The sequence below is a fragment of the Pelophylax lessonae genome (assembly GCF_965119305.1).
Source record: "Pelophylax lessonae genome assembly, chromosome: 4".
Lineage (NCBI taxonomy): Eukaryota > Metazoa > Chordata > Amphibia > Anura > Ranidae > Pelophylax > Pelophylax lessonae.
In genome coordinates, this window is record NC_138771.1 from 636,683,935 (window position 1) to 636,745,709 (window position 61,775).

At 44.0% G+C, this 61,775-nt stretch overlaps 1 protein-coding gene across 1 annotated transcript; it reads right to left on the bottom strand.

The window, feature by feature from the left end:
* Nucleotides 1–26,661: 26,661 nt before the first annotated feature.
* LOC309552381 (zona pellucida sperm-binding protein 3-like) lies at nt 26,662–45,385 on the bottom strand (the record flags this gene model as incomplete). Its single annotated transcript, XM_082253325.1, has 8 exons — nt 26,662–26,891; nt 27,628–27,758; nt 35,343–35,434; nt 35,515–35,632; nt 35,741–35,918; nt 36,008–36,111; nt 41,847–41,965; nt 44,936–45,385. 8 exons carry the CDS (start codon nt 45,383–45,385, stop codon nt 26,662–26,664), a joined length of 1,422 nt encoding a protein of 473 aa, XP_082109451.1.
* Nucleotides 45,386–61,775: the final 16,390 nt, after the last annotated feature.

Genomic DNA, 61,775 nt, shown 5'->3' on the forward strand with positions numbered 1-61,775 from the left:
CATTTGGGATTTTCTTTGGGGTACCGCTGTGAGCCATAGACACACAGTCTGTTCTCTCTTTATGTACACATGCATTTAGATGCTTGATCTGTTAACTGTAAGTATTGTTATTTGGGGTTTGCACTCTGTATAAATAAACAGGTAATATCATGTGCTTATGTGTTGCTGCCGATATGTATCTGTAGATATTATTATTTTTTTTATATATATCTGTTTTAGATACCTCTTTCTAGTGGACATTCTCACTCCCTGAAGAAGACTTTTTGTTGAAACGCGTCGGGAGACCCAAGCATGTCCGCCAGCTGGTTGGAGTCCATAACGAAGCCAGATTCGGCTTCGATCGGGTCTCCATGAATGTTTCCAGTGTACTCGGCTGCCAATGGCGCAGATTAAAAAAAATAAAAATGTCAGCATTCAAAAATGCAGATTTCAGCATTTTGAATACTTTGAAGTGCAGTGGAGGGGTTTGGGGTCTTTTAGACCTCCGATCCCTCCATAAAGAGTACCTGTCACTGCTTATTACTGTCACAAGGGATGTTTACATTGCTTGTGACAGCAATAAAAGTGATCAGATTTTTTTTTTTTTAAAACAGTGGTAAAAATAAAAAATGAATTAAAATAAATGTTTTAAAGCGCCCTCGTCCCCGTGAGCTCGCACACGAAAGAAAATGCATACGTAAGTCACGCTCGCAAATTAAAACGGCGTTAAAATCACACATGTGAGGTATCACCGTGACTGTCAGAGTGAGAGCAATAATTCTAGAAAAAGTCCACCTATGTAACTTTAAACTGGTAACAGTTAAAATGTTTAAGTACCGTAGTTTGTCGCCATTCCACGAGTGTGCAAAATTTTTAACTGTAACATGTTAGGTATCTATTTACTCGGCGTGACATCATCTTTCACAATATACAAAAAATTGGGCTAACTTTACTGTTTAGTTTTTTATTAATGCAGTGAAATAAACGTTTTAAAAAAAAAAATTGGGATTGAAAGACCGCTGCGCAAATACCGCGTGACAAAATATATTGCAATGACCGCCATTTTATTCTCTTTAGTCTTTGCTAAATATATATATATATATATATATATATATACATATATATATATATATATATATATATATATATATATATAAAATGTTTGGGGGTTCCAAGTAATTTTCTAGCAAAAAATACTGATTTTAACTTGTAAACAACATGTGCCAGAAATAGACATGGTCCTTAAGACATGGTCCTTAAAGCGGAGTTCCACCTAAAAAAAAAAAAAAAAAAAATACATAAAAATACCCCCGGGACAGTCAGGGCTAGTACATTCCACAATGGATAGCCTCTGATCTGTCCCGGGTTGCACTTACCTTTTAGAAGAAATACTTACCTTGAAAATGTCTTCTCCAGCGCTGCCATCTCAGGTGTGAGCAGCTTGAAGCCAGCGCGATCCTCTTCTGCGTCCTCTTCCGTCCCACGATGCACTGCACCGGCCCCGCCGTCACTTCCGGGGCTGCAGCATCATCCCTGCACAGCTTCTGGGCATGCCCAGAAGCTGTTTAGCGAGGTATGATGGCGCCTGAACCAGAACTGACGTCGGGGCCGGTGCAGGCGCATTGATTCCTGGGAGCGATGACGTTCAGCTCCCAGGAATCATTGCACGCCAGGAAGTGACGACTTGCCGTGGCCGCCGAGGGGAGGAAGTAAGGTGAGTATACTTTCTTTTAAAACAAGGTAAGTAAAAAAAAAAATAAAATTGCGATTATCCATTTGTGTTTCAGGTGACCCGGAGCAAGAAGATGGACCGAACTTCAATTTTAGGGTGGAACTCCGCTTTAAGTGCGTTTTTAGTTCTCGCATGGCAAATTAGAGCTAATTCTCAAGACATTTTGCCAAATGGAAAATTGGTATTTTTGCCTCAAAGTCAAGTTCAGCTAAATCATTCACTTGTCCCTGCAATGCAAAGCAAAAACAAAGTTGTTTAGGGCTATAGGCATACACTATATGGCTAAAAGATGGAAGACACCTGAGAATCAAACCTATATAATCTTGTTAAACGTCCCATTCTAAAACCATGGGCAATAATATGGAGATAGACACCTTTGCAGCTATAATATCCTCCACTCTACTGGGAACACTTTCCACCTGATTTTGGAGCGGGTCTGGGAGAATTTGTGCCCATTCAGCAAAAAGAACATGTAAGGTCAGGTACTGATGTTGGATCAGGAGACCTGGTTTGCAATCAGAGCACCAATTCATCCCAAAGATGTTAAGCAGGGTTGAGGTCAGGGCTCTGCAGAGAACACTTGAGTATCCCTGCACCAAACTGGTCAAACTGGTCAAAGCACAGTTATGATGGAACAGAAAAGGACCTTCCCCAAACTGTTACCACAAGGGTGGAAGTGCACACTAACCTAGAATTCCATTATATGATGTAGTATTAGCAGTACCCTTCACTGGAAATACTTGAGCTCAATCAATCATTTGGATGGATGTCCACATATTGGCCACATTTTGGCCACTCAGTGTAGATAAATATAATCTGTAAATAGAGCCACATGCATCATAGTGGAAATATGATTGTATGCAGGTGGCTTGCTTTCCATTGGTCGTTGTACTCTATTATAGAATTTGATTTGATGGTTTAGAAATTGGACTTACATAGTTATCCCAGGAGAAGGAACTCAGTTCTATCACTTCCGTCCTGTAGCAGTCTGTGAGCATGATCTTCCGGAAAAGCTCACAACAGCAGAAACAATCACCAAATTCCTCCTTGTACAGAATAGAGAACAGGGTCATCCCGGTACGAGTCTGAAAAGCTGAACAATAATCAACTGTGAGAAGATTAAAGGGTTTTTTTATCAGAAAGATTTTTTTTTAGATATACATGTAAATAAGACAACCTAAAATAAAAAAAAAACAACAAATAACTGTTTATTTCTATATCTTTGTAATGACCAGTCTTCAGCATTCTGGTGGTTGCTTTTTTGCACTGCGGCTGGTGCCTGAATCGCAATAACTACCAATTTGGGTAATTCTAAACTTTCTCCCAGTGGTGGATCAACACGTTTAGATTTCGATGTTCATCTTCTTCTAATTGTCTCTTGTTGCTCTGTCTGAGGATTTCCATCAACCCTACACCAGTCCTGCCTATTGTTGGTTGTTGTCTCTCTCAAACCAGAGGGTCTACGAAATTCCATTACATTTGTGTTAAAGATTTTCAAAAACACTGTCAGCTCACCTGCTTTCGGTCAGCCCAGACCTCTTTTCCTACTGCTTCTATGTCAGTTTCCTCAATTATTGCCTACCCAGGTTCAGTGCTGTATTTTGGCCTAGGCCAACAAGGCCCAGGCCTAGGGTGGCACTTTGCAGGGGGGTGTCAAAAAAGCCGCCCCCCCTTCCACCTTAGACTCTATTGGCCACTGATTGCTAGAGCTGCCTCTCTCCCCCCCTCTCTCTCTCATCCCCCTCTCTCCCTCACATCCCCCTCTTTCCCTCTTTTTCTCTCTCTCATTCACCCCTCTCTCTCTCTCTCACCCCCCTCTCCCTCTCTCACCCCCTCTTTCCCTCTCTCACCCCCTCTTTCTCTCTCTCATAACCTTCTCCCTCTCATCTGACCTCTCTCATCCCCCTCCCTCTCTCTCTTACACCCCTCTAACTTCCTCACATCCCCCTCTCTTTCTCTCTCTCACCCCCCTCTCTCTCTTACCACCCGCTCTCTCTCTCACCCCCTCTCTTTCTCTCTATCTCACCCCCCTCTCTCTCTTACCCCGCTCTCTCTCTCACCCCCTCTCACTTCCTCACATCCCCCTCTCTTTCTCTCTCTCATCCCCCCGTCTCTCTCTCTCTCTCACCCCCTCTCTTTCTCTCATCCCCCTCTCTCTCTCATCCCCCTCTCATCCCCCTTTCATCCCCCTCTCTCTCATTCCCCTCTCTCCCATCCCCCCTCTCTCTCTTATCCCCTCGCTCTCTCTCTCACCCCCTCCTCTCTCTCTCACCCCCCTCTCACTCCCTCACATCCCCCTCTCTCTCACCCACCTCTCTCTCCCTCACACCTCCCTCTCTTTCTCTCATCCCCCCTCTTTCTCTCTCTCATCCCCCTCACCCCCCTCTCTCTCTCTGTCTCTAATCTCCTCTCTCATCCCCCCTCTCTCCCTCCCTCACCCACCCCCTCTCTCTCATCCCTCCTCTCTCTCTCCCTCCCTCCCTAACCCCCCCTCTCGTGACATCTCAAGGATTCATACTGGGACGTGTAGTCCTTCAATTTTGGAGGAAGTCACATCCGTTAAAAACGAAGGAGTGGGGAAAATTTACATAGGAGGGGGGCGCCCAATTTTATTCTTGCCTAGGGCAGCAAAAAACAAAAATACACCACTGCCCAGGTTAGCCTGTGCAGTTTGCTTTGGGGGTTTCCCATTAATTGGCCAAACCATTGAAACTTCACCATCTGAATTATATCTTCTACAGGCACAGCATGTAGGTTTTAATAGTTGAATCCTAGTTTTGTCCACTTTAGTCTTTTTTTTCCATACAGCTTTGACTGAAGCTCCTTTGACTGAATTCTACTGAATTCTGTTTCTGACCTTCCTGATCAATGTAAATGATTTACAGCTGTAAGCAAGTATAGAGACAAAGACCGAGCCACCTATGCCCAGCTTTGGCCCGGTACACATGGGCAAAAATCATCTGACAGGAACTGACTTTCGGTCCATGTGTACAGCTCTAGGTTCAACAGAAGACAATTTATCAACTGTCTTGTGTTGAATGGGCATGCTTGTTAAGCCCTGTACACACGAGTAGAAATTCGGCCGGGAAAATTCATCCGACGACCGATCTGCCGATTTTCGGCTTGTTGTAAGTATGGTGCATCCGACAACCGACTCCGACTTTTCGGCTGAAAAAATCCTGGTGTGCAGGCATTAAAAATGTTGTCCTCCATCAAAACACGTCCGATTTTCGTCTCATTAGTACAGATTTCGACGGGGAAAAATCTTATGAGCAAGACTAGGCATGCTCAGAGATGAAAGAACACATACAAAGCAATCCAACACATGACATCACTTCTGAAGTAGAATTCTGTCGTACAGGAAAATTTGTGTGCAGTCTAGAGCACATTCCAACCAACAGACACCACTCTGGACAAAAGACGGACGACCGGTCGGCGGAAATTCGTTGCGTGTGTACGAGGCTTAAACCAGCATTCAATCAGTGCTTACAACCAATAGGGAGCACTAATCAGTGTATTCTGGCATGGGGGGAGGTCCATGATTAAGGGGGAGGTGAGGAAATCCCCGTACCAACATTCAACATTGCTTGTGTTGATGTGGGGCTCTAGCAGTTTCTCTTCCTTTAACCCAACCCGCTGGTTGAACATAAAAGAAACTTCAGGTGTGAGCCCAGCTTCTCTGTAAAACTCTTCTCCAAGATAAAATATTATGTTGTAACAGAGAGCTGGGTTCACACTGCTCCTAGCAGCCTGCGAGATCCCATGTACTACTGTGTGGGTCTGGGTGCCTGCCTGGTCCGCAACCAGAGGTAATCCGTGGGAAAAGAGAAAGGTGGTGGCACATCCAAACATTTTGTTCAAATGCTTTATTAAAAATCCATAAAAAAGGAAAACGTGACACACACACGGTCCAAAGGTTCTCAGTAAACGCATTTCACACTCTCGTGCTTACTCATTACTAATTACCCCATGGGGTGCAAATTCACCACTAGCCAACAGGTGGGACCAATCAATCAAAGGTAGGAGAAAAAGGGAACCACCCACCATGGACGATCACTGACCATGTAGCTCAGGTCTGTGGCAAAAGTGCAACTTTACAGATAAAATCACAAAATGTAAACAAGTATAAACATATATGCGCAGAACATGAATCACGTGATCTAAGTCATGTTTTCCTTTTTTGTGGATTTCTAATAAAGCATTTAAAATATTATCTTGTTTCAGCTACTTTTCTGTTAATCTCTTCATCTAGGTCCCATCCTGGATAATGGAAAATCCCCGTACACACGCACAGATTGTTGGCCGTAAATTGTTGGCCAACGTCCGATCTGCCGATTGTAGGCTTGTTAGTATGATGCTTCCGACAACCAACTGCGAATTTTCGGCGGAAAAAAATCTGGTGTGCATGCTATAAAATTTTTGTTGGCCAACAAAGAACCGCCAATTGTTCCTCAGTCAGTACAGATTTCGGCAGACAAAAATCAGATGAGCAAGACTGGGTGTGCTCAGAGAAGAAAAAACACACTGAAAGTCAACCAGAACATGACATCACTTCTGAAGTTGGTTTTTGTTGGCCAACAAAAGTCCAGTGCAAGTCTAGAGCACATTTCAACCAACAAACAACACTGGACAAAAGTTGGCCGATCAGTTGGCCAACAATCTGTGCGTGTGTACGGGCTTAACTCCGGCTCCCTGATGCTCTTTATATGCTTTAGCGTTTCATCTCAAAGTGTATTGAGTGCCTTCTCTTGTTATAAAGTCTTATTCACACTTATGGACATGTTTCTCTTTTGGAGTTCTTCTTTTGGCATCTCATTGGTTTCTTGTGATATATTTGTGTTCTATATGATTGGCTAAGGCCAGCTGTATCATGTGGCTTGGTCTCATTTACCAGTTGTCCATTTAAATGGCATCCTTCTGGTCTGAAAGCACCAATTGATTGAATGATGCCATCTATAAGCATAATGAACAACAGCACTCTAGTTATAGTGGAGTACTCTATAGACTGCATGTTTGATGTCCTCAGGCAGTTCTTGCAGACTTCAAAGAAGATATATGCATTTAAAGTGGAGTTCCGGCCTCATTTTCTTCTTTTCTGATTCCTGTAGGGAAGAGCATGTCAAAAAAGAATTGGACATTAATTTTTTTTTTGGGGTCACTTACCTTATTTTAGGGGCATCTCTGTCCGACTTCCTCCTTCTGCGGCCGCGGCCCCGGACGTCACTTCTGGTTTCGCATTGCGTCCTTGGAGATGTGTGTCATCCATCCCAGGATGCAATGGGAATTGCCGGCCGCTAATCTGATTGCCGATCGCAATCTACAGCGCATGCACGAGATTGCGATCAGCATTCTGGGTAGCCAGAATCCAGGAAGAGGGACACAGCGGCTTCAGAAGCCCACACCGGAGATGGCCGCGCTCTTCAATCAATTTTAACCGCTTGCCGACCGCCGCAAGTAAATTTACTGCGGCGGTCAGCCCCTGCCAGGCAGAGTGACGTTAATTAACGTCACTAGCCTGGGAGGGTCTGGGGAGCGAGCGCGCGCCGCCGGAGGCGCGCTCCCGCGCGGTCACAGACCCCCCTGCGCGTGTGACCGGCGGACCCGATGTCCGCCGCTCACTCGGCGATCGTCGGGGGAGAGGGAGAAAGTCAGGCAGCTAGTGTAAACAAGCTGCCTGTCATTCTCCTCGGTGTTAAAACACTGATCAGACAGATCTACTATGTAGATCTGTTGATCAGTGTCCTTTCACCACAAGCCACAGCCAATCACAGTAGAAAGCACGCCCCTAGGGACACACACAGCCCCTCCCTCCCAAATAAAGTTAACCCCTTCACTACCAGTGTATTTTTACAGTAACAGTGCATATATATAGCACTGATTACTGTAGAAATGTCACTGGTAACCCCAAAAGTGTCAAAAATTTCAGTCAAGGGTCCGATCTGTCCGCCGCAATGTCGCAGTACCGCAAAAAAAATCGCAGATCGCCGCCATTACGCGTTAAAAAAAAACAACAAAAATGACAAAAATCTTTCCCTTTGTTAGTAAACGCGATAACTTTTGCGCAAACCAATAAAAATACGCTTTTTGCGATTTTTTTTTACCAAACATAGGTAGGATAAAACAAATTGCCCGAAAATGTTAAAAAATTTTGATTTTTACATTTTTTTGGGGGGAATTTCATATAAAAAAAATGTGAAAAATATTGTTATTTATGCAAAATTTACGCTCTTTTTTTGTTTATAGCGCAAAAAGTAAAAATCGCACAGGTGATCAAATACCACCAAAAGAAAGCTCTGTTTGTGGGAATAAAAGGACGTCAAATTCGTTTAGGTACAGCGTTGCACGACCGCGCAATTGTCCGTTAAAGTCACACAGTGCCGAATCGCAAAATACCCCCTGGTCGTTTAGCAGGAAAATCCTCCGGGGCTTAAGTGGTTAAAGGTAAGATTTTATCTATATTCATTTACTGTACTCTAATGTAATGTGGGAATAGTATTAGTGTAATTGGCATTAGCTTAGGATTAGGGGGGGGTATTTTTATCTCAAAAATGTTTTTGTGGCCGGAACTCCGCTTTAAGATATGACTGATTCTATTTCTCTTTTAGTTCCACACAACATATCCTACACTACAAAATACATGTTGGCCTCGATGCTGTGCTCTTTTATCTTCATTAAAATTTCCTTTAGAATGAAAGATTTTGGGTACCCTGACCATGTCTTAAGCTGGGTACAACTATAAGAAAATCGGGCGAACGATCATCTAGTTTTCCTCGATGTTTCACAGCAAGTCGAAACCGAGGAGGATACTAACTGTATGAAAATTCTCGAACATCAAAGGTTTTTTTCTTTTTTGGTTTGTTGTTTTGTTGTCTATTGTTTCTTATCATGCGCAGTCTTTCATATCCAATTTTGTACAGAACACCTCCAGGTGACCATATTGCATTTTACAGAAAATTACAGAGCTGCAGATTGAAAAGGAAAGGTCATTTTTTATATCATCCAATTACAATATGACCTGTGTTGCAGCTGTATATGCTATATTGTTTTTTTTTTCATATTTGCTATATTTCAGTTACAAAAGTGGAGTTATTCTTCAATCTTTGGCAATAAAACCTGGAAGCTGATTGGTTTTTATGCAGAGCTGCACCAGGATTTTGCATTCTCCAGTTTTAGTAAATCTCCCCCAACGTCTTTTCGCAACACGGAAAAGCTCTAAGATAAATTAAAAATTAGTCGATGTCTTTTGCATTACTTCACTTACCTTTACCTTTTAAGACAACCTCTTCCACCTAAAATAGTAAATTAATATTTTAGATGTTATTAATATATATCTAAAAGAGCATATAATACATAAATATATGTTATATATACATGCTGGTAGGTTAATTGGATCCTGTATAAAATTGGCCCTACTTTGTAAGTATGAATGGGAGTTAGGGACCTTAGATTGTAAGCTCCTTGAGGGCAGGGACTGATGTGAATGTACAATGTATATGTAAAGCGCTGCGTAAATTGACAGGGCTATATAAGAACCTGAAATATAATAATATATATATATATATTTTTTTTTTTATTGTATATGTTGTTTTGTGGACCCATTTTCAAAATTCTTCTGATAAAAAAAGTCCTTCTGGTCAAAAAAAGAAAAAAAAAATGGCTGCAAATATGGGGAATATTTGGGGGCATGTATGTAAAAGGTATTTTCTCCCCTAAAGCACTTGTCTACCAAGGCATAGTAGACAAGTGGTTAAATCAAGCTCACAGCTGCTGCAGTTGTGAGTTTGATACTGGCTTTAAAGTGATACTAAACCTAGGAGCTTGCAGTCACTATATCTGGTCTCCCACATACACAGGACATGGAAATGCAATTATTTTTTAAAATATAAACTGCTAAATACCTTTTCTCATCAGCAGTATATAGCAGTCTTGTGACATCTATCAGTTCCTATTAAAGCTTGTAGTAGGAGTTTTCATTCTCCTCTGACCCTCTGTCTGGACAGTGCCGATTGGCCCTCTGCTGATCTCCAGCAATACACACCAAACTGAGCATGTGCAGCCTGACTCCTAATGCTCTGTTCTATCTCGACATGGGTTGGAGTCAGTTAAAGAAGCGGAGGATCAGAGAGACAGGATCATACAGCCTTTATTACACAATGTAGAGGATTAACCCCTTAGGTTCCATAGTAAGTATAACAAGCCTGCTTTACAGCATATACAGACTTATTTTACTGTTGTGGGTTTAGTAACACTTCTATGGGGCTAACAAAGTGTCCCCCCCCCCCCCCTCCTGCTGTTCCGTATAGTACATTGATTTTAACTATTTGAACCATTCCCCTACTGTTTCTGCCTGTGACGAACATACTGTTATCATATGTATTACAGTACTTTGACTGCAACCATTTTAACCATTGCCCCTGCTGTGTCTGTCTAAATAATGAGACATCCTGCAATTATCTGCATTATGGTGCATTGACTTTAACCCTTAATTATTGCCATGCTGTGTCCGTCTGAAATCCTCACCCTGGAATCTTCAATCCAATCCTTGTCAACTTTTCCTACCTTTAATTATGCTCTTTCCTGGTTCCTCACCTACCTATTTGATTTCACCAAAATCTCTTTCTCTCCTCTTCCTTTTCCTGTAGGAGTCCCCCAGGCTCTTTCCTTGGATCTCTCTATTCTCTGTTTGCACCTCCTCCTTTGGTCAGTTAATAGCCTCCTATGGCTCCCCATGCTGATGGCTCCCAAATATATCTCTCTACTCCTTACATCACTCCGTCAGTCCCTCATGCATCACTAACTGACTAACTATGATATGAATATCGTATTATTTCCTAAAACTCAACCTTTCCAAAGCTGAGCTCAAATATGACTATCTACTCCAATCTGCCCAGCTACAGTATCTCACAAAAGTAAGTAAACCCCCCACATTTTTGTAAATATTTTATTATATCTTTTCATGTGACAACACTGAAGAAATGACACTTTGCTACAATGTAAAGTAGTGAGTGTACAGCTTGTATAACAGTGTAAATTTGCTGTCCCCTCAAAATAACTCAACACACAGCCATTAATGTCTAAACCGCTGGCAACAAAAGTGAGTACACCCCTAAGTGAAAATATCTAAATTGGGCCCAATTACCATTTTCCCTCCCCGGGGTCATGTGACTCATTCGTGTTACAAGGTCTCAGGTGTGAATGGGGAGCAGGTGTGTTAAATTTGGTGTTATCGCTCTCACTCTCTCATGCTGGTCACTGGAAGTTCAACATGGCACCTCATGGCAAAGAACTCTCTGAGGATCTGAAAAAAAGAATTGTTGATCTACATAAAAATGGCCTAGGCTATAAGAAGATTGCCAAGACCCTGAAACTGAGCTGCAGCACGGTGGCCAAGACCATACAGGAGAATAACAGGACAAGTTCCACTCAAAACAGGCCTCGCAGCAAAGTGTCATTTCTTCAGTGTTGTCACATGAAAAGATATAATAAAATATTTACAAAAATGTGTTACTTTTGTGAGATACTGTATTTCCTATTCTATCAACCTTTAGCTGGTCCCTGAAAGCCTCTCTCCAGGGAAGCCTATCCTGCCTCTAACTGGAAAGGTTGTTACCTCCCTTTTATATTGTAAGCTCTGGCACTCAGGACCCTCCATACCCTCTTTTATTTTGTGAAACTGATGGTGCTATAAAAATCCTGGATACAAGTAATAATGTGTTTTGACCTGTACTACCGTAGGTCTTGGTAATGTCAACCAAGACTTGGTATGGGTTACACTGCTGGAGGTCCGCTCAGGATTCTCCATAGACTGTACACAATGCAAAAGTCTCCTTCATAATTGTTTCCTTTGCTGGTCTAAAGTGCTATTTTCTCTATTGTGAATGTTAACTCTTATGGTGGAATATTCTTATGGCTATTTTTCTTTTAGGGTTGTTAAGGAATGTTACAATCATCCAGCAAAAGGCAACAAAGAAACGCATATCACAAACACTACCGCTATTATTTCATAGGCTTGCATGAATGTTGAGACATTTGCAAAGCACTTTTTTCATAAATAGGCACCTTAGGCTCCTTATACATGGACATTCCATCTGTCTGTATTTTACGGATGAAAAACGGACAGCAATTTGTTTCTATGGACAAACAGATGTAAATGGATGATCAACCATGTACATCTCTGACTGTTCAGTTCTGTCTTTTTAACCACTTGCCGACCAGCCGCCGCCTATATACGGTGGCAGGTCGGAAGGGGTTCCCGTAATTCGCCGTACCTGTATGGCTGTTCGTGGGAGAGCGATCCTGGGGGCACGCGTGCGCCCAATCGCCAGCGGGGAAGCTGGGGCGCGGGGCTGGCGGGCGCGATTGCCGCCAGGCACCTGCGGTCGCTCCCCGTGGAGAGAGAATGGTGGGGGAGGGGTGGGCTTATGGAATCATCACAGGGATCTGTGTTTCTAAATAGGAGGAACACAGGAGCTCTGTAATGATTACTGAGAGAAAAACGGTCTGCTGTGTTTACAAGAGCAGACCGTTTTTCTCTCAGTAATCATTACAGAGCTCCTGTGTTCCTCCTATTTAGAAACACAGATCCCTGTGATGATTCCATAAGCCCACCCCTCCCCCACAATTAGAAAACACCCCCTAGGCTCACATTTAATCTTTTGCTCGCCTTTGGGTTAACCCCTTCCCTGCCAGTGTCATTAGTACAATAACAGTGCATGTTTTTAGCACTGATTACCAGTGGTGGCTGGCGTTCCATGGGCGGGTGGGGGGTTTGGGGGGGTGGTAGACGGGTCACACCATAACCCCCCCCCCGGACCACACCAGGCCACCCCCCCCCCCCCAGGACCACAGCAGGACACCAGCCCCTCCCCTTGGCTCACTCACCCTGCCTGGACATCTGGACATGCAGCAGCAAACAACGGCGGCGATGGCTTCGGCTTCTTCCCCCTCAGTCTTCTGCATCTCCTCCATGCCCAATGGCATGACATCTCCTTTCGGCCAGTCAGGAAACTGGTCTCAGGACCCGCTTCCTGATTGGCCATGAGGAGGATCCGTGTGACAATAGCTAATATTCATTCGCTATTGTCACACAACTGGGTGGGGGTGCGGGGGTGCCCACCCCCCACCCCACCCCATCCTTTTTTTTAGCCTATTAGAGCCTCTGGCTCTAATCACATGGTTAAAAAAAAAAAGTCCCCTTGGACTCAATGCGTCCTGCACCCTGCATGTAGATTAAGGGGCCGGACGCAGAGATATGGGGGGGCGGCGCCCCTGTGCCCCTAATGCACCAGCCACCACTGCTGATTACTGTAGTAATGTCACTGGTCCCCCAAACGTGTCAAAAATGTCAGTTAGGGATCCGATCTATCCGCCGCAATGTCGCAGTCCCGCTAAAAATCGCAGATCACCGCCATTACTAGTAAAAAATAAATAAATAAATAGAAATGACATAAGTCTTTCCCCTAGTTTGTAGACGCGATAACTTTTGAGCAAACCAATCAAAATACGCTTATTGGGGTTTTTTTTTAACCAAAAACATGTGGCAGAATACAAATTCAAAATACAAAACTATGAAAAAATTTTATTTTTAATTTTTTTTTGGGAATGTTATATAGCAGAAAGTGAAAAATATTTTTCCTCTAGTGCATTTATTCCCCACCACCTTTAGAAAGCACTCTCTAGGAGCACAGTAGGGAAGGCAGTGATCTTGTGTTTCTGCTAAGCAGGAACATGGATCTCTGCCTTCCCGCAGTACAAACACTTCCCCCACACAGTTAGAAAGCACTCCCTAGGAACACATGTAACCCTTTGATCGCCCCTGATGTTAACCCCTTCCCTGCCAGTGTAATTTATACAGTGACAATGTACTTTTTTTTTTTTTTTTAGCACTGATCACTGTATTGGTGTCGCTGGTCCCCAAAAAAGTGTCACTTATTGTGAGATTTGTCTGCTGCAATGTCGCAGTCCTGCTAAAAATCGCTTTTGCCGCCGTGAATAGTAAAAACAATAAAAAAAAATAAAAAGTCCATAAATGTATCCAATAGTTTGTAAACACGATAACTTTTGCGCAAAGCAATCAATATACGCTTATTGGGATTTTTTCAGGTTGGAAATCCATCTCCTGATTCCTTTGGGATTTTTGTTTACCAAAAACATGTAGCAAAAATACATATTGGCCTAAATTTATGAAGATATTTTTAAATTTTTTTATTGGATATGTTTTATAGCAGAAAGTAAAAATATTGTTGTTTTTTTTTTTTTTTTAATTTTCGGTATTTTTTTTGTTCATAGCGCAAAGAATAAAAACCACAAAGGTGATCAAATAACACCAAAAGAAAGCTCTATTTGTGGGAAAAAAAGAACAACAATTGTATTTGGGTACAGCGCCGCACAATTGTCAGTTAAAGCAACGCAGTGCCCTGTCGCAAAAAATGGCCTGGTCATTAAGGTGGTCAGTTTTTTCTAAGCAAATAACACGTCCATTTGAAAGTGGCCTTAATGAAAAAAAAAAATTAATTAAAAAAATAAATTCATAAAATACTTAATAAAAATAAAAAATGTAAAGGACTCCTGCCTGTCCATGCACACATGAACAAACAAACATATTCCCACCTAGGCAAGTACACACGTCAATGTCTTTGGAACAACATATATTGTGTGTTTCTGCACACACTGGAGTGGAAATAATTCTATGGTGGTTAAAGTATGTACATGTTTTGTATAATATTTAGAAGACATGAATGGGAAGCTGTATGTATATCAGCCTTTCTCCACCAGGGTGCCTTGAGGTTTCTTCAGAGGTGCCTTGGCAAATTGCCTAAAAATTGCCCAAAAATTGTATACAAGCCGGCGTGTGGATGGAGGCTGCCTTTTTAGTTAAGTCACAGGTTTTCATTGTGCACCATTACAAACTTCTAGCTGTCAGCGTCCAATGGCATCACCAATTGATAAGAAGGATGTCAGTCGCCTGCATAGCATCCTTGTTTGACCCTCCCTTTCCCCTCTCCATCAGCGTTGGGGGTCACATTAGCTGAGTGATGGAGAAAAACCGAGGGAGAAGAGAAACATTGGAATACTAGGCAGTACCAGTTTGCAAAAGAATATTTGCTTTGGAAGAATAAATCATCTCTAATGTTGGGTGTCCTACTTGGACTTGTGGATGTTGCTGCATTATGTAAAACTATTAGAATAGCTTTTACATTTTAGAATGGGGTGCCTCGAGGTGCCTAAACTAAGCCAATCCATAAAAAAAAAAAAACCTGCCCATTTATTTATTTTCGCAAAGCCCTTTATTACTTTACCAAAATCCACCACTTTTGTGGCCATTTGTGGTATCCTCTCTCTCCCCCCTCTTCTGCCACCTTTATTTTCACCCTTCTTCTCTCCCTATTCCCTTCTCATTAGATTTTCTCTCTGTCTCCGTCTTCTTTCTCTCTCTTAAGCCCCGTACACACGCACAGATTGTTGGCCAACCGATCGGCCAACTTTTGTCCAGTGTTGTTTGTTGGTTGAAATGTGCTCTAGACTTGCACTGGACTTTTGTTGGCCAACAAAAACCAACTTCAGAAGTGATGTCATGTGATGGTTGACTTTCCGTGTGTTTTTTCTTCTCTGAGCATGCCCAGTCTTGCTCATCTGATTTTTGTCTGCCGAAATCTGTACTGACTGAGGAACAATCGCCCGTTCTTTGTTGGCCAACAAAAATTTTATAGCATGCACACCAGATTTTTTTCGGCCGAAAATTTGCAGTTGGTTGTCGGACTAACAAGCCTACAATCGGCAGATCGGACGTTGGCCAACAATTTACGGCCAACAATCTGTGCGTGTGTACGGGGCTTTACTCTCTTTCTTCCTCTCCTTCTAGCCTTCTGTTCTCCCAATTTTCTCACAGACCTTCACACCTTTCAGTGTCATAAGTATTATAATGACAAGGGTCATCATGATGAAGACTAGAACACTAATGGTGATGCCAAAAACACATCCAAAAAACTAAGGGCTAGACATTAGTGCTCCAAAATTCCTGTACTAAGAAAAGTCTGTCCTTTAAGTTACACAAAGTTGTAAGGTGTTGGTGGGTGACTCCATGCATATCAAGTATCACACCTGAGTGGTCTGACAGATTATGAATGATCAAAAATGCTACTAATGCAAATGTAATTAATTCAGTTCCCTAGAAGGTATTTTTTTTTACCCCGACAAGGCATTTCAGTTCCTCAGGAACAACTCCTGATGGTTTGCTACGTTGCTGGACAAGTGTGATAGCTCCCTGTCCCTGAGGCTGGACACGAACCGCATCCATGGCAGCCTATGGAACACACAAAAAGAATGGATCAGGCCACTTCGCCAGTCTAAAAGTCAAATTTAGTTTATGTAAATCCCATATCCAGACAAAATAAAAACCTAAACTATTACCAATTAAAAAAACAAAATAAAAAAAAACAACCCGGCCATTTACTTATTTTCGCAAAGCTCTTTATTGCTTTTCTAAAATCCACCACTATTGTGACCATTTGTGGCATCCTCCCTCTACCCCCCCCCCTTTCTGCCACCTTTTTTTTCATGCTTCTTCTCTCCCCATTCCCTTCTCATTCGATTTTCTCTCTTTTCCTCTCTGTCTCCGTTTTCTCTGTTTTCTTACTCTCTCGTATTCTCTTTCTTTCTCTCCTCCTAGCCTCATGTTCTCTCTCTTTTTCTCTCTCACAGGGTGCTTACTAGGTTTTTCACTCCCTTTGAATTCTTTTTCTCTTTCCTTTCTCTCTCTCTCACACAGTCTCACACTTCTCTCCAAGTCTCTTTCCTCTACTAATAAACAAGCAAAAAATTTGGGGGAGCATACCCATGTATTTCTAAAGCTGGGTATGCTCCCCCAATTTTTTTGCTTGTTTATTATGTATTCGGTCTGACCAGACTACCGAGGTTGAGCACCCCACCCCCCACACACACCTGTACTCTATCAGTGTCCACTATCAAGTGGATATAGGAGGAGTCCCTTGTAGTGCATTAGCACATCTTTCCCAGCAAGGAGTATTATCTCCAAGGGTTAGAGAGGCTGGATTCATCTCTTTTTCATGGATAGGGTAGGACCCACTGACAATGGGGTACTTTGACGCAGTGGTGGGCTTGAGCACGATATGGCCATATGGTGGGACCAAATCCCCATTTTTATTTAAGGATTGTCTCCATATTTGATAGCCATTTCTTTTGCATGTGTGCGCTACTCTTTTTTAATACTCTTTAATCTACTCCTTTCCTCTCTTTCATCATTCTCTCCACTTTTCCACACTCATTTCTATATCCCTACACTTTCTTCTACTTTCTTTTACCTCTCTCTCTTTTTTTTTCTTCTTCCATCTCATCCTCTTCCCTTACCCTTCCTCTCATTCCTTGTCTAACTGATTCTTTTTTTACACCCTTTGTCATTGTTTTTATGTCTCTTTCTCCATCTTATTATCTTATTTTATCTCTTCTTCTTCTCTCTTTCTGTTTCTCTCCGTCTCTATTTTCTGCACATCCTCTCTTTCTTCTTATTTTATCTCCTTAGGCCAGGGCTGCTGATATAAATTATAAATTGTGGGTCCCCATACAGACTACCTGACACCCCCCCCCTCAAAAAAATAAAAAATAAATAAATAAATAATTGAAAGCTACATTTAGCTAAAAATACAATAAAATCATTATTAGTAGAAACAAATATAACATAACTCACATAAGTTCTGCTAAATCTAAAAGATAAAACTGAGATAAATAAAAATGAAGATGAGATGAAAAAAAATATACAGGCTGGGCAGTTAGAGCTCTGGATCAGAGAGACAGAGGGAGAGAAGCAAAGTTAGAGCGATAACAAACTCAGGAGCAGAGCTAACAGAGCCAGGGCTAGGAGGGGGACCCGCAGAGGGAGGGGGATCAATGAGGGACAACTGTCTCTTTCTCAGCTTTCAGCTGCTGGAGGAAGAGTTCTGTAAATGTTGTTCATCACTAGTCCCCCTGCCTGTGTGCTCGGGCCCCCTACAAGAGGACTGGTGGTTCCGCCCCCCCCTATCAGCAGCCCTGCCTTAGACATCCCATACATTATTCTTTTTTTTTTCCAGAAGGTTGAGTGCGGGAAAAAAATGAATTGATTCCCCCATCCACACATTCGAGGTGGATGGGGGAATCACTCCTGCTGAAGCATTGTATTGTCACAGTAGCGAGACATCCCCGCTGTCAGAATACACTGATCAGTGCTGACGGCTCTAGCTGGTGGTGCTGATTGGGAAAAACCCGACAAGGTGGTTGTACAGAGGTTGATCAGTAGATCTATTTCTGTACAACCAATTAGCCAATACATGGACCAAAATATGGCCAGTCCCTGCTGGACTGGCTGAATGTATATCCATGTGTGGCCGGTTTTATCCTTGTTCCTTCTTCTCTGTTTCTATTTCTCTCTCTTTCCATCACATCCACACTCTTCTCTTTCATCTTGCTTGCCTGTTCCCTTCCAATCCTGGTTCTTACCCTCATCACAATTCCCACACTCTACTTTTCCTCACCCTTTTCTCCCTCTTTCTCTCTCCTATTCCATCTTTTTACCTCGTACTCTCTTCCTTTCCTTCTGTTCCATTATCCCCTGTCTGGCGCTTTCATTATTTTTCTCTCTTCCCACCATTTTTAAATATATGCAGACAATAGTTATCCTATCAGGCATGTGTTGGCCTTTATGAAACCAGCAATACCCTTGTCAGTTATCAGGACTATCAGTGCCGTAAGACAGTCAAACATCGCTTCTGCCCATTGCCCCATCCCTACATCGAAAGACTCTTACCTGTAGAAGATCAATGTACTCTTGTGTGTTCTGCTTTGAGATGTGAGAAGTTACCTTAAATACTCCAGCCACTCCTGTAGAATTTACTAGGGGAATTCCAGGTTTTATGACCACTTCAGAGATATAAAAGAGCGGTCCTAAATGTTTGAATCAATTTTTGTTTCCTGTTTTCCTAAAGGTGATCCATGACCTTGAATGGTAGGCTCTAGTTTAGAACAACAGTGATCACGGAGGATATAGAAAATTGCAGAGGTAAAATACCATGAGCTTCTACTGCTCTGATGTATTAGAGTGTGGGCACGCGTAAACGACTGTATATGACTGCAGTTTGGTGGAGCCCTGACTATCAAACCTTTATGAGCTTGTTGGACATCGCATTCCAAAACCCTGTCCATTAATATGGATTTGGCCCAGCTATGCGAGCTACCCTTTACTTCCCTGGGATTTCCACAGAATTTCGAAGTGTGTCTGGGGCAAAGTGCTCATTCAACCAAGGGAAAATTTGTGCCACTACAGTGCCCTAATTGTGCCATCAGTGCCCTAACAGTGCCACTACAGTGCCATAACTGTGCCCTAACAATTCCACTACAGTGCCCTAACTGTGCCCTAAAAATGCCACTACAGTGCCCTTACTGTGCTATCAATGCCTTAACAGTGCCACTACAGTGTTCTAACTGTGCCCTGACAGTGCCACTACATTGCCCTAACTGTGCCACTACAGTGCCCTAACTGTGCCATCAGTGCTCTAACAGTGCCTCTACAGTGCCCTAACAATGCCACTACAGTGCTATAACTGTGCCCTCAAAATACCACTGCAGTGCCCTATGAGTGCCACTACAGTGCCCTAGCTGTAATATCAGTGCCCTCAAAATGCCACTGCAGTGCCCTAACAGTGCCACTACAGTGCCCTAACTGTTATACCAGTGCCACTACCGTGCCCTAACAATGCCACTACTATCTGTGCTATTGATGCCCTAACAGTGCTGCTACCAGTGCCAGTACAGTGCTCATTAGTGCCCTAAAGTGCCGCCAGTGCCAGTATAGTGCTCATCAATGCTCTACAGGGCCACTACAGTGCACATCAGTGCGTTAAAGTGCTACTACAGTGCCATCAGTGGCCTAACAGTGTCACTACAGTGCCATTAGTGCCACTACAGTGCTCATCAGTGCCACTACCAAAGACGAGCCCAGTATTTACCAGTAATAGATCGCAAGGTGTTGTGGTGGGGCCCAATGTGGATGATAGTCTTTCCATACTTGTGTGCGGTTTACCATAGTGCTTAGTGCAGTTATGTAATGTAATTTTTTTACATTAAGAAGTATCCACAATTTTATGTTTATATTCCTCCCACTTTGATAGAATTTATGATGATGGAATTGTATAAAAGAAACCCTTTAAGTAATAATTGGCTATTTCTATCCAAATAATTTTCCTACGATTGATCGCTTTTCAGGAAGCAGTTGATAGGGGTTCAGGTTGTGATACTACCACCTCCTGAATACCTGTTTATTTTACATCCAAAGGGGCTTTTTGAATGGGAATACCATGCCACAACCCTGAGCCCAGCATTTGGCTTGCTATTGCAGTGTAGTCACATTCTACTGAATGAGTCACATTCGTTGGCAAAAATTAAATAATTTTTCCTGAATTGTAAAGCAAAGCATCATGGCTGCAGCATGTGTACAATCCCATTGGGCTGTTTAGGCGGATTATGGGGGTTGGTAAAATCATGGCTGAACCTTAAACATTGTGTGTCCTTCCTCTTTTCACGCTGTCAGCAAAAAATGTTTATATATATATATATATATATATATTTTTAGATTAGCCTCATCGGCACCCATCAGTGCAGCCACATCTGTCCCAATGTCCCTATCACAGCAGCTTGTCACCACAGCTCACAATCACCAGTATGGCGAAAACATTTTTTTCCAGTGAAGAGGCATATTAAGCTTGACCAATGAGAGCAGCAGGGAGCTCTCTGTGTCTGAGTACGATTCTGGTTCAGATTTTGAACATGTTTTAAGTAGTGGGAGGAGGTAGAAGTGTGTCCACCAAAACAAGGCGTTCACACAGTGGCTTAGTGGTTAACACTCTGATCTAGCAACAGTCAGGTCATGGATTCAAATCCCACCTCCCTAAAGTTTCAATAGCAAATCGATGTGTGTGTAGGCCAAAGCATATTTGCCATCAGCGTGATACAATTTATCTCTCACTGATGGCACCTGTGCACGCGCCAAAGCACCTATGCATTTGCCATTGCAATTTCAGGGAGGTGGTAGCATGGGTGGGATTTGAACTCATGACCTAAGTGCACTAGCTAAGGGTTAAGCCACTATGCTGAGTACAATTATACCTATAAATATAAAGACATACCATGATTACAGAATGAACATATATAAATAGAACTCAAAATTTTCATAAAATAGGAATTAAACATAAAAAAAAAAAGAGTTTGACATATATAGAATAGAGATATAACTCTTACATCCTTGATAATATAAATAACAGCAAAAGAAGCAAAGCAATAAAAAAAAGTCACATCTACACATTTTTGACAATTTAGCAATGATCTTGCATTTGTATTTTTAGGGGAATATAGATTCTCTTGATCTATACTCATTCGTTAATTATTGTACTACTGTATATTCAAAACATGATTGTGCTTATCTCAATGGTTTAGTGGGTAGCACTCCCACCTAGCAAGACTTAGACCATGGGTTCAAATCCCAAGCATGGTATCACCTGCTCAAAATTTTAAACAGCAGAGTATGTTGAAAATAGGCAAACTGCCACTGCCACATCAGCATGGTTGTTTCCATAATTTGTATGCAATGGTATGGTATTTAGCAAAAATATCATTGTGTGGAAATAAAATAATCAACCACTAGTGAACACACAGGGTGTTAGCATGGTTGGGGTTTGAACTCATGACCTAAGTACTTTTTGTTCATGAGCACAGACCACTAAGCCAATGTGCTGACTACAATTAGACTTGCATAACTCCTAAAAAATAAATGTAACCTCATGGAATAGCAGAAATTACTCTGGAATAATCATTCAGAACAACATTCAATAGCAAAAGAGGAAAACAAACTATGCACAATAATTGTAATATAAATAAATAGCCACACACAAGGTAGAGCCCACCACATATTTATTGGCATTCATGATCACAGCTAAATACTGCAGTGCAGGTTCATATAGGAAACACGTTGGCAATTGCCAGTTATAGAACCGCGACTATGCCGATTTGGAATTCACTAATGCATATTCGCCTATTTATACTCCTACTTTTCCTTTCACATGTTCACATAGTTGAGGTCTCAATTGTTTTAATTTGGGAGTAATTAAATGTAGAATGACTATTTCTTCTCCTTATTCTTAGTGAATAAGGCCCAAAGTGTCAAAAGTGATAATTTCCCATTTCGGTCTTTTAAAAATGTTTAAAATCTTATGGGGCCTGTGAGGAGCATCACTTGCAGGGGCGTACCATGGGGTTGGCCAGACCGGCGCCCGCCGGGGGTGCATGCTGAGGTGTGGGGGGGCGCAAGAAAATTGTCAGTTAGCAGGGATTTTTGTGCCCTCCCCTGTCCCTGTCATCCCCTCCTTTGTCCCTATCACCCCCCCCTCTGTTCCTGTCATCCCCCTGTCCCCGTCATCCCCCCCTCTGTCCCCGTCATCCCCACACCTCTGTCCCTGTCATCCCGCCTCTGTTTCTGTCACCCCTCCTCTATCCCCATCTACCCCCCTGTCCCTGTCACCCCCCCCGTCCCTGTCACCTCTCCTCTGTCCCGGTCATCCCCTCTCGGTCCCTGTCACCCCCCCTCTTTCCCTGTCAACCCCTCTCTCTATCAAACCCCCCCTCTCTCGGGGGGGGGGGGGGAATACAGCTTCTCGCCAAGGGCGCTGGAGACCCTAGGTATGCCTTTGATCACTTGATGCAACTTGAATGCTTGTGACACCTGGTCAAAATGTGGATTATTAACCACTTCAGCCCTGGAAGGATTTACCCCCTTAATTGAAGATAGTGTTGTTGGAAAAGGCATGGACTTTAACAGCACTAGGTAAATAAAATAACAATTTTATTGATTTACAATTAAAAAAGCCATACAACAAAAATAATTCACCTCAATAAAGGCATTGATACATTAAACCTCCATCAAAGGATATTGATATATGCATATACAGAGTAATCAATGCAGTAATATAAGCATACGTCACATCATACAGATCTCACAGACGATGACAGGGATGTGTGTTGTCATCCATAAAGTCGATTGATGTGATGTCAAATGTGCAGATATTTCATTCTTTTCCATAGCCACTGTATTTATAGCTGCCTTTAACCATTTGAAGACGGGGACTTTTCGAACAGTATTTTCACTATTTTTTGCTAGAAAATTACTTTAGAACCCCCAAACAATACTTTTTTTTGCAGAGGCCCTAGAGAATAAAAATGGTGGTGGTTGCAATGTTTTAAAAAAAAAAATTTAATCATATTTATTGCTGTCACAAGAAATGTAAATATCCCTTATGACAGCAACAACATGACAGGTCCATTTTATGGAGACATCTGGATTCTATAAGACCCCAGATCTCTCCTCTACCCTTGAAAGCATCACATTGAAAAAAAAAAAAAAAAATTTGTGATGTTTGTTGCATTTTCCCTAACCGTAAGTAACGAAATGCTCAACGCTTCCGGTCTCCTAGACCAGCGTTTCTCAACCTTTCAGTCAAGGCAACCCATGAAATTTGGACAATCTCAAGGCACCCTCTAAAGTTAGACAATCTCGAAGCACCCCATTTTAAAATGTAAAATTGTTCTAGTGGTTTTACATAATACAGCAACATCCACACGTAGGACTCCCAACATCAGAGGTGATTTAGTCTTCTAAAGCAAATACACTTTTGCAAACTGGTACTGACTACTATTCCAATGTTTTTCTCATTCATTTTTTCCCCATCACTCAGCTAATGTGATCCCAGTGCTGACAGAGTGAGGCAGGGGAGGGTCCAAAAAGGATGCCGTGCAGGTGACCGGCGTCATCCTTAACCAATAATGTAATTGGTTGTTAGGATGCCAGCAGCTAGGTCATAATGGTGTATAATGAAAACCTGTGGCTTTGTGTAACTATAGGGCAGGCTTCATCCACTTGCCGGCTTGTAAACAATTTTTGGGAAATTTTTAGGCATTTTGCCAAGTCACCCCTAAAGAGACCTCAAGGCGCCCCAGTGCCTGGGCACCATGGTTGAGAAAGGTTGTCCTAGACCATAGAGATGATCAGAAACCTTCCGTTCCCCGATGAGCTCTATGATCACGCCCACTGGTTTCAGGCTTCCCGATCACACTGGAGAACACCGTTGGGGGGGGGGGGGGGAAATCTCCTTCCACTGCCTGTAAAAGTGATCCTGTTGCCAATAAGTTAGAGATTGCCAGTTGCCAGTTGTTAGAGATTGGCCGGCTGAAAATTTCAATACCAGGGTTATGGCTGACAGCTGCATCCATGGCCCCAGTATAACCACAAATATCTATACACGTGATTGTGAGGTAAGAGGTTAAAGAAAAAAAATTGGATAAAAAGGAGGCAATAGGACTAGGGCTGAGGATCTCAGTTCACTGTGAATTCCTTGTAGTTCAAAATATGAGCTCCAAGAAATTTGTCCTAATTAACCCAAGAAAAATATTTTAACCCAATATGCCCTGCACGGGCTTTAAACTTTGACCAGCAGGCTTTTGGGTAACCCAACCCAACCCCCCAGTTTAAAAGGTTTATGTTGTGATTTTTATGCCAATGTAATATCTATATTGTCTCATTGTCTCACCATTGCAATTCCTCTACCTCATTACATTGTGTCTTTTTGCGAGAGATGACCATTCCCCCTTCCCCTCTTGTTCTTTGGTAGATGAGAGAACTAATTATATACAATACAAAAGTTGGCCATTTTTCATTCTTCCATCACCATTAAGATTTATGCATGCATACTTTTATAACCTTAGTGTTATTTTATCCACCTAAATGAGCAATGTAAATGAGCACTCCATACATTGCCCTTATAGTCTAAATCCCATTTATCCATGGGGGATATAATCACACAATCCCTTTAGGATAAGTACAGTTAGCGTGCCCTTTCTCACTGCTTCTGTTCATTCAAACTCTTCCTGTGGGCTTTTTTACTGCTGTGTGCGCTGCTTTGCGCCCCATGGGTTGTTCCGGCACACAGGCTCCCTACACTTCTGTGCGGACTAGCCTGTGTGTAGAGGGTTCCGGTCCCGCAACGTCTGACTTTACCGTGCATTGCATGCGCAGTGTCGCCGGACGCCATGGGATCCCCACAAGAGGCCCTGAATTGATGGGATGGCCTCCTGTTGACAATTAAATTCCCCCGGGATCATTATTTAGCCACACAATTGGTCTTTTATTCATCACAGGTGAGACTGCTACATACATAAAAAAAGCCACCCCTGACCCTCCTCACTAGCTGACCATTGTATGTAGAGCCGTCGAGGGATCATTCTCCTTTTCTTGATCTCTGCCACCCAGAGGTCAGTTATAGCTGGAATGCCATATTCCCATGTCCAATATATGGGAGCGTATATATTTTCTCGCATTCCATACCATTTCCTCTTCCTTCTCTGTGATCTTGACCGGTTTGGATTACCTACAACTAAGCTCTGCTGCTGAAGCTGGCCACAGGGAAGCCGACCAGCATCAGTGAGCGGGAGGGGAGTCTGTACAGGGGTCAGAGCAGTAAGGGGAATCAGGGATCTGTTTAGAGTTCAATCCCTTCCAGCACTCCAAGCCGACTAAGAGGAGCCAGCTCACAGGTCATCAGTGGAAGGGGGCAGTGAGAGGAAGGTATCGGGCAACAGGTGACTAAGGGGGGGGGGGGCAACTGTTGTAAAGGTAGCTCGTGCGGGAGAGGACAGTACAGTTTTTGGCCATGGCAGCCTCTAGGCATGATTAGGACACCAGCTTCATGAGCAGTACAGACCAGGGGTCTGCAGGTCCCATCCGCCTACTACAGAAAGCAGGGACAGAAGTACATTCCTGCTTGCTGTAGATAGAATGTGCCAGGACATGACACTGGTCTTACAAACAGGAAACCCCTGGGAAGTAATGGTCAGGCTGTTAAAGAGCAACTAGTGAAGTAGCAAGAAGAGGAATGGCATATTTGGTGAAGGTAGGAGACCAGCAACAAGAACATGTATAGGAGCTCTCCTTTAAGGACACCCAAAAGACCTTGTTTGCATGGATAAATTTTATTTATTGGTTTAGTGTGAGGTTATTTATTGGTTAATAAATTGACTGCTGTGGCCATATAAAAACCCATGTCACACAATCTGTCTTTTATGTGCGGGGGGGGGGTTTGAAGGACATACGGTAGGTTGACAAATTCTTTAGTCAAGCCAGAGCAATGTAAAACTGATGGCAGTGCATGTGCTTGTGCAGAGACCATAAAAGCCATCATTGAACAAGATTTGTCAGATCAAAAGGGCTTTAGTAGAAACCAAATGCTGTCACAACTATTTGCAGACCAAAAGGAAGCATAAAGAAAAGGTTCTTGGGGGCGTCATACCTTTTCACAAATACTGGGTGAAAAGCACTACAGGCTCCAGAAATGGTGTGCAAACAGTTCCAACCTGTTTGGATTGCTGGGGATCCATTGTTGCTAGTGGAATGGGGAGCAGTTGCCAGCACCTATTCTGAAAATTTTAGGGAGAAAAAAAAAATCCTACCAACTACCCCACCACATTCAGGAAAGAGGGGGGGGGGGGGCTAGATGCATTTAGCGCTTGAGCCTCCTGGCCAATGAAATCCATAAGCATACAAAATGCTTGGATCTGTCTAAACATATGTGCAATGTGGGACTTTAGGTGAGTTTAAGCCACTGTTTTCCTGCCAGGAGTTAGAAGGCATTCAAAGTAGAAATTCAAATGCCCAGTGTGCATGACCCCTTTTAAAGAGACTGGCCACCAGCTGACATTTGTGAATCAAAAACTAAAGCAAAACTTAAAATTTTTCTCCTAGGCAAACCCTAGTGGTTCGTACTGCCAAAATGCACTGAACATGACCTCCATGTGCAAAATTCTTAAACACAAAATGACAGAAGATAGGGATTTTAGATCAGAAAGTTTTATTGCGCTAGCGATCAGGAAGACAATTTATTCAGGACACATTTTCCAATCCAAGTGACAGCAACAGCAGTCAGCACCAGACTGACGGAAGCTACAGTCACCAACATCCACAGCTGTATGGGTCTGGATTCCTGCAATATCCTGGAAGGTTGGCTATGAGCTGTTCTGGGAGTGGATTGATCCCACGCTTCAATCACCAGGAGAGGCCCAAGAGTCACCAGGTCACGTTCTTCTGAATAAAGACCTGCAAGAATGTTGGGTTTTAGGGAGCAGAAAAAAAGAAAGTTGCCAGGGAGTCAACACTTAAAGGGCTGTTAAGAATATATATTTTATATAATATACATTATACCTTTAAACATTACTATAAAGCTGATGTGTCACAAGATAAGTACCCTATATCACTGCTAGCTGTAAAGGCAAAAAATCACCCCCATTATGTTTTACAACTGTTGAAAAGGATTTGCACTCCAAACAAGTTTCCAATGAGGATACCCAAGTAGAAAACAATCAGAAATAAGCACACTAGTCATATCTGCAGATTACATTGGGCCCTTCACCTAACACATGGATGCTCTTCAGCTGTAAACATTAAGGCATTTCCATCTGTCCTCAAAGGGCCAGGAGATTAAAAGCTGTGGAGGCCGCTGTGCTCACATCAAGATACATTTGCATAGGCAATGGGAATGTTTGCTGCAAGTTACAGAATAAAGATCATACATCTAGGATCTTTGGGTGAGTAAGCAGCTAAATTTATGTCAAAACAAAGATCTGATCCCATCAGGAGTTGCCATTGTAGATTCATATGTTTGTGCAGAACTCAAGTCTCTTGAATATTCCTTTGTTTGGTCATACATCCGACTTCACTGGATGATTGCTTAGGTAATGACTTGTCAAGTCGTGACTGCAGCTAGCACCCTAACATGCAATTTCACAAGGTTAGCAAGAGCAGCTTCCTACACCAATTGAGGCTTCAAACTCACCAATGTCTCTTTTCCAGTGTCCTCTTGGTCTTCCAAATGATTCCGAAAACAAGCGCTCCCCTGGAGGGGCACTGCAGATTCCTGTGTCACAACATTGGCAGATGTCATTGGAACCTTCCACAGCAGACCAGCTAGGAGCAAGAGGGACAGTTGTTGCAAGAAAAAAAACAGAGTTACTTACTGGTAATGGTTTCCATGAGTCTTGCAGAACAAGCCATGAGATATAGCACCTCCATCAGGAACAGGAAACGCATCACCAAGTACACTAAAAAGGAGGAGGTCCCTCTGCTGAACTGGTCAGTTTTAAAAAAGAACCAAAAGGACGAAACCCAAACAATCCCAAACAAGGTTAAGACTTGGGCTGTCCTGGAAGACTCATGGAAACCATTACCTGTAAGTCCAACTCCAATTTTGCCCAAATAGTCTTCCAGGACAGCCCATGAGATAAGCAAGAATATACAAGATTAAGAAGTGTCATAAAAAGCTCAAATACCTCTACCACCCTCGAATTAACAAATATTTCTGATATATGGTGGACCCAGTTTTCAGGCAAAAACCCTAGGTAGGGGACCTGTTTGCAAATAAAACTCAAGCCATCTTCACAAAAAGAGCTCAAAGTTACAGGACCGATTAAAAAACCAATACATAAAAAAAGCCAGCTTTAATGAGTCCCTGGTCAATTAAGGACAGATGAAAGCCCTAAAGCCTGTGTGGCCAAACAGGATAATTGAAGAACACTGTAGTAAAAAAAAAATTTGATAGCAAAGTGGAAAGAGACTAGCCCCGACAGACCCCAAATGGAAGAATTGGTCTGAACTTAATGGTAAATATGCACAAGGATTTGCTACCAAAGCATACGACTATTTTCCATCACCTACATCCTTGTATAGGAATGTGACAAAGCTCGGTGCCTTGAGACATACATTATCCTTCAGGAACCCATGTTAATCTCCACTGTGTAAATAACCACCAGCTATATAGAACACAATTGTTATAGGAGAATGCCGATATCCAAGCTACTGTTCACCTACTGCCACCTGTAAAGTCCAAGCAGTAGGGTGTTGGCCTAAAATACCAACATAACTACAGTATTTCAGGATTAGGGGAGGGGGGGGAGGGGGTGCCAAAAATTCACTAGAGCAAGCCTCCAAATGCCCCTTCTGCCAATTGGGGCCCATGCATACGTAATTGCACTTGCAAGTATTTATTCACACCTGCAACCAGTTCCACCTCACTTATTGCAATCATGACTGAAGATGGAGGCGCTGCTGCTTGCTGTGTAAGTCGAGAGCCTTCTGTGAAGCAGCACACAACCAAGTTGCTGCACCTATGAACTGCCTTTGCCAGCCACGGCTTTTAGCATCACTTGCAAAACATGCAGGGCTGATGTCATGGTTGGATTTGAACTGATGACCCTAGTGCCAAGCAATGTGCTGACCATGCAAAATATGGCTACACCCCTGTACCAACATTTCTTGTAGCACAACACTACATAAAATGCAGCAATATAAAAACTATCATACCATCTACAGCTGAAGCGGTAAAAACATTTGGCTACAGGAAAGAAACACCCAAAATGCATAGGTACAAACACCTGCCATGAAAAATGGACTTCGGGTTATGAATGTGTGGGATGCAACACTCCACATAAGTGAAGCAAAGTCAAGACATTCCATAAAATATCTGAATATCCCAAGCGCTCACTCCAATGGGAATTTCAGGCATGCTGCTCTCTTCAGATGGGGAAACTCCAAAGACTGAACACAAAAGAAAGGAGGCTCAAGCAACTAGTGCATTACCCTTGGACACTTGAGGAAAAAAAAAAAAAAAAAAAAAGTATAAAAAAGGGGGGCCCAGCGACACCCCTCACCTCATATACCAACTGGCCCTGCCCAGTATCACCTGCAAGGGGAAAAGAGTTGTGCCAGCACATGAACTCCTCTATTGGGTCAATTAAATACACAAAATAGAAATGATTGCATTAGAAAAATAAAAGGTCAAAATAGAAAATTATAAATAAACCTATAAAAAATCTAATAGTACAACAAACTTGAGCCTGCTAAAAAGGTGATTGCAAATGCATCAAACATTGTATGTCTATATACAATGATTAAACCATATGCATGTCTATAAAAAGTAATCTATATTGTCGAGCACCCCAATGTCTTACTGTCACTTCTAGAATGAGACTTGTACACACGATCAGATTATCAAACGATCTTTCGTCCGTTTTTGTTGCATGCTGTCTCACATTGAAAGTGAAGAGGTTACTTTCATACGAAAATTCAACTTCAGAAGTGAGGTCATGTGTTGAATTGTTTTGTATGTGCTTTCATTTGAGCATGCCTAGTCTTGCGCTTACGATTTTTTTCGAACAAAACTGTACTAAATTAAACCGAAATCGGAAGTTGTGTTGATGTATGATAATTTATAGCCTGCACATCCAGTTTGTCATCCAAAAATTTGTAATCGGCTGTTGAAAGCACTATACGAACAATCCGAAAATCGGCAGATGAAATTTTACTTCCAATTTTCATATCGTGTGTACGGGCCTTAAGACTGACACCAAACTTATGTCTATATACGAATTAGAGTGGTCACTCTTGTGAACCCCTCCTCCCTGACATAGCCTTCACTAGGCACAGAAGGAGAAAGGGAACCAAGCTACCTCCTTACAATACTGAGGAGTGGTCTTGGAGGGCAATTTTGAAAAAAAAAAAGAAAAACAAATCGCTCAAAAAAAAAAAAAAAAAAAAAAAAGTTCTGGCGCTACTCCAAAAGGTAATCTCCTGAAGAATGCATACATGTATGTGGAACATAAATGTCCATAAAAACACTGTTCGCCCAATCCTATGTATTGGATAGCTTGTAAACGTGATGAAGAAAAAATTGAAGGATGGCGCTCAAGTGTATTAATAACTGACATTTACCCCAAAAGAGACATAGATGAATGGTCCAATAAAAAAAGTTTATTCAATGAATCCAAAATGAAGAAGCAATATGTATTAAAATAAAGTAAATCCTCCTACCAGTCCATGAAGCCTGTGTCACCGCTGCCTCAGCAAGAATCCCTGATGTCAATCCCAGGGGAGGGAGAAAGCTGGCAGATGGAAAGAGAAAGCAGCATAAGTCAGTGGAGAAGAGGAGTGGGTCCCAGCAGAGGTGGGGGCTCACACGGTCCGGTGTGCGGCCGCTTCCTGGACCGGAGCCCACGCTGTACTTCACTAATGCCCGCTGTGAGCGCCGAGGGATCGCACACTGATGACGTCACCACTGTCGGCCGGATGTGTGTCCGCGGCCGGCGGGGGAATCACCTGGAGGCCGGGGAAACTGGAGGAAGATGTTTGCTCGCTTCTACAGAGCCTCCCGATTGCCACAACGACATGTTTCGCTACATTGGTAGCTTTGTCAAGTTGTGGCTGGAGGCAATCGGGGGCTCCAAGAAGCCAAATGGTGGGCGGGGTTGGCTGTCTATCCCTTATTTCCTGTCAGCACTTTAATTTTCCACATTCAGTATATATAGTGGGGCTTTTTCATTGGCTAGACAGCCAACCCCGCCCACCATTTGGCTTCTTCGAGCCCCCGATTGCCTCCAGCCACAACTTGACAAAGCTACCAATGTAGCGAAACATGTCGTTGTGGCAATCGGGAGGCTCTGTAGAAGCGAGCAAACATCTTCCTCCAGTTTCCCCGGCCTCCAGGTGATTCCCCCGCCGGCCGCGGACACACATCCGGCCGACAGTGGTGTCGTCATCAGTGTGCGATCCCTCGGCGCTCACAGCGGGCATTAGTGAAGTACAGCGTGGGCTCCGGTCCAGGAAGCGGCCGCACACCGGACCGTGTGAGCCCCCACCTCCGCTGGGACCCGCTCCTCTTCTCCACTGACTTATGCTGCTTTCTCTTTCCATCTGCCAGCTTTCTCCCTCCCCTGGGATTGACATCAGGGATTCTTGCTGAGGCAGCGGTGACACACAGTCTTCATGGACTGGTAGGAGGATTTACTTTAATATATTGCTTCTTCATTTTGGATTCATTGAATAAACTTTTATTGGACCATTTATCTATGTCTCTTTTGGGGTAAATGTCAGTTATTAATACACTTGAGCGCCATCCTTCAATTTTTTCTTAGCCAGAAAAACAGGCCTCCCCTTACCCAGGTGATTCATGTCCTCCAGCCGGAGAACACACACACACACACACGTTCAGCAAAGGGACTTCCTTTGAAAAAATTGGCGACGAAATTTCCTTTTCCTGATGGAGGTGCTTTATCTCATGGGCTAGCCTGGAAAACAATTTGGGAAAGTAATTTTTCTGCAAAGATTAAATCTAAAACAGAGTCAAATAGCACCATTTACCAAGACCTGCCAACGTTGCATCACATTTTCTAACTCCCATTGACAGATTTTAGATTTTTTTTATTGTGTATAGCTTAGCACTACCCCTGAATGGCCTGCTAAGAGTATACCCAATAGTACATAGGTTGCTAGTCATACAAACACTGTCCCATGTACACCAACAATTCAGGCTCAAGTCATTCAGACTGACAATTCAGAACTTAACAGGAAAGAGGTTAGGGCATGGCATAATCAAAAAAAATGCTTGCACATAACAGGATCCATTTCGCTAAGCTCCCATACACAGGTGTGGAGTGCACAGGGGAGAGGCCAGCACTCCAAGACCCTATAATGCCATCTCAGTTCAAAGCTCTGGCACTTGCAGCCAAAAGCAGTTACCCATCATCACTGTTCAGGGTTAGTACTCAACTCCCAGGACAGCTGCACATCTTCCACCAGACCCTTTTCAGTGAGGGAGAAAATCCTTCACCAGACCCCATAGGGTGCCAGTATTTACAGTGTCCCAGTAGTCGTCTGCCACCCAGAATCCAAAGGCAGATGAAGATTCTCAGACCAGGACTTCAAGGTAGTGCCCTCCAGCAAACAAGCCTTTGGCAATTCTTTCCCAGGCCCTCAGCCCAGCACCTGCTGAGGCCTAGACTAACCTAAACTTACTTAAGCTGTCTCTAGGGGCAATAGCTCCCAAGGCTTGGAACACTCATAGGGTGGAAAGAGCAAACTATCAGGACACCTGACCACATTCATCACCTCAGTCACCTTCTGGATACACATTGCCAGGGATTGGCTGGGGCCTGATAAACCAGCCAATAATCTCTTTCCCTATGCTCTGGAAGCTTTTTACAGTCGCAGGGGAAAAAAAAAAAAAAAAAACTCTGCTTCACTTACTGAAAGCAAAAACTAGCAGCCTAGCTGGGAGGGTGCTATAGTATTGGACAAATCTGTTTCCCCAGCATCTACCACCATCAAGTACAGGTGGCGAACAATGTTGTATAAAGAATGTAGAAATGGTATGTTAAATCCATTTTAATATAGTGCAAGGTGTTGGGTTGAATCTGTTGATTAGTCATAGTTGGTAGGAGATTTACACTTCCTGCTGCACAAGCAGACAGATGCCTGGTTTTCTTCCTAAAGTTGCTCTAGTACGGGGGTGGCCAATTCCTCTGTTGTATGGAGTTAAAGAGGAAGGGAGTTGCTGATCAGAAAGAGTACAAAAGTCAGGCAGCAATGCACTGTGGACCCTGTAATCCAGAGCTTTTGAAGTACATTGCTAGAGGAGATTGCTTTGAGGGCTGCACTTTCTAGGCTGTACAGGACTTCCTTCCTCCCGCCATGAGGGAGACTTTCTATACAGTGTGCACCACCACTGCTGTATAATGGCGGCTTGAGCATGTCTGTAGTGCTGAGTTCAGAGATGCCGACAGCCAGAGTCACCTGCGTGCAGAGTGGACTAAATCACTGACTGGTGAGCTGCCGCTGTGGGGCCTTACGAACTGCTGCTTAAGATGGAGCCCTTAAGGAATTGACCATACAGCCATCTTGTAGCCCTAATGCTACCTGTAGGTTTGACTAGAATTGTATGTGCACCAACAGTACCACTGGGCCCCAACACTAGCTTGCTGAAGAGTTAGGACTAAAGACTGCCCCTTTACAGCTGCTACAGATACCTATGCCTTTTGCTTACGTTCATATTGTTGACATGCTCTAGTGGACTAGACTAATTATTCACATTGCAATTCATGCACGGTTTATTGCTGACTTGCTGATTGAAAGTATAAAAGCAAACAAAATAGTTTGACAAGAGTGGAGATGGATTATATAGCACCCGCTAGGTAAAAGCATCCTATGCTCCTGCTGCTTATCAGGGGAGCCTGATCTATTAGGTTGTCTGTTCCCAGGTGTGATCACTGGGTCTAAGGGAGTGTCCCCGTCCCCCACTGCATCCAATAGGGGAGTCTGTTGGATAGTGGAGGAAACCTAGCCAGTGACACATTGGCTTTTGCGAGAGTCCCAGTGGGAGGGCTGTCTTGCAGTGCATCTTGGGATTGCTCAAAAGCCAAGGGACATGTGACAGGGTGTCTTTGGCAGGAAGCAGAGTCCCAGGAGGAGGCTGACTGCTTGTCTCTCCTGCTGTACAAGGAAAGCAGTCGGCCTAGTGAACCAGGTGTGGAGCTGAGCTGCAGAAGATTCAGTGGAGCTGCTGGCAGAGTCTTCTGGTAAAACAGTGTCCATGAGTACCAGGGGACTTGCCAAAGGGTCTGCCCAGGAAGGGAGACCACTTTAGTGAAGTCAGGATCAAGGGGCTAGCTCACACAGAGTCAGAGCAGAGGGGGGGTGGTGTCCTGTAGAACCCCGAATAGGGACAAAGGGGGTGCCAAGTAGGACCCTGAAGAGTGATATACAGTGCAGTGCATTTAATTCTTCACTATAGTGGCAAGGTGAAGCAGCAGCCTTGCCGCATTCAGCTAATTCATAAAGTCCCAGCAATTGTGCATAGTTATTCAGCTGGAGTATCCCACTCATCATTCCCATCCCAGTTCTCAAACAAAAACCCAAAACCCCTGGACTGTTTGACTGAGCCAAGCACTTAGAATATGCCATGTTGTCAAGTTGTTGCTATGGGTAACCCAGGGGAATCCATAACCAGCAGCTCCCAAGGGAGTAGTGCTACAATTAGAACACCTATTCGGTTTTTATTGCTATCTATTCTGCCATCACCCTCCATTTGTCATGTTCATTTTATCAAAAGTGAAAGTAAAAGAAACCCCCAAATTTTGGTTTGTCCAAAAAAAAAAAAAATTCTAGTTCTGGTGACCTCAGCTGCCCCCCCCCCCCCCTTAATTTGCAGGATTTCCTCCCACTTATTTCGGCTACGATACAGCAGGTGAATTAAATCTGCCCAACGGGACCTCGCACAGGGGTTATAGCCCTCCCTTACTCTATGCAAATGAAAAATAAAAATTTTGCCTATAGTTCCATTTTAATCCCAGTCTAGTAGTACAGAACACTACTCCATGTTACATTGGCATAGTGATATGGTCTAGTGGACCGTGTCTGAACCTACCTTGTGTGTTAATTTATGCTGAAGCCACCATTTATTCTAACCCATAACAATACATTTAAGACCAATTTATAGTGAAATTAAAAAAAAGTTATCTATACTAGTGTTATTAGTGCTTGCAGCATTTACCAGGCATGTCTGGAGGGGGCTGAGGTTGTGTTGAGGTGCAGAATAGAGAACCCAAAAATACCAAGAATTCTTGTGGGGGGTAGTGCTACATAAACAAAGGATTAGAACAATTGAGGGGTGGCTCATTTCACCCTAGAGAGCCAAAATCTTTGTATACCAAGTTTTAAGGTCACCTGCTTGTGGCTTTGCTGTAGGAACAAGCTTTGTTCATTGAGTCAGGGGCTTGGGTGGCTGCAGTAACTCTCAGCTGACACGTGATGTAGATCTAGAACAGAAAAGCAATAAATTCTGCAATTAAAGTAGCACAAGTAGAATTCATAAAAGTTGTGTTCCAGTAGCCCTTACCATAGGCTCATCCACATTCTGAAATCGGAAAGCATCAACAGTGAAATGTAGGGAGTCTGGATCAATTCTTGGAGAGATAAAGGCTGAAGAAGAATCCTCCTTCCCATCCACCAAGCACCTACAGAGCAGGACCAGATCTCAATCAGAAAACCCCCAAGCACCTACAGAACAGGACCAGAGCTCAATATCAGAAAACCCCCCACCTCCCTTCATCTGATGAACATACCCATTAGCATTAATGATCTCATATTGAGGAGATGAGCTGGGATCCGGAGATATGGTGGCCACACAGCTGTCAACAAACAGGATCAGACTGATATGGTTTTGGACGTTCACAGAGGCTTCTATGTAGATTATATCACCCAATTGGTAGACTGTGGAACTTCTGGGGCCACTCCAGTCATCTGTAGACCCCAAAAAATTAGATCAGATGTCGACTGAGAACAAGATTGTAAAGGGTTAGACCCAATCCCCCATTGCTGCTCATACATACCAGCCATCAGACGCAAGGAGAAGTTCAATTTTTCTTCATTGGTCACTGTGGTGCTAAATGGAACCCATGTTGGTCTAACAGCCTTGCTGCTCACATTGCCTTGTCTGGACACAAGGGAGAAAAGATCAGCATTCTAGCATTAGACAAGACCCCATGTGTTCCCATTTAACCACTTACCCACCAGGCCTATTTTTGACACTTGGTGATTACAAGTTAAAATCTTTTTATTTGCAAGAAAACTACTTGGAACATTTTTTATCAGAGACCCTAGAGAATAAAATTGATTGTTGCAATATATTTTATCACACCGTTTTCACGCAGCGGTCTTCCAAACGCATTTTGGAAAAAATTCAATTTTTTGAAGAAAACCGTAAAATTAGCCCAATTTTTTTTCCATAATGTGAAAGATAATGTTACGCCGAGTAAATGGATACCCAACACGTCATGCTTCAAAATTGCGCACGCTCATGGAATGCAACAAACTTGGTACTTCTCGCCATAAGCAACATTTTAAAAATTTCTACAGATTACCAGCTTAGAGTTACAGAGGAGGTCCAGGGCTATAATTATTGCTCTCGCTCCATCGATCGTGGCAATACCACACATGTGTGGTTTGAACACAGTTTACATATGAGGGCGGGATTTTCGTATGCGTTCGCTTCTGCGCATGAGCCAACGGGGACAGGGCGCTTTAATTTTTTTATTTTTTTTTTTATTTTTACACAGTAAAAAAAAAAAATCCATCATTTTTATTCCTATTAGAAGGAATTTAAACATTCCTTGTAATAGAAATAGGCATGACAGGACCTCTTTGTGAGATCTGGGGTCAAAAAGTCCTCAGATCTCACAAGTACACTTAAAAATGAAAAAAAAAAAAAAAAAAAAAAAAAAGAAAAAAGGGACCTTTAAACCGGTTGCAAGGCAACGACATTTGCCATTGCTCCGGTCCTCGAAGACCATAGAGTCGAGTGAGGGCAAACTACCCCCCCCCCCCCACTCGACATAGTGTCTGAGGATTCGGGACCGGATCGTTTTCCCCGCTGCCGGCGGGTCCAGTAAGCGGGGAAAGGACCGGGACGCAGCGGGAGGGTGATCTACCACTGGGACCACCTGTATCGGAAAGCTGACCGCCCGCCGTTTAAAAAAATACCAGGGTTATGGCAGCTATCTGCTGCCATAACCCAGATTTAGCTTTAAACGAGCGACGTAAATAGTTGGGCGGTCGGTAAGTGGTTAAAAATTGATTGGCAAAGTGACCTCATTACTAACCAAGCTCCATTCGCCTTAGTCATCACCACAAGCTGAGGAACATTGTTATGGCAAAAATACAGTGGCTTGGTATACATGTTGAACACGTACCATTGCCAACTCACTGATGATCTAGTTCTCCAACGTTAATTTTCTGGCTTCAATGGTTTCCAATTCACTGACTGACCAAGTCCAGATAAAAAAATTCTGACACCAGTTAGTATGGCTTGTTGGATCAGACTACAGCATAAAGCTTGAGCCAGGCAACTATCATTTCTAGAAGCCACCCTCTGGGTGGTGCCATTCCCTGCTTGTAGGGGTACATGCAGGGCACACTGAATCCCCCACGGGACCACTTTTATCAGATGCCAAGTTGCCCACACTAAAAAAAGACCAGGGTTATGCCAGCCAGCTGATACCATAATACTGGTATTTAACATCAAAGTAATGTTCCATTTACTGTGGGCCATCAGCAAGTGGCTATTGACAATTTGCCAATTTTAATTCCAGCTATCAATTTATGTGATGTTTGAGTTAGACAAGTGTCATAGCATTAGGTCTTTACAACATTGAGCGTTTCTCAGCTCCAGTACACCTTGGAGGTAGTTAGGTCATACGCTCCTCCAGATTTGGAAGAGTTGGGTTAGCACAATCCGAGCTTCCACCAAGCCTTGATAAGAGGCCAACAGATAAGACTGACCATTGAAGCAGAAAATGTAATCCATAAAGGAGGCTACGAAATAAGGTGAAGCACTGTCCCTGTAGGGCTTGCTGTGTGTTGACTTATGCCTCCCTCTGATTACCTGCAGACAGTTGGGAGTTTTCACATTTCCCTCCTTAGTCCCGTTTTGGCTCGTAACTCAAACAGTCCAGGATATTTGTTTTTTGCATTTATTGTGGAACTTGGATGGAAGAGAATAGTGCGATACCCCCAACTGAACTATTCACAGTAGATAAGGCAACTCACTTGGCCTCACCAGATTACTTGTGAAAGCAGACACTGCGTGGACCATGCTGCCACTTGTATGGAAGAATTTAAGTCTCCTTGTTCTCTTTAACCACTTGCCGACCAGCCACTGTAGTTTTACTGCAGCAGGTCGGCTCTTATGCGAAACAATGTACTTGTATGTCACTTTGTGTAATAGATATTGGGGCTTGCACGTGCCAATTGGCCAAAGGTAGCATGTCCACCGGCCACCTGTGATCACTCCCCATGGAGTGTTCCTCCTTATTTAGGAACATAGGTCTGTTAATCTATGGAGTACATCCCCACAGTTAGAAAGCACTCCCTAGGAGCACATTTAACCCTTTGATTGCCCCTGGTGTTAACCTTCCCTGCCAGTTTCATTTATACAAAAATGCAAATTTTTAGCACCGATTTCTGTAGTAATTTCACTGGTCCCCTCAAAAGTGTAATTTAGGTGTCCGATCTGTTCGCCACAATGTTGCCGTCCCAAAAAAATGCTTATGTTGGATGGGGAGGTGTTGTGAGAAGAAACTGAGCAGGGCTTGTAAAACTGCTTGAGATGTTAGTATAGCAGAGGGATGTTCCATCACACTGATTTCTAGAGGATCAAAAGTAATATTTTCTTCAATAGCATATTTACTGCACCACACAAGCAAATTTTGGTGTTAATACTTGATGCTGCCCCCTCAAAGAGAATTGTAGATTTTTATTGCAACCATGAACAATTTACAGTACATGTGCCAATGTTTGCACCACAACTACCATTTGTTACACTGACTAAGATGTTTTTGTAGAGTTTTGAGTGACTGTTGCCAAAAAATACTTGTCACCACCTATGCCTCAGACCTTCACTCCCTCAAGCTTTGTGACCATCATCCCTGTACAGGAGATTGTTGCCTTCCACTGTACTGTTGCCTTCCACTGTACTGTGCCCCCCCAGAGAACTATCATTACACAGTGGGGGGGAACGAGGTGCATTATGCACCTGAAGTCCCAAAATGTTGAAGATTTGTCAGCTACCATCAATTGTAGATTTGAGGCCCAGGAAAGCAATGCAATTTTCAAGGAGCCTTTTCATGGCTGCAGTTGTCAGGATTCAGCAGCAGCTAGGGAGACCAGACACATGTAGCTACACATGGTAACTGACACCAATGTGGATATCCTTAAAGTGACGTTTATTTACAGTGAAAAGCATACACAGCAAAAAGTGGACATGGGTAGTTCCAGCAAAGACCAACACCAAAGAAAAAAAAAAAAACGAAATTAACCCAACAACCGACAATCATAAGGGACAAGGTAACAGGAAAGCAAGGAAGAGGGGAAACAAAACTGGGTACAAGAGCAAGGCAGTAGGATAGGGTGCAGGATTGATCAGGATCTCAGGAACAAGGAGGCAATCAAAATAGTGATGCACAGCCTTAATTATCCACCTGGCACCTTAACTCAATCTAACAGATTCCCCTTTAAGGACGCTCCATAGGGCCCCCACCACTTGGGTCTGGAAGCCAACTAGGTACACCCCCACCGATGGGGTCCCAAAACTTGCTAGGTTTCCTGCTGGTCAGATCCTTGAGGCAAAACAATGAAGGCTTACTATTCTTAAAAGCAGCCCATGTCCCACAGTTGGGACCCTGAAAGATACCCAATACCCTGAAAGATAACCAAACTCTTAATGCCAAACTCTTAATGCCAGAGTCCCTAGTCTGTGCAGGTACCCTGATCCCATCACAACTGGATCTACTGTTGCTAGAGACTGCCCTATTTTTTTAACTGCCACTCAGGTCTACCCAGGGCATAGGTTACCCCACTCAGGCCCCCCAAATGCACTATGGATCACAGAGACGACCCCTGTGTCAGGACAAAGTTCATATGAACACTGGCCTTTCCCAGAGGACCGCTAATACTGGGGCTGTAGCAGCAGATGCAGTTCTCATGTTCAGAGTGGATATCTGGACTTCCTGGCCTTGGCATAACAGGATAGGCTGGCTGGGAAAAGACCTTCGGATGAGCAACAGTACGGATCTTAACCCACACAAGACAACCTATTTAGGTAACATTGGAACCTCAGGCAGCACCTGGCAGGAGCTTAACCCAGTCAGCAGAGTCCAGCTTAACAGCAAGTAGTGAATTGGCACAGCCCAGCTGGGCAATGGCCTGGTATCAAAAGTGCAGGCCTGGTGGAGGAATTGACACCATCAGCAGGCAACATGGATAGTGTGAAAGTTGTAAGGGCAGGAGAAAAAAAAAGTTGTTTCTTTTTGGGCATAGATACTGGAGTCCTGCAAGTATTTGCATTGTGTTGACCGGAGTACTGCTGTTGGAAAAGTAGTTACAGTACTAGGGAGAAAGAGGGAAGATTAACAGAAGTACAGGGAGAGGCCTGAGACCTTGCTATGGGGTAATTGTGCTGCAGGGGGAGCCTCCAGTGGAAGTGTGGTTACTGGTGGCAGGGTGCAGATCTACAGGAGGTAAAGAACACTCAGTAGCAGCTGTGGTTGCTAAGGGTAACAGGAAGAGAGTCTTGATTTTTATCAGCAGATCTGACCGACTCCTCTAGAACTGGGGATAGGATCGCTTACCAAGCTAGTAGCAGAGGGCGAACTAAAGTCAGTTTGTCTTTCCCTTGCTCAATTAGAGAGTGCACAGCAGCAATACAATCAAACACCTGTTGTGAATAGGATGAATATTGCTGGAAAAAACCTGCACAATGTTTCAGCAACCATCCCAAAAATCCAGCCTGGCACATAGTAAATGGAGTGAAAACCTCGTGGCTCTGAGAGATATACCGAGATAGCTCAGAAAAGACTTGAACTTTGCTAAGGGAGAATCTGCCCTCAACAGCAGAGGCATGTGCTGTCAGAATGCTTCCCAACAGTTCCTCAGTGAAATCCTGCCAAAAATCTTTGTTTTCTACTGCAAGCAGCACACAAATAACCTTCGCTCTATGCATTTAGACAAACGGAAAATAATCAAAGCAACTGGCTTCCACTTCCAAGGTGTAGCTGATCTGGTTGTTCTTGGGTGTCACTATTTGTCAGGATTCAGCTAGGGAGACCAGACCCATGTAGCTACACATGAAACTGAGACCAACAATGTAGATATCCTTAAAGTGAGATTTACAGTGAAACACACAAACAAGCATTCACAGCAAACAGTGAACATAGGTAATTCCAGCAAATACGATCCAACCCCAAAGACAAAATAACCAATCAGCCCCAACTACTGACAATCTACAAATACAGTATCTACCAAATAAGGGACAAGGTTAACAGAAGCAAGGAAGTGGGGAACACGACTGGGTACAAGAGCAAGGTAGGGTGCAGGATAGAGCAGGATCTCAGGAACAAGGCTCTGGCAATAAGGAGGCAATCAGAATAGTGATGCACTGGGGAAAGGAGGAGCAGCCTTAGGCACCTGGATACAGATGTAAGTGATCATTACAGCCTGCTGGTGGACACTGGAACTACAGCAATAAGCAGAGCAGCACAGTGCCACTAGCAGGTGAACTCAATGCTAACAGCCACTTAGGAGTTTCCACTCAGGTCTGAGCAAAGGTGTATACAAAGACAAAACCTCCTCCCAAGACATGACATCCCCACATCTGCTATCTCCCTCATTACTCACCTGGTGTAGTAGCAATTGATTGGGATGACAGCTGAGTTTGCCCTGGTAATAGGGACATTTGTGGAAGAGGCTGGGCTGTAGGTAAGATTGGTGGAGTAGATCATCCAGTCTCGAGTCATCTAAGGCAAAACCACAATGTTACATGGATATCCAGTAGATGAAGCCTGGGCAAATCTTAGACAAGGATAAATACAAAACAGACTTCACTTCAATAGTCTAGCAGGGAGGTTTTCACAATCCAGTTTGCTGCCATTAGTCACCAACCATTGGCCTTTTAATCATTCAGCACCTCACCCACTTTAGTGACTGTAGGTATGATCTGTATATAGAACTCTTCTGTACCCAAGGAGAGTGGTGCTAGACCAACTACAAACCATGGTCAGCAGCCTAAGGTAGGAAAATCCTAACCTTGTCAAAATTTGCAATCACATTGTACAATCCCCTTTACAGTGGTCATACTGCTAACAATCTGTACAGCCTCCCCTCTAAAGCAGTGATTTTAAAACTGGCCCGGGGGCCAAATGCAGCCCTTTTGCCTGCTTTTATCTGACTTGAGGCACCATTTTTATCCACTTTACAAACAATGGGAGTTATAAATTTGGCCCAATGATACCAACGACGGGAATCAATATCATCCAATGGGGCACCAATTCTCCCACTATCACCAAAGATGGGGCATTGTTTGGTCACACAGATGTTAGGACCTTTTCTACTCCCAATGGCCACAGTCTGGCCGTTAAACCTCAAGGACAGTAAACTGGCTCTTTGTTTGGAAAGTTTGAAGATCCCTGCTCTAGAGCTACCAGAATGGAACACGACAGCCTACCAAGTAATTGGAAATTCAACATTTAATGGTCATCAGAAAACTTCCAACTGGGCTTTTGTTCTGGTTGACAACTGTGTAAGCAGAAATTTCAATCTCTGTAGAGATTTCCCATCCCTTCATAGCTCGTCCCCAAATAGGGCACAGACCGCAAATAACCTAAGGCTTCATGAACATGGCCGTACAGCATGCAAAGCCTGTGTAATATTTTTCAGTACCCACTACCACCATGTACAGCTGCCCATTGTGCTGCATTATAAGTGGCTGTACGCTGTTGTGTAAAGCACCTGTATGCGTACTGATGAATGATCTGAATGCAGAGATGGTCTGTTCAGAGTATAAATGCATTACAAAAACCTTGGTGCACAGAGTATACATGCATTACAAAAACCTTGGTGCACAGAGTATACATGCATTACAAAAACCTTGGTGCACAGAGTATAAATTAATTATAAAAACCTTGGTGCACAGTATACATTAATTATAAAAACCTTGGTGCACAACGGCCTCTACTAATGCATCTTGATAGGCAGCTGTACAAGGTGGCTGTAGGTCCCAGGAATGACATTGCACAAGCGCTGTACAGCAACGTGCATGATGTTTAAAAGCTGGGAAGAGCAACATCCCCAATCATTTTTATGTCAATCTTTGTCCCATGTAGGGACAATTTCAGATCACGGTCACGAAAAACTGGAAACAAGAGTAATTGCTCCACAAAGGGAGCAGATTCCTCATCTTTACCGTTGCCATCTGCATTATCCCATAGTTCCCAACTGTCCCTGATTTCGAACAAAGTCCCTCTGTCCCCCCCTTTTGGTCTGATCTATATAGTTGTATATAAAAGACTTTCAAAAAGTGTTTGCCAGTGCTAAACCTTTCAGCCAATTTCGATTGCTGCATTTATACATTTCAAAAGCCAGTGTAAAGAAATAAAGGGATATTCGGGGAAAAAAAAAAAAAAAGTACTTATGGGTTTACCCAATGCTCCCCCCCCCCCCATTTCTCCTTTAAGGGGGGTGTGACAGGAGGAGTGTCCTATGCCTACACACTTGTGCTAATAGGGGTCCCTCATTCCCATCTCAAAAAGTTGGGATGTATGATTATCCTGTCACCTCTAGGGACAACTCCATAATCGTAGATTTCCCATCACTGCCTCAGTGATCTCTTTGAGGACCCAAAAGAAAATCTCTCTAGTAAAGTCAGACTGCAACAAAAAAACGACAGGCTCTTCGCCTGACCCCAAAAGTTTTCAGAACACTTTAACCACTTGCTGAGCAGCATAACTGCCACTGCTGGCCAGCAGCTTTGTTGAACTTCCGGCTTCTTGTGCTGTGGTTGGACACAGCATGAGTTTGTCAGCAGGCTCACAGCCAATGTTTGGCTGTGAACCTGCTGATGGCTGAGACCAATCACAGCACAGAACGTGTGTTAGCAAACAGATCTGGCAGATTCTTCTGATTTCACTCACGCTGCATAGCTGAAATGAGGAAGAAAAGCTAGTTTGAGTAAATCAGCACACACACTTGTTCATAGGTGTGCGCAGCCTAATGCGTTCATAGGTGTGCGCAGCCTAGTGCATTAGAGTGTGCACACCAAAGCTCAAACATACACTACCAATCACTCACGATGTTCATTCAGAAACAGAAGGGTTCGGTAAATTATACATTTACCTGCCCCTTTCCCCACTCATCCTAAAGCATCCCCGCAGCAACAACTGGCGGGAGAGGAGGAAAGCCGGCAGAGCTTCAGGGGTAAGGAAGAGGGGAGCCAGGCCAGTAGGGGAAATCTGTGCTGCACAGGGAGATTAGGGTGTGCCTGGGCACACCCTGTGCGCTCGCCTATGCACTTGTTAGCCCACAGGTAACCTCTTGATCATCCCCCAGCATCAGTAAATGTTCCAGGGATCAAGTGGTTAAACATTGTTGGTTCTGGAGGATCCCTTGTTACATGCAGTACACTTATCACCGATTAAAGCAAATCTAGGCAACTAGTAAACCCATCAGAAGTCACCTGCCTAAGGTTTTTATTTTTTTAGCAGTATATCCACCAATACACATCCCTGGCAGACAGCATAGCAAGCACAACAACCATTCCAAGCTCAAATTCCCCCCCACCCTGATTCAGCAATATTCAGTTAACATGCCAAGAGAAGGATATTATTGTGAGCCAAGGGGGAGTCTATAAACTGTGCAGGAATTTGAGAATCACAAGACAAGCTGAACAGAGTTAGATAGTCAAGCAGTAGCAGCTCATTGACATTTCCCACCTGCACAACATTACCACAGTCCTGGAGGCCAACCTGGAAGATGATGGGGTCAGTACTTAGAGCACTCGGTTTGCAGCCTTGGGATCCCAGGCTCAGATCAGAGGGTTTCACTAATTTCCCATTCCTATAGAAGTCCCTCCTGACACTGATCGTCATGGAATCCTCACCACACTGTATACCAATAGAGGAGTTCCCAGCCTGTGGCAAATCTCGAAGCCTCCCACCAGCATGCTCTCTAGGTGAACCACCAAACCCATATACAGGATCAAGGCCACCCCAGTGGCGCTCTCTGGGTCTCCCTCTAGATGAACCTTGGCCAGGTGCAGCCCACTGGTGGCTCCTCAACCAATCAGACTGGCGCCTGTGTCTTGCCAAAACACCAACATTATCAAAGCCCAGAGCCACCACCAGCAGTGCCAGACTACACCAACTTCTCATCGTCCAACTCATCCTGACTGCAAGAGGAATCACTCAACGAGGGAGCTGGACTTTATAACCCTCCCACCAGCTGGGGCAGATCAGGATCATCACACCTACCTGAACTGCCCCCTCCCCAACGAATGTGTGATGTGAAATCTTTATGCAAAATTAACCAGAGAAAAAAAACATTTGAGCAGCTCAACTGCACTACTGAAATTGATAGGGACCACATACTACGAGTAGCAATGTATCTCTAATGGGCCATACACACTATACAATTGTCTTCAGATTTTTTAGTTTAGATTTACCAAAACCATATAATATGAGGTCAAGTCTAAACAGTTTTCATTTGTATGCAATCAGTCAGGCCCTTGCACTACATAGTTGAAGGTAAATCTAAAGGAAATTTAACCACAAAAGTTGTATAATGTGTATCCAGCTTAACATTAGTATGTGTTCGTCCCATCTGTGTAGAGGTCAATCACTACCATCAATATCTTTGATATCGCCCATGTCCTCACTGAGGGCTAAACTCGCACGATTTCAAACCGGCATGTCAGTGCGAGTTTGGGGGGCAATTTGAAAGACATCTGTGTGGCTTCATGCACAGATATTGATTGAAATCGCCCCCCGAAGTTTCCAAAAGTAGTGCAGGAACTACTTTTGGGAATCGGTGTGGCGCCGCAAAGTCAGTGTCGCGCTGATTCGGATGGTGCCTGTTGCCGGCAATAGGCTCCGATTTGGCATGTAATTTGACATGTCAAACCGCATGTCAAATCGGCCCGATGTGAACGAGGGCACCCAGCAACCCTCAGTAAAATGAGCATTTACAGCACATTGCTTTTACCCATGACCATTACTTTGACACATGCTAATTCACAAACCATTGTACAGTGCGTTGTGGTGTCATTCATTTTGAATGGCACAGCCAGGACTGCTGTTAGAAATCATGGGGCCCCCGTACAGCCCCTCCCCCCCCTAATATATCAAGACAATATTTTCACTAAAAATACACTAAAATCATTATTTGCGGACACAAACATAACAGAGAACTAGCCCTTTTTTATTGCTTTTACATTTAATAAAAAAATATATAATTTATTTTAAAAATGGTAAAAATGTTTACAATTATTTTATTTTACATTTTTTTTAAATTAATTTATTACAATGTTCAATTGTTATATATTTATTTTTTTTACAATTTGTTATTTTTTTTTTTTTACAGGACAGGGAAGCCTGCAGCGCTGGGGGTGGCGGTACAGTGAAGGGGGGCACACGGAGGGGGGATCAGAAGCAGGCAGAACAGGGAGGGGGATCGGTGTCAGAGAAGCAATTACAGGAATTATGCCCTGTGTCTGTGTCCCTCCCTGCAGCAGCTGAAAGCTGGCAGGAGGGGGAGAAACAGGTTTTCAGCTGCTGCAGAGAGCCACACAGGACTTCCTTCTGTAATTGCCCCTCTGCCCAACCCCACTGATTCCCTGTGCTGTTGGGGCCCCCCTGTGTGCCTGGGCCCCCTACAGCAGGACTGGTGGTTCCCCCCTATCAGCGGCCCTGGGCACAGCAATGCATGCGCACTGCAATGCACCATATTGCATTTTCTGCATTAAGACCCCTTTCACACTTGTACGACTCCAAAGTTGCGCCGACTTTGAAGTGCAACTTTAATCCAACTTTGACGCAACTTTGGATGGGTGCAACTTGGATACGACTTTTGGGCCATACACACTATAAGATTTTCTGAAGACTTTTTCCTTTAGATTTACCAAAACCATATAATATGAGGTCAAACCTAAACACTTTCCATTTGTATGCAATCTGGCAGGCCCTTGCACTACATAGAAAAGGTAAATCTGAAGGAAATCTAACCACAAAAGTTGGATAGTGTGTATCCAGCTTTTGGCTTTGACCAGTTTTAATGTGCAAATGTTACGCACAAGTTGCATTGTATAACATTCAGGTATGACTTTTATGCAACTTCTGAGGGTTAACATTGAAGTCTATGGGCCTCAAGTTGCATGGAAGTCGGATCAAAGTAGTGCATTAACTAGTTTGAAGTTGCTGCAACTTTAAGTTGCACATATATGAATGGTTATCATTGGGAAACATGGGGAATGACATGTCGTTCAACTCTGATGTCCAAAGTTGCATGAAGTTGCACAAGTGTGAAAGGGGCCAAAAATAAAGGGGTGCATATGTTTTTGTTGCATGGTAAGGTGCGCTGCCAGCCTACTTAAAATGAACGGGTTGCCCTTATGCAGGTTGCTAACTCAGTGGCATACATGATGTGGCAGCCTGGGGTCATATGATGTAAAATTTGGGTAAATTTCCCTTCCAGGGAGCCACAGTTGCTATGTACAGCCATCCATAGAAAGCAATGGCAGGTAAACACATTCATGTGTACAGATGTATGACCCTGGATGCAGACTGGCTATGTCCAGGTGCATCTCATTAAATTAGAATATCATCAGAAAGTTATTTTGTTTCAGTAATTCAAATATGAAACTCCTATATTTTATATAGAAGCATTACACACAGAGTGATACATTACAAGCATTTCTTTCTTTTAATTTTGATATTTATGGCTTACAGCTAGTGAAAACACAGCAGAAGCTCCCTAAATCATCACAGACTATGGAACATTTTGCATCTTATTTGGAAATGAAGGTCCCAGAGTCTGGAGGAGGAGTGGAGAGGCACAGAATCCAAGTTACATGAGGTCCAGTGTGAAGTTTCCACAGTCAGTGATGATCTGGGGAGCCTTGTCATCTGCTGGTGTTGGTCCACTGTGTTTTATCAAGTCCAAAGTCAGCGAAGCCCTCTACCAGGAAATTCTCATGCTTCCCTCTGCTGACCAGCTTTATGTAGATGCTGATTTCATTTTCCAGCAGGACTTGGCACCGCCCACCCTGCCAAAACTACCAATACCTGGTTTACTGATCATGGTATCACTGTGCTTGATTGGCCAGCAAACTCGCCTGACCTAAACCCCATAGAGAATCTGTGGGGTATTGTCAAGAGGAAGATGAGAGACACCAGACCCAACAATGCAGATGAGCTGAAAGTCGCTATCAAAGCAACCTGGGCATCCATAACACCTCAGCAGTGCCACAGGCTGATCGCCTCCATGCCACAGCCTGACACCCGCAATCGTTCCCCGCTTAGAGAGAAGAAGAAGTAAACACAGCTGACCGTTCTTCTCCCTGGAATGATCACAGAGTGCCTGTGATCCTTCTATATAGGATAACAGATCTCTATGGTCATTTCAAAAGCCACGCCCCCCCACAGTTAGAATCACTCCCCTAGGCTCACATTTAACCCCTTGATCACCCACAGTGTTAACCCCTTCCCTGCCAGTGTCTTTATTACAGTAACAGTGCATATTATTAGCACTGATTACTGTAGTAATGTCATTGGTCCCCCCAAAAGTGTCAAAAATGTCAGTTAGGGGTCCGATCTGTCCGCCGCAATGTCGCAGTCCCGCTAAAAATCGCAGATCGCCGCCATTACTAGTAAAAAAAAAAAAAAAAAACAATAAAAATGACATAAATCTTTCTTGTAGCGATAACTTTTGCGCAAACCAATCAAAATACGCTTATTGTGATTTTTTTTGCACCACAAATATGTAGCAGAATACAAATTGGCCTAAAATTATTAAAAATTTTGATTTTTTCATTTTTTTTTTGGGAATGTTATATAGCACAAAGTGAAAAATATTGTTTTTTTTTTTTCAGAATTGTCGCTTTTTTTTGTTTATAGCGCAAAAAATAAAAATTGCAGAGGTGATCAAATACCACCAAAATAAAGCTCTGTTTGTGGGGGAAATAAAGGACATCAATTTTATTTGGGTACAGCGTCGCACGGCCGCGCAATTGTCCGTTAAAATAACGCAGTGCCGAATCGCAAAATATGGCCTGGTCATTAAGGGGGAAAATCCTTCTGGTCCAGAAGTGGTTAAAGCAGAGTTCCAGCCTTGGATACGTTTTTTTAATAAAAATACCCCCGGGACAGTCAGGGCTAGTACATTCCACAATGGATAGCCTCTGAACTGTCCCGGGTTGCACTTACCTTTTAGAAGAAATACTTACCGTGAAAATTTCTTCTCCAGCGCTGCCATCTCAGGTGTGGGCAGCTGAAGCCAGCGCATCCTCTTCTGCCTCCTCTTCGGTGACGACGGAGTCCCAGAATGCCCTGCATCGGCCCAGAAGCTGTTTAGCAGGGAATGATGCGCCTGCACCGGAAGTGACGAGCGGGGCCGGTGCAGGCGCATTGATTCCTGGGAGCGATGGCGTTCAGCTCCCAGGAGTCATCGCAAGCCGGAAGGGACAACACGGGCCGCGGCCGCAGAGGGAGGAAGTGGAAGGAAGGTGAGTATATTTTCTTCTATAACAAGGTAAGTAAACAAAAAATAAAATAAAAAATCAGGAGCATCCATTTGTTTTTCAGGTGACACTCAGCAAGCGGAAGGCCCAAAATTGATTTTGTCGATTTTGAGGCTGGAACTCCTCTTTAACCACCTCAATACCGGGCACTTAAACCCCCTTCCTTCCCAGACCAATTTTCAGCTTTTAGCGCTGTTGCAATTTGAATGACAATTGCGCGGTCATGCAACACTGTACCTAAACCAAATTTGTGTCATTTTTTCCCCACAAATAGAGCTTTCTTTTGGTGGTATTTGATCACCGTCAGGTTTTTTCTTTTTTGGTGCACAAATAAAAAAAGACTGAAAAGTTTGAAAAAAAAAAAAAAGTTTTTTTGTTTAGGTTATAAAATTTTGTAAATAGATATGTTTTTTCCTGCACTGATGAGCACTGATGATGCCGTACTGACAGGCACTGATGAGGAGACACTGATGGGGTGGCACTTATGGTGTGGCACTGATGGGGTGGCACTGATATGCAGCACTGATGGGCACTGATAGGTAGCACTGATATGCAGCACTGATGGGCACTGATATGTGGCACTGATAGATAGCACTGATATGCAGCATTGGTGGGCACTGATAGGCAGCGCTGATGGGCACTGATAGGCAGCACTGATGGGCACTGATTGGCGGCACTGATGGGCACTGATGGGCACTGATAGGTGGCACTGTTGGGCGGCAATGATCGGCACTGATCGGCACTGATGGGGGGCACTGATTGGCACTGATGGGGGGCACTGATAGGCAGCACTGGTGGGCAATAATGGGCACTGGTGGGCGGCACTGATAGATGGCAATAACGGCACTGGTGGGCAGCACTGATAGATGGCATTGGTGGGCAACACTGATAGGGAGGGCACTGGGGGGCTCTCTGAGCCCTGCTTGCCATCCCTGGTGGCCATGGTGGGCATCCCTGGTGGTCATGGGTGGGCATCCCTGGTGGCTTAGTGGCACCCCTCCCCCCCGCCCAGGCTGCACTGGTAATCAATGTTCTGATTACCAGCCCAGACCCCCCCTGTGATCAGTGAGTAATAAGAAATACTCACTGATCACCCCTGCAGCAGCACCGATCTTCCCTCTTCTCCTCACTGACAGGATCTGTCAGGAGGAGAAGAGATCGAAGCCGTTACAACGGCACTATTTACATTACATGACGGCTGTGATTGGACACAGCCGTCATGTGATCAGGAGGGCCAATCACAGGGCCCTCCTGCCGAATGATGTTGCTCTGTGTCCGAGGGACACAGGCACATCGAGATCGCGCCGCTGCGCGTGCCCTCGGCGGCGCGATCTCTCTCCTTCTGAAGGACGTTCCGGAACGTCCATTCAGAAGGACGAGACTCCCGCCCGGCCGTATATCTACAATGGCCCGGGTGGGAGGTAGTTAATGTATTAGTATGGGTCAGCCTTTTTCAACCAAGGTGCCCGCATACAAACATTAACTGCAATGTGAATAATAACACTATGAGTAGTCCAGAGTGCAATCTAGGAGAACAGCTACGATATTGTATAATGTCTCCTGAGAGGTATCTCTTGGCATAAGCAATAGGTGGAGGTCTCTATGTAGCTAATGTAAAGGGGCAGTATTTTGTCTTAACGTTTCAGCCAGTTAGCATTGGGGTCCAGTTGTACTGCTGGTGCACATGAGAATAGTGCCAGTCAAGCCTGCAGACAGTTATAAGGCTACTAGATAGCTGTATGATCAGTACCTAAAAAGCTCAGTCTCTCTAGCAGTAGATAGTGAATCCACACAGCAGCAGCTCACCAGTCCCAGTGATATTGCAGCGCATCCAGTCACACACAGGGATTAGTCCACTCTCTGCTCTGCACCAAGTTGATTCAGGCTGTAGGCACCCCCGAACTCAGCACTCCAGATCCTGCTCAGGTCAACGATATGCAGCAGTGACGGTGCTCTCTGAACAGCAATGTGCACTTTTGGGTCTCCCTCACAGCAAAGGGAAAACGTGTCCTGTATAGTTTGAGAAAATACAGCCCTTTCCCCTCCTCCAGGCAATCTCTTCTCTGGGAAATGCAATTCAAAAGATCTTGATTACACAGTAGAGTCTTTAGACTAAAGTTCCCACAGTGCAGTGCTTCCTGACTCAGTCTGTTGAACTCTTCCTACTCAGCAGCTCCCTCCTCTTGCTAATACAGCTATTACAAGTTCAGCACCGCAGGGCAGCAGCTACAGGGAGCAGCTGCAGCCAGTGTTTCTCTCACTCTCCATGCTTAGCCAAGCACCTGGTTACACAGACACTATACATTTACACTATGCAAACGTAAACCTCAGTACTATGGATATAGTTTCATAGATTTTGACAGGCTGCTGGCAGCGGGGCTGGATGCTGCACCTGTCCCTTATGAACAAGGCTGCCATGGCTGAAATGCGGTAACATCTGCTATATCTATTTGTCTTTTATGGAGTATCAATAAATTTGGAGATATTTAACCACTTAAGCCCCGGAGGATTTGGCTGCTCAAAGACCAGGCCCTTTTTTGCGATTCGGCACTGTGTGACTGTAACGAACAATTGCGCGGTCGTGCGACACTGTACCCAAATGAAATTGACGTCCTTTTTTTCCCCCACAAACAGAGCTTTCTTTTGATGGTATTTGATCACCTGTGCGATTTTTACTTTTTGTGCTATAAACAAAAAAAGAGCGACAATTTGGAAAAAAATAATATTTTTCATATTTTTTTATATGAAATTCTCAAAAAAAAATGTAAAAATCTAAATTTTTTAACATTTTAGGCCAATTTGTTTTCTGCTACATATTTTTGGTATAAAAAATCGCAATAAGCGTATTTTGGTTGGTTTGCGCAAAAGTTATTGCGTTTACTAACTACGGGAAAGAATTATGTCATTTTTATTGTTTTGGTTTTTTTTTAACTAGTAATGGCGGCAATCTGCGATTTTTTTTGTGGGACTGCAACATTGTGGCGGACAGATCAAACCCCTGACTGACATTTTTTGACACTTTTGGGGTTACCAGTGACATTACTACAGTAATCAGTGCTATACAGTAAATATGCACTGTTACTGTAAAAATGACACTGGCAGGGAAGGGGTTAACTTTATTGGTGATCAGTGGGTTAAATGTGTCCCTAGGGGCGTGATTCTAACTGTCAAGGGGCGTGGCTTGTTAGATCATAACAGAGACATACGATCCTACATAGCAGGATCGTATCATCTCTGCACTTACATCAGGGAGAATGACAGACGGCTGTGTTTACATCAGCCGCCTGCCTTTCTCCCTCTCCTGAGCAAGATCGTGAGTGGCCGGCGGACATCGGAGCCGCCGGTCACACATGCGGGGATGTTAGTGAACGAGCGGGGGCGTGAGCGCGCCGCCGGCAGCGCACGTTCGCCCTCTACAGCCTCGTGGGCGAGTGACGTACCCCTACGTCACTTTACCCAGGAGGGGCTGACCGCCGCAGTAAATAGTCTTGCGGCGGTCGGCAAGTGGCATGCATGGAGTTGCAGATCATCTTCTATCAGTTATCATATTGGCAGCTGAGTGACTGCTTATCCTGCACCCGACAGCTCAGTAGGACTTCTGGATATTTTGGGGTAGTGGCACCTTTTCCTTTCTCTTTCCTGTACCTGCCAGGCAGCCAAAAACATCAGGAATTGAGGCTGATGGGCCGATCTGCTCCCTGAGCATGTAACCTAACTTATACTAAAAACAAGGTTTCAGCAGCAGATGTCCCTCTTTCTCATCTCAATCATGTAGCGGTAATGCTCAGCAAACTTGTTAAAAATCGCAAGGTGCAGCAATGCACATCATGTGCGTTGGTGTGCTTTTAGAGCCAGCTGGGAAGGAGGGCGGGGTTTACCCACTTGGAGACCGCCCACTGTATATAAACTGCAGCGGGGCAGCCGCTCTGTTCCGGATCACGTACCTAGTACCTACGTCTGGGGTGCGTACACGTGCTGCCGGTGACCCGCTCCTGCTGTGATCACACACAGCCGGAGCCCAGAGGCGGGAACTGTGGACTCAATGTCTGCCGGCACCCGCTGATTAGACAAGACACAGGCAGAATGGCAATCTGCCTACGTAAACAAAGCAGATTTCCGTTCTGTCAGCAGGGAAGGCATTGATCCTGTGTTCCTGCAAAGCAGGGGCTAGGACCAATGCCTTCCCCTAGTCAAAGCACCTTCCCCACAGTGAGAAAGCACAGGCTAGGCACACAGTTAACCCTTTGATCGCCCCTGATGGTAACCCCTTCCCAGCCAGTGTCAGTACAGTAAAGGCCCGTACACACGTGCAGATTGTCGGCCGAAAAGATTCGGCCGACGACCGATCGGCCGATTGTAGGCTTGTTAGTATGATGCTTCCGACAGCCGACAGCGCACTTTCGGCCGAACAGAATCTGTCGAGCAAGCATTAAAATTTTTGTAGGCCGACACCAGAACGGCCGATTGTTCGCGAGTCAGTACAGATTTTGGCCGACAGACAGCAGATTTGCAAGACTGGGCATGCTCAGAAAAGAAAAAAGACAAGGAAAGTTAACCATCACATGACATCACTTCTGCAGTCGGCTGTTGTTGGCGGACAAAATTCGTGTGCAGTCTTTTGCACTTTTCAGCCGACACGACAGCCCTGGACAAAAGACGGCCGATCGTTCGGACGACGATCGGTACGTGTGTACGGGGCTTGACAGTGCATTTTTTTTTTTAGCACTGATCACTGTATTAGTGTCACTGTTCCCCAAAAAGTGTCAAAAGTTTCAATTAGGTGCCCGATTTGTCCGCCGCAATATCCCAGTTCCAAGTCGCTAATCACCGCCATTACCAGTAAAAAAATAAATAAATAAAATATCCCATAGTTTGTAGATGTGATAACTTTTGTGCAAACCAATCAATGTACACTTATTAGGATTTTTTTTTAACAAAAATACGTAGTAGAAATATTTGCTCAAACTAATTAAGAGAAGTTCGATTTTTTACATTTTTTTTTTATTGGATGTGCTTTATAGCAGAAAGTAAAAAAACAATATTGGTATTTTTCAAAATTGTCTGTCATTTTTTTTTTTTTTTTATTGCGTAAAAAATAAAAACCGCACAGGTGATCAAATACCACCAAAAGAAAGCTCTGTTTGTTGGAAAAAAAAAGTACATACATTTTTTTTAATAGAGCGTCGCACAACTGCGCAATTGTCAGTTAAAGTAACGCAGTGCCGTATCACAAAAAAAATGGCCTGGTCATGAAGGGGGGTAAATCTTCCAGAAGGTTAAGTGGTAAAAGTGGAAATCTAAATCAAAAACTAAAAATAACCTACTGCAGCTTACCAGTTCTTCAGTGCAGTGGCTGCAAATAGTTTATCTTCTCTTTCTTTTATTACATTTTTTTTTTTTACCCAGTTATTGTGCCAGTAGCAACACTCACTCACTGTATGGTATCTGAGGAGGAACAGTGTCACCCTAGGACAGGACTACAGAACACCGCATGTCTCCTCTTGTCCAGCACATGGGGGAGGTGTTCTGTAGTCCATAGATGATTGAGATGTCACTAATATACACTGCACACGAGTGAATGCCGGTACTATGGACATGGTGTCATAGATTTGACGGGCTGCTGCCAATGGGTCTGGATGCTGCACCTGTGCCTAAAAACTTTGGGATTTGACACATACTTCTGTCTGTCTGAGTGTGGGGAAATCAGAGCCCTGGGCTGCAGTAAAACCTGACAATCCTTCCCCACTCCTTCCAAAAGAACAAAGAGTTTTGGCTATAGATGCTCCTTTTTCTCACCACAGTTGCATGCTGGTAAGGCTTGGCAAACTCGTGCATTACCGCAAAGTGCTGTGAAGCACAATATACAGTATCTCACAAAAGTGAGTACACCCCTCACATTTATGTAAATATTTTATTCTATCTTTTCATGTGACAACACTGAAGAAATGACACTTTGCTACAATGTAAAGTAGTGAGTGTACAGCTTGTATAACAGTGTAAATTTGCTGTCCCCTCAAAATAACTCAACACACAGCCATTAATGTCTAAATCGCTGGTAACAAAAGTGAGTACACCCCTAAGTGAAAATGTTCAAATTGGGCCCAACTAGCCATTTTCCCTCCCCGGTGTCATGTGACTCGTTAGTGTTACGAGGTCTCAGGTGTGAATGGGGAGCAGGTGTGGTAAATTTTGGTGTTATCGCTCTCACTCTCTCATACTGGTCACTGGAAGTTCCAACATGGCACCCCATGGCAAAGAACTCTCTGAGGATCTGAAAAAAAAGAATTGTTGCTCTACATAAAGATGGCCTATGCTAGAAGTTTGCCCAGATCCTGAAACTGAGCTGCAGCACGGTGGCCAAGACCATACAGCGGTTAACCAGGACAGGTTCCCCTCAGAACAGGCCTCGCCATGGTCGACCAAAGAAGTTGAGTGCACGTGCTCAGCATCATATCCAGAGGTTGTCTTTAGAAATAGACGTATGAGTGCTGCCAGCATTGCTGCAGAGGTTGAAGGGGTGGGGGAGGGGTCAGCCTGTCAGTGCTCAGACCATACGCCGCACACTGCATCAAATTGGTCTGCATGGCTGCCGTCCCAGAAGGAAGCCTCTTCTAAAGATGATGCACAAGAAAGTTCACAAACAGTTTGCTGAAGACAAGCAGACTAAGGACATGGATTACTGGAACCATGTCCTGGGGTCTGATGAGACCAAGATAAACTTATTTGGTTCAGATGGTGTCAAGCGTGTGTGGCGGCAACCAGGTGAGGAGTACAAAGACAAGTGTGTCTTGCCTACAGTCAAGCATGGTGGTGGGAGTGTCATGGTCTGGGCTGCATGAGTGCTGCCGGCACTGGGGAACTACAGTTCATTGAGGGAACCATGAATGCCAACATGTACTGTGACATACTGAAGCAGAGCATGATCCTCTCCCTTCGGAGACTGGGCTGCAGGGCAGTATTCCAACATGATAACGACCCCAAACACACCTACAAGATGACCACTGCCTTGCTAAAGAAGCTGAGGGTAAAGGTGATGGATTGGCCAAGCATGTCTCCAGACCTAAACCCTAATGAGTATCTGTGGGGCATCGTTAAACGGAGGTGGAGGAGCGCAAGTTCTCTAACATCCACCAGCTCTGTGATGCCATCATGGAGGAGTGGAAAAGGACTCCAGTGGCAATCTGTGAAGCTCTGGAGAACTCCATGCCCAAGAGGGTTAAGGCAGTGCTGGAAAGTAATGGTGACCACACAAAATATTGACACTTTGGGCCTAATTTGGACATTTTCACTTAGGGGTGTACTCACTTTTGTTGCCAGCGGTTTGACATTAATGGCTGTGTGTTGAGTTATTTTGTGGGGACAGCAAATGTACACTCTTATACAAGCTGTACACTCACTACTTTACATTGTAGCAAAGTGTCATTTCTTCAGTGTTGTCACATGAAAAGATATAATAGAATATTTACAAAAATGTGAGGGGTGTACTCACTTTTGTGAGATACTGCATATATATATATATATATATATATATATATATATATTTATATACGTGTATGTATGAGTGTGTGTGTGTGTTGGTGCAATGAATGGCACTCCGGTACACCTCCAAACGCATGTACGCTACAACATAGTGTCCTGTGCGCTGCCCTGGGGAAAAAATGCAGGTTGTTCCATTTTTTTTTTTCGTGCCCAAGGTGTTCCAGCCCCTTTATTTGTAATCGGGTGATTAATGTGATATGCCTACATTGCACTGCACTGCATTGTGGTGTGCATGCGCCTTATGAGCCCATTTACACTGTTGCATTTTAACGCATGTGTCCAGCTTCCCCATAATAATTATAGCGCCTGTTCTCATATCAGCGCTGCAGTGTAGTGCATTTTGAAGAATATGAAACGTCTGTCTTTTTTCCCCCCTGCATTTTTGGGCTCATTCACTTTGTGTGCACCAAAAACACCTGCAATGCTAGATATTACTTTGGAAAAGTAGCAGTGACATCATCACTGTGCTGTACATAGCCTGTGCAGAAAGCAGAGCTGTGGGAGGGACCAAGCAGCTTCACACACTACAGGCTGCCTGCAGAAAACTACAGGAGGGGGCGGAGACAAGACCAGTCACCCTGCAGAAGTAGAGAGAGCAGCACTGGGCGGTCTGTATAACAGGAGGGGGCTGAGACAAGACCAGTCACCCTGCACAAGGAGAGAGCAGCACTGAGCAGTCTGTATAACAGGAGTGGGCGGAGACAAGACCAGTCACCCTGCACAAGGAGAGAGCAGCACTGAGCGGTCTGTATAACAGGAGGGGGCGGAGACAAGACCAGTCACCCTGCACAAGGAGAGAGCAGCACTGAGCAGTCTGTATAACAGGAGGGGGCGGAGACAAGACCAGTCACCCTGCACAAGGAGAGAGCAGCACTGAGCAGTCTGTATAACAGGAGGGGGCGGAGACAAGACCAGTCACCCTGCACAAGGAGAGAGCAGCACTGAGCGGTCTGTATAACAGGAGGGGGCGGAGACAAGACCAGTCACCCTGCACAAGGAGAGAGAGGAGCCGTGAGCGGTCTGTATAACAGGAAGCACAAAGCACCATTTTAAGACCGGAAAGATTTGCCCCCTTAATGACCAGGTCATATTTTGCGATTCGGCACTGCATTAATTTAACGGAAAATTGCGCGGTCGTGCGACGCTGTACCTAAATAAAATTGATGTCCTTTTTTCCCCACAAATAGAGCTTTCTTTTGGTGGTATTTGATCATCTTCTATTTTTATTTTTTGTGCTATAAACAAAAAAAGACAATTCTGAAAAAAAAAAAAAAAAAATAGTATTTTTCACATTCTGTTATCTGACATTCTCAAAAAAAAAATGTAAAAATCTAAATTTTTTAAAATTTTAGGCCAATTTGTTTTCTGCTATATTTTTATTGTTTTTTTTTTACTAGTAATGGCGGCGATCAGCGATTTTTAGCGGGACTGCGACATTGCGGCGGACAGATCGGACCCCTAACTGACATTTTTGACACTTTCGGAGGGACCAGTGACATTACTACAGTAATCAGTGCTAAAAATATGCACTGTTACTGTAATAATGCCATTGGCAGGGAAGGGGTTAACACTGTGGGTGATCAAGGGGTTAAATGTGAGCCTAGGGGAGTGATTCTAACTGTGGGGGGGCGTGGCTTCTGAAATGACCATAGAGACCTGTGATCCTATATAGAAGGATCACAGGGGCACTGTGATCATTACAGGGAGAAGAACGGTCAGCTGTGTTTACAACAGTTGACCGTCCTTCTCTCTCAACGAGGAACGATCGCAGCCGCCTGACCCGTGCATCGGCTTCCCCGGTGCGCCCCCTAGCTTCCTGCGTGCGACCGACGTAGGTCTACGTTGGTTTGCGCAGGAGAGCCAACCTGACGCAGTAAAAAGGCGGCGGGTGGTCGGGAAGTGGTTAAAGAGTAACTCCAATTTTGTTGAGAAAAAAACATTCCCCTTGATGTTCGATGTACTTTGCAGGGATTTTATCAAACTTTGTTGCAGAGTCCTACCTTTTGTAATTCTATAGGAATAGCTATTTGTCTGTGTCCATGTGCAAAGTGAATCTATATAGGAGTGGTTTTATAATTATCAATCAGCTGCTGCACTTGCAGGGTTCTCATGGGGAAACTGGCAGGGTCTGCATCCCTTTAGATCTCACCAAAGTATCTCACCAAAAATGACATTTCTATTGCAGGGGATACCCAACATCTGACTTGCATCTTAGTGCAGACTTCTGGGAAAATCAGTGAGCCAATCACACAAGCAGGAAATTACATTTTCAGGGGGGGGCGCTCTGTATACCATCTGTGTATGGAACACCTCCAGGTTGCCATATTGCATTTTACAGAAAATCACAGAGCTGCAGTTTTAAAAGGACAGGTAATTTTTAATAACATTCAATTACAATATGACTTGTGTAGCAATTGTATATGTTATATTCTTTTTTTATTTTTGTTTTTATTTTTTTTTATACTACAAAAGTGGAGTTACCCTATAAGCTGCATTGATCTGCACTAATCAGCAAAGGGCTCAATGAAAACAAAATTAAACCTGTTTGCCCCATACAAGTGTGGTAAACTGAAATGCATACATGCCACATTCTTATGCAATGCAATGCACAGCCTATCCTAAAATAATAATAATAATAATAATAAGTGTAACACCCTCCAGTGTGTTAGAGTAGGCAAAATATACTCTAACTCATGCCTAGCCTGTGAGTTCAGGGTTATTAGAGGTTAGACCAGCATAACTCATACAGACCGCTCTCTGGTGCCTCCCCCTGGATCTAGAAAGTTGGAGAACATTCTAGATACTAGTGGGCGGATGTAAGGAGGGGCTGGTCTGCATATTTGGGGGCCCTTAGCCAATCCCCACGAGTGGGCATGGCATGGGACTAAGGTGCCCTTAAACAGGAATGAGGCATGCTGGGAGAGAGAGTTGGGTGGAATATGGAGATGCAGAGCTGAGGGAGTCTACCCATCAAAGCATCTATTCACACCAAGATCGGTGTGATCAAATGCTTTCCCAAGCCAAAAATGGCTTTGTTGACATCCGGCAAAAATGGAAGTGACAAAATACTCGTCGCTTCCGGTTTCCTATACCGTAAAGATGAATGGGAATGTTCCGGTCCCTGATAGCCTCTATGATAAGCTTCAGTCCCAGGCTCACCCGGTTAGAGAGCCGGGGGAGGCAATAGAGGGCAGCAGCAGGGGGGGGAGGAACCCCCCTCCGCCACCCGTAAAAGCAATCCAGCGGCTAATAAGCCGCTAGGTTTTCTTTTACAAAAAGCAGAATCGCCTGGTAAGAAAAAAAACTGTGCGGGGAGGGTGTATGATACTTCAAACTGCGTTTTGCGGTCTTCAAGTGTTTAAAGCCCAAATGTCCACGTGCATGCAATTTCTCTATATTTTTATGTGCGTTGTGGTAAGAATGAGCGCCAGGTGTGTTGGAAGACCCATAGAAGTCAATGGCAGCACACCAAAAAACTTCATAGGAGATGCTTTAAAGCATCGGCAACAGCTTTTAACAAACTTTGGTCAATGGCTGTCAACCCTATCCACTCCAAACCATAAATTTAAAAAAAAATCTCTGAAAATGTGCATCCGCACGCCCCAAACTGCATTTTATTGCACAAAGGAAACGCAAGTTAACACATGGCAACACGACTTCCTAACGCTACAAAGACACACATATCTATGCAAATAAGATCTAATTGGACCCTCAGTTCTGGTTCACACTGGGGCAACTTGTCAGGAGACTTTGTTGCCTTACAAGTCGCACTCCATTCAGTGCAATGGAACCGACTCAAGTCGCTCCGACCTAGAAAAAGTTTCCTGCACTACTTTGGGGGCGACTTGCGTTGACTTCTATTAGAGAAGTCGTTTGCAAGCCACTCTGAAGTCACGCTGCACGGGGGCGGCTTCAGAGTCAGGCGACTTCGAAGCCGCCCCAGCGTGAACCCAGCCTCAGGGAAAGCTGTGCTAAAAGGCTAAAATGGGTGGCCTCTTCCTGAAAATACTAACTTTCTGGTTGTCTCTAGTATTAAACCATTCTAAAGCCCCGTACACACCCGTCGAAAATTGGCAGGGAATTTTCGTCCGACGTCCGATCTGCCGATTTTCGGCTTGTTAGTATGATGCTTCCGACAACCAACTCTGACTTTTCGGCCGAAAAAAATCTGGTGTGCAGACTATAAAATTTTTGTTGGCCGTCTACACAACGGCCGATTTTCGTGCAGTCAGTACAGATTTCAACAGGGAAAAATCTGATGAGCAAGACTGGGCATGCTCAGAGAAGAAAGAACGCAAAGAAAGCAAACCAACACATGACATCACTTCTGAAGTAGAATTTTGTTGGCCGAGAAAATTCATGTGCAGTCTAGGCACATTCCAACCAACAGACACCACTCTGGACAAAAGACGGACGATCGGTCGGCCGATAATCGTTGCGTGTGTACGAGGCTTAAGCTATTGACTCAAGTCAGAACCCTGGATCCGTGTGCTTGTGTTGGG